General features: G+C 36.2%; 2 long non-coding RNA genes and 1 pseudogene across 2 annotated transcripts; 1 reads left to right on the forward strand and 2 right to left on the reverse strand.

The window, feature by feature from the left end:
* Window positions 1–11,895: 11,895 nt before the first annotated feature.
* On the reverse strand, window positions 11,896–14,195 carry LOC134757045 (uncharacterized). Its single transcript, XR_010130661.1, has 3 exons — window positions 14,045–14,195; window positions 13,016–13,177; window positions 11,896–12,041 (listed from the first exon to the last, which is right to left on the reverse strand). It is a non-coding gene; the product is annotated as an uncharacterized lncRNA (long non-coding RNA).
* Window positions 14,196–14,366: 171 nt separating this feature from the next.
* Window positions 14,367–55,585, forward strand: LOC129526450 (uncharacterized). Its single transcript, XR_008671129.2, has 3 exons — window positions 14,367–14,587; window positions 40,268–40,384; window positions 55,297–55,585. It is a non-coding gene; the product is annotated as an uncharacterized lncRNA (long non-coding RNA).
* A 5,113-nt stretch (window positions 55,586–60,698) lies between these two features.
* Window positions 60,699–61,644, reverse strand: LOC134757082 (olfactory receptor 4K2-like; annotated as a pseudogene).
* Window positions 61,645–72,089: the final 10,445 nt, after the last annotated feature.

Genomic DNA, 72,089 nt, shown 5'->3' on the forward strand with positions numbered 1-72,089 from the left:
AAAAGAGAAAGAGGAAGAAATGAAGAGAGAAATAACAAAAGAAAAAAGAGAGTAGCAAAACGACCAGAAAATAAGGGGCAGTAGTATGTTTTTACCTGTTAGTAATAACCTTGAATATAAATGAATTAAATTCTCCAATTAAGACAGAGTGGCTGAATGGATTTAAAGACAAGATCCAACTATATACTGCCTACAAGAAACTCAGTTCGCCTATAAAGACATACATAGACTGAAAATGAAGGGATGGTAAAAGATATCCCATACAAATGGAAACAAAAAAGCAAGAGTAGCTATACATATGTTAGATAAAATAGATAATTCTATAATGAGAAAGAAATCAATACAGCAATATCACAATTATAAGTGCAAATGCAACCAACACTCAAGCACCTAAACACAGAAGCAAATATTAACAGACCTTAAAGGACAGATGGACTGCAATACAATAATAGAGTACCTCAACACTCAATTATAATCAACACCCCACTATCATCAAATAACAGATCATCCAGACGACAAAAAATCATCAGTTAAACTGTAATCTCCTGAATGGACCTAACATTTACACAGCTTTCCACTCTGCAACTGCACAATGCACATTCTACTGAGTAGCACATGGATTATTCTCCAGGACAGACTATGTGTTAGGCCAAATAAGTCACAGCCTATTTTTAAAAACTGAATTCATATCAAGCATCTTTTCTGATCACAGTGGAATAGTACGAGAAATCAATAACAGGAGGAACTTTAAAAGCTGTACACACATATGGAAATTAAAATACACGTTCATGAACAACGAATAAAGAAATAAAAAAATTAAAAATTTATTGAAATAAAAATAGAAACACAACATAACAAAACCTGTGGGATGCAGCAAAAGTAGTGATAAGAGGAAAAGTGCGTTAGCTATAAATGCCTACATCAGAAAAGTAAAAAGATCTCAAATAGCAAGTAATGAGAAAAACAAAAAAAATCAAATGTTAAAATTAGTAGAAAGAATGTCAGATTAGAACAGAAATTTTACAAATAGAAACAAAAAAATACGAAATACAAAAAAATACAGTCAATGGAACAAAGAGCTGGGGGTTTTTGGAAAAAAAATAAAAATTGACAAGCTTTAACTAGACTAAGGAAAAGAGAAAGAAAGCCAAAATAAAATCATAGATGAGGCTAGGCATGGTGGCTCACACCTGGGATCCTAGCACTTTGGGAGGCCGAGGCTGTTTGGATCACTTGAGGTCAGGAGTTCGAAACGAGCCTGGCCAACATGGTGAACTCTCTCTACTAAAAAACACAAAAAAATTACCTGGGTGTGGTGGGAGGTACCTGTAATCCAGCGACTGAGGAGGCTGAGGGAAGAGAATGGCTTGAACCCGGGAAGTGGAGGTTGCAGTGAGCTGAGATCACACCACTGCATGCTTGCCTGGTGATAAGAGCAAGACCCATCTCAAAAAAAAAAAGAAAAGACAGAGAGAGAGACTGGAAAAAATTGAGGTCTTTAAATATTGTCTTATGCCATGCATTAAAAGCATTTCTCTAATTTTTTTTTCTTTTACATAGTTCAGTAAATTTTAATAGATTATATTCCAATGTATTTATTGCTAATTTATTCCTAGGCAATTTGCATGTAGACATAAATTTCCTCTGTAAATTGAATTTCTTATATAATTTTCATTTTTCTTTTGATAATGTATAAGAAAGATGTTATTTGTTTTATGCTGACCTTACAATTAACCATGTTTTATACATTCTTATTAGTTCTTTTTTTTTTTTTTTGAGACAGAGTCTGGCTCTGTCACCCCGGCTGGAGTGCAGTGGTGCCATCTCGGCTAACTGCAGCCTCTGCCTCCTGGGTCCAAGCAGTTCTCTGCCTCAGCATCCAGAGTAGCTGGGATTACAAGCACCCACCATCATGCCTGGCTAATTTTTGTATTTTTAGTAGAGACAAGGTTTCACTATCTTGGCCAGGCTGGTCTTGAACTCATGACCTCATGATCCACCTGCCTCAGCCTCCCAAAGTGCTGGGATTACAGGCTTGAGCCACTGCGCCCGGCCTAGTTCTTTTTATCTTAAGCATATCATTATGACTTCTGCAATACATAAGAATCTGGATTCTTTCTGCTTGATAGTCACTCTTTTATATATTTTCTAATTTTATTGCTCTTATTTTATTGAAAATTCATCTCAAATTTTGCATTTATAATTAATTACAACAGGCATGGTAGTTTCCAAAATAAAAGATATCTTTCTAATGTTTTGCTTTAAACATAATATACAATATATTTCTCATAGATGCGCTCTATCCAAACAAGAACTTTCAATCTTATGGTTTCTAGGAACTATTATTAAAATCTGGAGTAAATATTTATTTTTTAGTGTATTTTTCTAAAACTGTGGAGGTAACTGTATAATCCTCCTTCCTTAATCTTTTAATATGACATGTTTACTTATGTTTTTTAAAGCTGTATTATCCTTGAGTTCCTGATATAACTGTTTTTGTAATAGAGTAAAAGCCTTAATTTAAAATTTTCATTTTGGCATAATTTCTGACTTACAGAAAAGTTGACTTAATAATACCAATAATTACCGTGTATCAAAAGTCCCCAACTGTAGCATTGTACTATAATTGCTTATCATTGTCTTTTTCCTTAAAAGACGCAGACGTTGTGTTCCTTCAAGGCATTCTCTTAAAGTTGTACTTGAATCAAAGAAAAAATTCACAGGGAAGTTGGAAAACCTTTCATACTGAAAAATAATGATACTATTATATATCACAACTTGTGGGATGCAAACATAGCAGTATTAAAAAATATTTATAGTCTTGTGTACTGATCCTAAAAAAGATAATGCAAAATCAATTATCTAAACATCCACGATAAGCTACAAAAGCAGATTACATTAAAACTAAAGGAAAAAGAAGAATGGCAAGATCAAATATAAAAGTAGAAATTAAGGACAGTGAAAAATACAAAGAAAAATTTTTCTGTGAAAGATTAATATATTTGTTTGACATATGGTAAGTCTAATAACAAAACACACACACACACACACACACCCACAATATAAGGAATTTTTAAAACAACATTAGTTACAGAATGTACAGAGGTGTATGGTTTATTTCCTAGATAGCTTGTGTTTTTCTAGGTATCTGATTTTTATTTATTTCTAACTTAATATGCTTGTGATCAGAGAATGTACTTTCTATGATATAAAAAGTTCAAGTATATTGAGACGACGTAAAACTCATCATATATTCTATCTTGTTAAATGTTTGGTAACATTTACCAATTGAAAAATACGTATATTTTGTTAACTGGTTATAAATGTCAAAGATTTATTTGTTTTATTTTTTAACTCTTTTTTTTCATACTGATATCTTATTCATTTGATTAAGTGGTGATGGAAAGGTATTAAATTGTCTTTATTTTATTTTAATAGTTTTTAGGGAAAGAGGTGGTTTTTAGTTACATGATAAGTTATTTAGTAATGGTTTCTGCGATATTGATGCACCCATCACCCATGCAGTGTACATTGTACACAATGTGTGGTCTCCTTCATCCTCCCACCACCCTTCCCTTCAAGTCTGCAAAGTCCATTACATCATTCTTAGGATTTCGTGTCCTCATAGCTTAGCTCCCATTTATAAGTAAGAACATGCAATGTTTGATTTTCCACTCCCGAGTTACTTCACTTAGAATAATTCAGGTTGCTGCAAATGCCATTATTTCATATTTTTTCTTTTCTTTTCTTTTTGGAGACAGAGTTTCACTGTTGTTGCCCAAGCTGGAGCACAATGGCATGATCTCGGCTCACTGCAACCTCTGCCTCCCAGTTTCAAGTGATTCTCCTGCCTCAGCCTCCCAAGTAGCTGGTCTTACAGGGGTCTGCCACCATGCCCAGCTAATTTTTGTATATTTAGTAGAGACGGGGTTTCACCATGTTGACCGGGCTGGTCTTGAACTCCTGACCTCAGATGATCCTCCCGCTTTGGTCTCCCAAAGTGCTGGGATTACAGGCATGAGCCACCGTGCCCAGCCTATTATTTTCTTTCTTTTTATGGCTGGATAGTATTCCATGCCACATTTTCTTTATCTATTCATTGGTTGATGGGTATTTAGACTGGTTCCGTATTTTTACAATTGCAAACTGTGCTGCTGTAAACATGCATGTGCATGTCTTCTTCATATAATGACATATTTTCCTCTAGGTAGATACCCAGTAGTGGGATTGCTAGATCAAATGGAGGTTCTACTTTTAGTTCTCTAAGGAACCTCCATACTGTTTTCCACAGTGGTTATACTAGTTCACATTCCCACCATTAACGCAAAAGTGTTCCCTTTTCACCACATTCATGTCAATATCTATTATATTTTGATTTTTAAAGTATGGCCATTCTTGCAAGAATAAGGTGATATCTCATTGTGTTTTTAACTTGCCTTTCCCTGATAATTAGTGATGCTGAGTGTTTTTTCATATATTTGTTGACCATTTGTATATCTCCTTTTAAGAATTTTCTATTCATGTCTTTAGCCCACTTTTTGATGGAATTTTTTTTTGTCTTGCTGATTTGAGTTCCTTGTGGATTCTGGATATGAGTTTTTGACAGATGTATAGATTGCAAAGATATTCTCCTACTCTATGTGTTGTCTGTTTGCTGATTATTTCTTTTGCTGTGCAGAAGCTTTTTAGTCTAACTATGTTCAATCTATTTATCTTTGTTTTTGTTGTGTTTGGTTTTGGTTTCTTGGTCATGAAGAACCAAGACAATGTTTTCAATATTTTTTCCAATGTTATCTTGTAGAAATTTTATGGTTTATGATATTAGATTTAAGTCTTTGATCCATCTTGAGTCGATTTTTGTATAAGATGAGAGATGAGAATTCAGTTTCATTCTTCATGTGGCTTTCCAAATATTCCATTACCATTTGTTGAATAGGGTGTCTTTTCCAAACTTTATGTTTTTGTTTGCTTTGTTGAAGATCAGTTGGCTGCTAAGTGTTTGGTTTCATTTCTGGGTTCTCTATTCTGTTTCATTGGTCTATGTACCTATTTTCATACCAGTACCATGTTGTTTTGGTAAGGATAGCCTTGTAAAATAGTTTGAAGTTGGGTAATGTGATACATCCAGATTTATTATTTTTGTTTGGTCTTGCTTTGGCTAGGCAGGCTCTTGTTTTGGTTCTATATGAATTTTGGGATTTTTTTTCTAGTTTTGTGAAGAATGATGATGGTATTTTGATGAGAATTACACTGAATCTGTATATTGCTTTGGACAGTACGGTCATTTTCACAATATTGACTCTACCCATCCATTAGCATGAAATGTGTTATCTATTTGTTTCTGTTGTCAGTGATACCTTTCAGCAGTGTTTTGTAGTTTTCCTTGAAGAGATCTTTCACCTCCTTGGCTTTGTATGCTCCTAAGAGATACAGTTGCAGTTTGCAGTTGTTGTAAAAGGGATTAAGTTCTTGATTTGATTCTCAGCTTGATTGTTGTTGGTGTATAGCAGTGCTAATGATTTGTGTATATTGATGTTTTGTGTCCTGAAACTTAAGTCAATTTATCAGATCTAGGAGCTCTTTAGATGAGCCTTTAGAGTTGTCTAGATACACAATTATATCATTGGAAATCAGTGACAGTTTGACCTCCTCTTTACTGACTTGGATGCCCTTTCTTTCTTTCTTTTGTCTGATTGCTCTGGCTAGGACTTCCAGAACTATGGTTAATAGATGTGGTGAGTGGGCATCATATTCTCATGGGGAATGCTTTTAAAATTGCTCTGTTCAGTCTGATGTTGGCTGTGGGTTTGTTATAGATGGCTTGTATCACCTAGACGTATGCCCCTTCTATGCCAATTTTGCTGAGAATTTTAACCATAAAGGGATTCTGAATTTTGCCAAATGCTTTTTCTGTGTCTGAGATGATCATATAATTTTTGTTTTTAATTATGTTTATGTGATGTATCACCTTTATGACATGTGTATGTTAAACTATCCCTGCATCCCTGGTATAAACTCCACTTGAAATCTTTAGATTATGAATTTGGCTGTTCTTTTTTAGCTACATAAAATTTTACTTTATATAATTTGAAGTTATATTATTAAGAGCATATGCATTTCAAATTGTTTTGTCTTTTAAATGAATCAATTATTTTATCATTATAAAATGTTTCTCTTTCTCTTTTGTACTGTTTTTCCTGTGAAGTCTACTTTGGCTGATATTCACATTAGAATTCACATGTTTTTATAACACTGGAACTTATTGCAGACACATGGCATAATAAGGACTAGGTTTGTACTCTTGCCTTAAATAAACTAAGAAATTTTTGATAAAATATACATATCAATGGTCTTCAGACAGTGAACATCAGATAGCATAGTACAGTGACCCCGAGACAGGGAAAATGAAGGTATGAACTAAATCATCCATCCATCTTATTGCCTTTATTGAACACAGAATAATTTTTCTGAGATTGGATCAATAGAAGTATAATCACAAATACAAGCAGATGGATATAGCACACTGAAGAGGTATTACATTTTTTATGCACAAGAAACAGTATCAAAATGAGTTAAATTTACATTTAAATCTTTAATTCATCTTGAGTCAATTTTTTGTATATGATGTAAAGAAGGAGTCAGTTTCAATTTTCTATGTGGCTAGCCTCTTATCCCAGCATCGATTATTTAATAGGGAGACCTTTCCCCATTACTTTATTTCATCTGGTTTGCCAAAGATCAGATATTTGTAGATGTATGGTCTTATTTCCGAGTTCTCTATTCTGTTCCACTGGTTTATGTGTCTGTTCTTGTACAAATACCATGCTGTCTGGCTTACTGTAGTTCTGTAGTATAGTTTAAAGTTGAGTAGTGTGGGCCGGGTGCGGTGGCTCACGCCTGTAATCCCAGCACTTTGGGAGGCCGAGGCGGGTGGATCACGAGGTCAGGAGATCGAGACCATCCTGGCTAACACGGTGAAACCCCGTCTCTACTAAAAATACTAAAAATTAGCCAGGCGTGGTGGCGGGCGCCTGTAGTCCCAGCTACTCGGGAGGCTGAGGCAGGAGAATGGCGTGAACCCAGGAGGCAGAGCTTGCAGTGAGCCGAGATCACGCCACTGCACTCCAGCCTGGGCGACAGAGCGAGACTCCGTCTCAAAAAAAAAAAAAAAAAAAAAAAAATTGAGTAGTGTGATGCCTCCAGCTTTTTTCTTTTTGCTTAGGATTGCCTTGGCTATTTGGGCTTTTTTATGGTTCCATATGAATTTTAAAACAGATTTTTCTAGTTCTGCAAAGAATGTCAGTAGTAGTATAATGGGAATAGCATTGAGTCTATAAATTGTTTTGGGCAGTATGGCCATTTTATGGAATGGCCAAATATGGAATGCTTTTCATATTTATTTGTGTCATCTCTGAGTTCCTTGGGCAGTGGTTTGTGGACTGTAAAAACTTTTGAAGACCACCTAGGCTATACTACTCAGAACACAGGCATGAGCAAAGATTTCATGATAAAAACACCAAAAGCAATTGCGACATAAGCAAAAGTTGACAAATGGGATCTAATTAAACTAAAGAGCTTCTGCACAGCAAAAAGAAAAATAAACTATCACCAGAACGAACAGATACCTACAGATGGATAAAATTTTGGCAAAATATGCATCTGACAAAAGTCTAACATCCAGCATCTACAAGGAACTTAACCAAATTTACAAGAAAAAAACACGGCCATTAAAAAGTGGGCAAAGGACATGAACAGACACTTCTCAAAAGATGACATACATGTGGTCAACAAGCATATTAAAAAAGTTCAACATCGCTGATCATTAGAGAAATGCATATCAAAACCACAATAAGATACCAACTCATGCCAGTAAGAATGGCTATTACTAAAAAGTTAAAAAGCAGATGCTGGTGAGATTGTGGGGAAAAGGGAACACTTTACATGGTTGGTGGGAGTGTAAATTAGTTCAACCATTGTGGAAGACCATGTGGTAATTCCTCAAAGACCTAAAGACAGAATTACCATTCGACACAGCAATCCCATTAATGCATATATGCCTAAAGGATTATAAATTGTTCTATTGCAAAGACACATGCATGCCTATGTTGGTCGCAGCACTATTCACAATAGCAAATACATGGAATTAATCCATATGCCCATCAATGATAGACTGGACAAAGAAAACGTGGTGGTACATATACACCATGGAATACCGTGCAGCCACAAAAAAAATGAGATAATGTCCTTTGCAGGGACATGGATGGAGTTGGAGGTTATTATTCTAAGCAAACTAAAGCAGGAACAGAAAACCAAATACTGCATGTTATCACTTTTAAATGGAAGCTAAATGATGAGAACACGGACACATAGAGAGGAACAACACACACTAGGGCCTATCAGAGAGTGGAGGGTTAGGGGACGGAGAGAAGCAGGAAACATAACTAACGGATACTAGGCTTAATACCTGGGTGATGAAATTATCTGTACAATCAACCCCAATAATGCACGTTTACTTATGTAACAAACCTGCATATCTTACATATGCACCCCAATGTAAAAATGGAAGTTTAAAAAAGAACAAAATGAGTTAAATTACTGGAAAATTATTTCAAATCAAATTACATACAGCAATGTGTTAAGATCTACTCACTGTAAACAGCTCTTTTACCCACCTGACAAGCACTTAGTGTAAGTGTTCTATTCGCTAGGCCATAGGAACTAGAGGCTGGAAAAAGAATGGTGAAGAAAACGCCCATGCCACTAAGAAATTTGTGTGTGTGTGTATATATATACAAATTAAGACATTATTGAACAAAGGTGCAAATAGCAATTAACAATAACAAAAGGCTAAAATACAAAATTATTAAAATAATAATAACCCAACAATTTTTAAATTGGGAGGCAATATAAAAATATATTGAAGAGATCCAAATGTCAAAATGTGTGTGTGTGTTGAGGGGGATAGAGTTACGGGGTAATAAATGTTTATAGCTTTTTGTTTCTCTCTTTTTTGTTCTTTGCAATCAAACTTAAGTTTTCTTCAGTTTGAAATCACTTGTTACAATGATATTCTTTAGCCTCATGGTAACCAGAAAACAAAATTCAGTAACAGACACCCTAAAAGTAATAAACACCTAAAAAGCAAGGAATTAAATCACACTCCCAGAGAAAATTACCTCACTATAAATACAGACAGGAAAAAGGGAAGGAGGGAGGAAAGGAGGGGAAGAAAGAATGAAGGAGAGAGAGAAGAGAAAGAGGAAGAAATGAGAGAAATAACAAAAGAAAAAAAAGAGTAGCAAAACGACCAGAAAATAAGGGGCAGTAGTATGTTTTTACCTGTTAGTAATAACCTTGAATATAAATGAATTAAATTCTCCAATTAAGACAGAGTGGCTGAATGGATTTAAAGACAAGATCCAACTATATACTGCCTACAAGAAACTCAGTTCACCTATAAAGACATACATAGACTGAAAATGAAGGGATGGTAAAAGATATCCCATACAAATGGAAACAAAAAGGCAAGAGTAGCTATACTTATATTAGATAAAATAGAAAGATAATTCTATAATGAGAAAGAAATCAATACAGCAATATCACAATTATAAGTGCAAATGCAACCAACACTCAAGCACCTAAACACAGAAGCAAATATTAAAAGACCTTAAAGGACAGATGGACTGCAGTACAACAATAGAGTACCTCAACACTAATCTATAATGAACACCCCACTATCATCAATGAACAGATCATCCAGACGAGAAAAAATCATCAGTTAAACTGTAATCTCTATGGAATGGACCTAACATTTACACAGCCTTCCACTCTGCAACTGCACAATGCACATTCTACTGAGTAGCACATGGATTATTCTCCAGGACAGACTATGTGTTAGGCCAAATAACAAGTGACAGCCCATTTTTAAATACTGAATTCATATCAAGCATCTTTTCTGATCACAGTGGAATAGTATGAGAAATCAATAACAGGAGGAACTTTAAAAACTGTACAAACATATGGAAACTAAAATACATGTTCATGAACAATGAATAAAGAAATTAAAAAATTAAAAATTTATTGAGATAAATAAAAATAGAAACACAACATAACAAAACCTGTGGGATGCAGCAAAAGCAGCTGTAAGAGGAAAAGTGCATAGCTATAAATGCCTACATCAGAAAAGTAAAAAGATCTCAAATAGCCAACCTGACAGTACACCTCAAGCAATGAGAAAAACAAAAAAACAAATGTTAAAATTAGTAGAAAGACTATCAGAAAGATTAGAACACAAATTTTACAAATAGAAACAAAAAAATACAAAATACAAAAAAATACAAACAGTCAATGGAACAAAGAGCTGGGGGTTTTTGAAAAAAAAAATCAAAATTGACAAGCTTTAACTAAACTAAGGAAAAGAGAAAGAAAAGTGAAATAAAATCATAGATGAGGCTAGGCATGGTGGCTCACACCTGGGATCCTAGCACTTTGGGAGGCCGAGGCCTTTTGGATCACTTGAGGTCAGGAGTTCGAAACGAGCCTGGCCAACATGGTGAACTCTCTCTACTAAAAAACACAAAAAAGTTACCTGGGTGTGGTGGGAGGTACCTGTAATCCAGCTATTGAGGAGGCTGAGGGAAGAGAATGGCTTGAACCCAGGAGGTGGAGGTTGCAGTGAGTCAAGATCACGCCACTGCACTCCAACCTGGATGACAGAGGGAGACTCTCTATGACATGCTTGAACTTTCTGACTTGTCCTATCTTTCCCTATTTCCTAAATAATTAGTCATTCTACTTTAGGACAAGAATTTGCCATACAAGATCCTCTCTCATGTAACATTTTTTCATAACATTTCTAACCATAAACACATCTTCATATCCACAATTTTCTTTGTATCTCTCCTCCCCACTAATTTCTTATGCCCACCCAAATCAAACAAGATCAGGTAATGCAAGACAAAACAGTAGAGCCTTAGATTTTGAGAGGGACCTGTCTGCTCACAGTTCTTGGGATTCCATGAGGAAAAGAGAGGTTTCTCCTAAAAGGGGGTCTGTGGCACCTTCTCTTTTTCCCATGGAGTCTCAGGCTGTCAGAAATTATCTCAGGTCCTCTCATGTGGGCATCGAGAGTGGCAACAAGACAGACTAGGAAAGTAATTCAGACAACTAAGAAGAAAAAGAAAAACTTAGTACTACTTTCATTGTAAAGACAGATAAACTGAGGCACTATGCAGTTTAAAATTTTATGTTTACATAGTGTTAGACTCCACAGCTCTCTTTTAACCATCCTGTAATTTTGCTGACTCTATGCCCAGTCACTGATTCACTTGTATGGTAGCTTGTGGCCCCCTTAGAGCTTGGAACCTGGGTTTCATTTCCTGCTCTACAGCTATATAATTTAACAATTTTCCTCTGGATTTGTTGGATTCTAATGCTATATATCCCAAATTTTATTAATATCACTGAATATTAATGGAGGCTGTGCTATATTTAGTCTGTAGAAATATTAAACAACCAACAAAGGACTATATCAGGTTAAATAGTATTAATATTTCTATATGCTTTAAAACAGTGAGGCAATATATTGAGAAACACACCTAAGAAACTGCAACCAATCCATTCTGGACAAAAATTTAGATACTATCTCTTCAACATAAGCTATCTAGTGGCATTTTTACATATCCTTACACATATCAACAGTATTTTACATGTTCATAACCATAAAAATAAAAATTGTCAAAATTATAGACCTTATGCATTTCTGTGAGCTTGAAAAATTATACAATATAGATTGTTTCTTTAAAGTAGTCAATAAAATGCATAAACTTCAAGTAATCACTAAAAAAAAGATTTCATACCAAAGATAGTAATACCAGAAATAAAAAAGGGCTCAACACTGCAGGTTCTTGAAGGCAAAAGTTAATAAAGACTTTGTTCTTGCTGTGAATCTTGGCCTTAAAACATTATACACATGATCCTCCCTTCCTTTTCCTGTTGCAAAGATGTGATGAACCAGATTTGCTCATGCAGATGACAATACTCTTGAAAATGGTGGCAGAGAAATAAGATGAAAGGAATACAGTTCACTTAATGATCTCATAAATTGGAACTAATTACCCCCCTGAGTCTTGCATAGCTCCAGACTATGTGAGACAGATGAAATGGCTGTTTGCTAGCAATATTTTATTTGATGCTTCATTTTTAATTCCTTGAATAACTACTTACAACACATTAACAGGATCATGAAAGCATAGTTATTCAAGTAACCAAATAATTACGCAATCAATGATTTTCCTCATCTCTAAAGCATAGTAATGGACTGATTATTTTAAGAATACAACTCGGTGACAAGTAGTTTATGTTTAACTCAGTTTTGGTTTGTTGTTTGTTAGGGCCATTGCTTAGGATAATGAAAACATGAGGAGGAGAAACAAGAATATAAACAAGAAATAGAAGCAGCAGCATAAGAAAATGAAGAGGAACAAGAAGATGATGATTAGAAGAAGAAAAAACAGACTGAAAGAAAGGAAGAAGAACAGGTGCGGGAATTACAAAGCCTATTATGATACCTTATTTCCCCTCCTGATTTATGAAATTTGAAAAAATTTCAAGACTTTTCACAACAAAGCCAAGCTAAAAGATACACCAATAGTCACCCCCTAAATTTTGCTAAGAATAAGACAATGTTGCCACTCACACCTGGCCCAGACACCAGCAGGAGGAGGGCACCTCCAGATTCTGCAGGAGAAGGAGGAGGACTCCTCCTTGCCGTGGCTGGGCCTCCACTGCTGTCACCTAGGCCCACGGTACAGCACCCGCAGCTGCCTCCCCACTTCAGGCCAGGCTGGGCCCGGTGGGCTCCACAGCATTCCCACTCCCACTTCTCGGATCCCAGGCTTGCTGCTGCTGCCACCACTAACGCCAACACCAACATGACCACCGCTGCTGTTGCCCTCAATGCACGGGCCCACCCTACAAGCCTCCTACCACCTGGCCCCCGCAGACACTCTCCTACCACTCCACCACTCCGGTCAAGCTGCAGTCTCTGTCTCTGCCACCAACTGCAGCGAGGGGAGCCACAGAACCATGCCATCTGCAGGCTCCAGCCTCCAGGGTGCAACAGATGACTCCTCCAGCTCCTGGCTCGAAGCATCTGGGTGGTAAAAGCCAGATGTGCCTAGAACAGGATGCAAGGAGTGGTAGTGTTAGAGGCTCACCTTGTCATGCTGGCCACTGGGTGGCAGGGGCTGGTTTTGGCAAAGGCACAACTGGGACCTGGGGTGGGTGTGACTGCCTTTGCTGAAACCGGCCCCTGGCTAGGTCCAGCTGGCCAGGAACTGCTGGGCCCACCCTGGCTGCACTCCTTGGTGAGCAGGAGAAGCAGAAATTCAGACCCAGCCAGCTCTCTCCAACCAAGTGCCAGTTCCTGTTTCTGATGCTTCCACCCACAGGGCCCTGTTCCCCCGTGATGCCCGCTACTCCGTGCCCAGGGGTCCCAGATTGTCTCTGCAACACAGTGAGAGGGTGCAGGCCCGGGAACCATGGCGGGTGTGGGGGCCTTACCATGCTCAGGATTCCCAAGGAAACATTGTGTGCCTGCCACGCTCCAGCACGAGCAAACAGAAGTTGCCCTCCAGAATCTAGAGTCTGGGAAGAGGAGGACGGCCCCTTCCTTGGAGGCCACAGCTATCGCTGCCACCTCCATAGCCCATTGCCAGAAGCAGCAGTGCAGTGCAAACCCCAATAGTGCCCCCCCCCACTGGCATGCCACAGGGCATGTAAACCTGATTGTGCCCCCCAAACTGCCCCACTGCCTCCAGCAGTGCAGCCAGGGATAGTGCCCCCAACCAGCCCTTGCTGGGGGTAGTGACAGCCCAGATAGGGCCCCCAACCTGCCCCCCTGCCATGACCGTGCAAGAGCTGATAGCACCCCTAACCCTCCCCCCAGCTGGCGGTCAGCCCCCTGTAGCACACACAACCACCCTCACCACCAGGCAGTACAGCCCCCACCAACTCCGCCAACCCATGCCCCTGATACCCTTACCAGCAATGTGACCTTGATAGTGCTCCTATCCAGGGTAGTGCATCGCTGGATAGCTCACCTACCCTGCCACCTTTCTACCATGCTGGCCAAGCTGCAACCTCCGTCACCTCCACCAACCGCAGCGAGTCGAGCCTAGACGCCACAGGCTCAAGCCTCCAGCTCCGGGTACGTAGCTCCCACTTCCTGTTCTCTAAGCTGAGCTCCCAGCTTCGATTCTGATTGGATGAGAGCAAGTCTTAGGACAACCAATCACAGCATGAAAATAAAGTCCAATCAGAATAGGCCTAGAGGTTTTCTCTCATCCAATCAGAACATGTAGTCCAGGAACCTCATTTGCATAACCTCATCTATAAAGCATGCAGCAGGGGGCGTCAGACCATTCCAGACTCTTCTGTGGCTGCTTGCGCAGCTGCTCCGTGCCCGGCTTAAAGGACCAGGAGAAGGGGTAGTCACTTGCCACAGCTGGAGGCTGGAGCGTGTGGCATCACGGCTCGCCTCGCTGTGGTGGGTGCTGGCGACAGAGACGGCAGCTCGGCTGGAGTGGTAGGAGGGGGTAAATAGTTTTTGGGTAGATGGAGGGATAAAGAGGGTGGCTAGCAGCAAAGGGAAAAGAGGATGGCAAACAGGGGAAGGCATTGCAAAAAGACGGTGGGGAAAAGATGGTTGAAAAAAAGTTTTTGGGTATCTAGGGGGTAAAAAAGGGTGGCATGTAGAAGGAGGAAAGAGAGGGCGGTGGGGGGGAAACGGGGACAAGTAGGAAGGAGAGAAGGTTTACAAAAAGACGGTGGGGAGAAACACGGTGAGGAGAACAGAAAGACTGGGGAAAGAAAAGATGTGTAAAAAAGATTTTGGGTAGATGGAGGTGGAAAAGGGTGGCACGTGGGAGGAAGAAAGGGTGCAGAGAGGGAGGGGGAAGAGAGAAGGTGGTGAGCAGGAGGGAGAGAAGATTTTGTGAAAAGTCGGTGGGGACAAGATGGTGGGGAAATTTTTTTTTCAGTAGTTGGAGAAAAAAAGGGTGGTGATCAGGAGAAGAAAAAAGGGTGGCGAGTAGGAGGAAGGAGAAGGTTTTGCAAAAAGACGGTGGGAAGAAAAGACTGGGGAGAAAAAACTGGGAGAAGTTTTTGGGTAGATGGAGGAGAGAAAGGGTGGCAAGCGGGAGAGTGGAAGGACGATTGGGAAAAAGACGATGGAAAAATAGTTTTGGGGTAAATGGAGGGCGACAGGAAGGTGGCATGTAAGAGGAGGGGCAGGAATGGGGAAAAGAGGGTGGTGAGCAGGAGGCTTTGCGAAGAGATGGTGAGTGGGGGAAGACAGGAAGAAAGTTCTTGGGTAGATGGAGGGGGAAAAGAGGGTGGTGAGCAGGAGAGGGGAAAAGAGGGTGGCAAGCGGGAGAAGGGAAAAGAGGATGGCGAGTGGGAGGGAGACGAGGTTTTGTGAAAAGATGGTGGGTAGAAAAGACAGATGGTGGGGAAAGAAAAGACAGACGGTGGGTAAAATGTGGGTAGACGCAGCGGGAAAAGAGGGTGGCAAATGGAAGGAGAAAAGAGGGTGGCGAGAGGGAGGAGGGAAAGAGTTGGGAAAAAGACGATGGGGAAAATAGTTTTGGGGTGGATGGAGGGCAAAAGGAGGATGGTAAGGATAGAGGAAAGAAGAGGGCGAGTGGGAAGGGGGATGGCTTAGTGAAAAGACGGTAGGGAAATTTGGGGGGGTAGATGGAGGAAGAAAGAGGGTGGTGAGCAGGAGTGGGGAGAAGGCTTTGTGAAAAGACGGTGGGGAGATGTTTTTGCGTAGACGGAGAAGGAAAAGAGGGTGGCAAGGAGGAGGGGGGGAAAGACGATGGGGAAAACAGTTTTTGGGTAGATGGAGATTGGAAAAGCGGGTGGCGAGCAGCAGGAATGGCGAGAAGGCTTTGGGAAAATATGAGGGAAAAGTTGGGTAGATGGAGGAACAAAAGGGGAATGAGAGCAGAAGGGAGAAAAAGAGGGTGTCCAGTGAGGGGGGAAAAGTTTTTGGGTAGATGGAAGGCGAAAAGGGTGGTGAGCAGGAGAGTAGAGAAGGCTTTGCGAAATGACGGGGAAAAATAGTGGGAAAATGTTTTGGGGTAGATGAAGAAAAAGGGTGGCGAGAGGGAGGGGGCCAAAGGTGGTTGAGAAAAGAAGGTGGGGGACAAAGTTTTTGGGTAGATCTTTTTCTGAGTTTTAAATCAAATTATTTGTGTTTTTGCTTTGAGTAGTTCGAGTTTTTTATATATTTTGTGTTGTATTAACCCCTTGCCTGATGCATAGTTTGCAAATACTTTCTTCCGTTCTCTGGATTGTTTCTTCATTCTATTGATTGCTTTCGCTACTTTGCAGAAGCGTTTAAGTTTAATGCAACTGCATTTTGTCTATTTTTGCTTTTTGTTGCTTGTGTTTTTGATGTGTATTTGAAAATCCCTTGTCCTAACCAATTTCACGAGGCATTTTGCTGTGTTTTCTTCTCTAGTAGTTTCATAGTTTCGTGTCCTACATTTAAATCTTTATTTTCAGTAGATGGTAAGATAACAGCCTAGATGTATTGTGGGTGTTGGGTTTTCCTAGCACAGTTTATTGAAGAGATTGTCCTTCCCGAATGTGTGTTTTTGGTGCCTTTGTTAAAAGAGTTGACTGTAAAAGCTTGAATTTATTTTTGAGTTTTCTATTCTGTTTCATTTGTCTATGTCTGTCAAGTCATTGGTCTGTGTATCTCTGTCTCTCTCTCTCTGTCTGTCCCCTACGTGTTTTTTTTTCTTTTGCCACTACCATGCTGTTTTGGTTACTAGGTTTGTGGTATATGTTGAAATCAGGTAGTGTTATGCCGCCAGCTTTTTTCTTTTTATTCAAGATTCTTTTGTCTATCTGAGGTATTTTGCATTTCCGTGTGAATTTTAGGATTTTTTTTTTTTTTTTTTTTTTTTGAGACGGAGTCTCGTTCTGTCGCTCAGGCTGGAGTGCATTGGTGCGATCTCGGCTCACTGAAGGCACTGCTTCCTGAGTTCAGGCGATTCTCCTGCCTCAGCCTCCTGAGTAGCTGGGATTACAGGCGTACGCCACCACGCCCGGCTAATTTTTGTGTGTGTAGTAGAGACGGGGTTGCACCATGTTGTTCAGGCTGGCTCCAATTCCTGACCACGTGATCCAGGCGCTTTGGCCTCCCAAAGTGCTGGGATTACAAGCATGAGCCACCATGCCTGGCCGGTTTTTTTTTTTTTCCCTGTATGAAGAATCTCTTTCCTAATTTAACATGGATTCCATTGATTCTGTAGATCACATAGGGTGATACAGATATTTTAACGATATTCTTCTAGTGCTTGGACATGGGATATCTTTACATTTACTTGTGTCTGCTTTAATATCTTTCGTCTGTGTTTTATAATTTTAATTGTGGGGTCGTTCGCCTTTTTGTTAAGCTTATCTCTAGGTATCTTTTTTGGGGGGCATTGGGTAACTACTGCAATAAAATAGCTTTCTTGATTTCTTTCTTAGGTGTTTCACTATTGGTACATGGGTGTGCTACTCATTTTTATATATTGATATTGTATCTTGCAACTTTATGAAATGTGTTTATTATTTCTAGTAGGTTTTTTTGTGGAATCTTTAGGGTTCTGCATATGTGTATGATTATGTCACCTGCAAACAGAGACAATTTGACTTCCTTTTATTTCCATTTTGGATGCTTTTTATTGCATTCTCCTATCTAATTCCTCTAGCTAGGACTTCTAGTACTGTGATGAATAAAAGTGGTAAAAGTAGCCACACTTGTTCCAGTTCTTGGAAGAAGAGCTTTTAACTTTTCCCCATTGATTATGATGTTAGCTGTGGATTTCTCATATATGAACTTTATTGTGCTGAGATTAGTTCTACTGTTGAGGCCCTCTTATGCATTTTTCAGTTCATCAGTTGCATTTTTCAGCTTTGAGGTTTCTGTCTTCTTAAATTACTTCTATCTGTTTGTTAAATTTCTTTGATAAGTTTCTGAATTACTTCTCTATATTTGAATTTCATTGAGTATCCTCAAAACAGCCATTTTTACTTCCCTGTCTGGAGAGTCTCACATCTTTTTTTTTCTTTTTTTTTTTTTTTGTGAGATGGAGTCTTATTCCATCACCCAGCCTGGAGTACAGAGGCACAATCTTGGCTCACTGCAACCTCTGCCTCCCACGTTCAAGAAATTATCCTGTCTCAGCCTCCCAAATAACTGGGACTACAGGCACCTGCCACCACACCCAGCTAATTTTTGTATTTTTAGTAAAGACAGGGTTTCACCTTGTTGGTCAGGCTGGTTTCGAACTCCTGACCTCAGGTAATCCACCCACCTCAGCCTCCCAAAGTTCTGGGATTACAGGTGTGAGCCACCACACCCAGCCGAGTCTCACATCTTTAGCTCTGGTCACTGGTGACTTATTTATTGTTGGGTGAGGTCATATTTCCTTGAATGTTCTTAACGCTTTTGAGCATATGTTCATGCCTGGGAGTTGAATAAGTGTGTATTTATTCCAGTTTTTGCAGTCTGTTCTTGTGTGTGCTTGTCCTTCAGTCTTCCAGAAATTCCAAGAAATTCAAGACTGTTGAGTTCCCCAAGCCTGTGGTCACTGCAGCTGTTACAGCACCAGAGGGCACCTTAAGCTCAGGTTCACCATGACTTTTGCAGACTGAGGTCCCTGGTGGCCGTGACACACTTGGAGAAGATAAGGGACGGGTTCCCTGGGTTCCCAGACAAAGTTCTTCATTCACGTCCATCTTCTTCCCCTTACAAGGAATCTGGGCACCAAGCTTTGTGAATCTGGGCACTCTCATGTGATTTGGGCACTCTCATGGCCACTGCAGCTGGCGCAACACACAGGAAGCCCACAGCCTCCCAGACCAGAGCAGCACTGGGGTTTATCTGAGTCCTGTGGCCACTATATTGCCTGACTGCTGCTGACTTATTTAGGTTTCTAAGCCAGGTTAGTCTGCTGGTGATGAAGCTGGCCTGGGTTTGGGTCCATCCCACCAGGGTGGCAGAATCCCTTCTCCCTGCAGGGGGGTCTGTAGGTGTCTGGGAGCTGCTGCCTAGGATCAGGGCCACAGTATTCTGCCTGACACTGTGTCCACTGTAGTAGGGCTGATACTGGGTTCTCCTCTTTTTTGCATAGGGAAGGAATTCTCTCTGCACTGCACTGCCTGGAGTTGGGATTGGGGTAACACAGGCAGCCCTTTGGTCACTGCAGCTGATGTCACATAGGAAGCCCACAGCCTCCCAGACCAGCACATCGTTGGTTGTTGGAGCTCACCCAAGGACCAAAGTGACTCTGGCCTGCCTGCCACTGAAATTTATTTGGGGCCTGAGGCCACTTGAATCAGCTGGTGGTGAAGCAAGTGAGGACTCAGGTTTGTCCCACCAGGGTAGTGGATTCCCTTTTAGACCAGGTCGTGTCTAAATGCTGTATCTATGGGCACTAGCCTGGAACGAAAGGCCATGGGGTTCTGCCCAGTGCTGTCCTTTACTATAGCAGAGCTGGCACTGGGCTCCAAGGCAAAGTCCCACGGACCCTTCCTTGTCCCTCCTGCAAGAGGTGGACACATTCTCTGCACTGCACTGCCTGGGGTTGAGGGAAGGGCAGTGCAGTCACTGCAAGACTGTCTTTTCACCCTCTTTAATGTGTGTTCTCTTGTTTTTAAGCTAAAACCAGGTTCTGTGATCTGTCACCTGCTTTCTTTAGCTCTTGTGAAGGTATTATCTTGTGTGGATTGTTGGACGGTGGTTCAATGTAATATTCTTACGGAGACGCAGTCACTGAGATTCTATCCTCCATCTCGCTCCACCTCTTCTCATTTATTTAGTTCTTCTTCAGTTTATTTCAACAATGTTTTGGAGGTTTCAGAGTATTAGTTTTGAACTGCTCTTGTTAATTTCTAAATTTATTACTTGTTTTGTTGCTATTATAAATGGGATTGTTTCTTTTATATCATTTTAAGGCAGTTCATTGACAGTATATAGAAATAAAATTAATTTTTAGTATTACATTTATGTCTGGAAACCATGCCAAATTTATTATTTTGAATACTGTTTTACTGAATTTCTTAGCATTACATATATATGAGATCATGCCACCTGTAAATATAAATAATTTTATTTTTTTCAATCAGGATGTTTTCAATTTTCTATTCTTTACTAAATACACCTCGCTAGAATCCACAGTATAATGTTGAGTAGAATTTGCAAGAGTGGACATTCTTGTAACTAACCCTGCCAGGAAAGGATTCACCCTTTCATTGCAGAGTGTAATGATAGCTGTGGGTTTCATAGGTAACTACCACTAGTTTCAGGAAGTTATCTTACTGTCAATAACTGGAGTGTTTTCGTGATGAAAATGTGTAATATTTTCTCAAATGCTTTCTGTCTATTGAGATGCTCATATATTTTGGTCTTTTATTCTGTTAATATGGTGCTTGCGTTGATTTTTCAAATATTAAATCAATGGTGCATTCCTGGGGTCAATCACATCTGCACACAGTGCATAATCTATTTTATATGTTGGTGGATTCAGCTTGGCAGTATTTTGTTGAAGATTTTTGATTTTATAAAACAATTAAAGACACTGGTCTATATTGTTTTGTTATTCAGTTTTGGTGTCAGAGTAACCCTGTTTGTAAAATGAATTGGGAAGTGTTCTCTGCCCTTTTATTTTCTGCAAGGGTTGGTGAACAATTGATATTAATTTCTCAGAGTGTTTGATTCACCTGGGAAGCTAGCTGAGATGAGATTTTTATTGTAAGGTTTTAAAATTGCAATCCAATGTTTTAACCTTCCATAGATCTACTTATATTTTTAATTTCTCCTTTAGACTATTTTAGTTTCTGTCATTCTAGGACTTCATTCTATCTAGGCTATCTTACTTTATCGGCATAAGATTTTTCATTGCATTCTCTTTTAATCATATTTGTTTTGTAATACTGCCAGTGATGTGTTCTCTTTTATTGCCAATTTTAGTAATTTGAGTTTCTTCTCTTGTTTTCTTGCTTAGCCTAAGTAAACATTTGCCAATTTTTTATCTTTCCAAACATTTAATTTTGGTTTATTGATTTTTTCTGTTTCGTATTCCCTATCTTTCTGTTATCTTAACTCTCTTTTCCCCCCATCTTTATTTTTTTTATTTTTTTTTTTTTTGAGACGGAGTCTGGCTCTGTCACCAGGCTGGAGTGCAGTGGCGTGATCTTGGCTCACTGCGACTTCCCACTCCCTGGTTCAAGTAGTTCTCCTGCCTCAGTCTCCCTAGTAGCTGGTATTACAGGCACACACCACCAGGTCCAGATAATTTTTGTATTTTTAGTAGAGACAGGGTTTCTCCGTGTTGGCGAGGATGGTCTCAAACTCCCGACCTCAAGCAGTCCGCCCGCCTCGACCTCCCAAAGTGGTGGGATTACAGGCATGAGCCACCTTGCCTGGCCGGCTTAACTCTAAGGAAATGTTTATCTTTAGAAACATTGTATTTGGTTAATTAAAATTTTAGATTCTGGAGCATCAACTTCTCTTACATGAAAATAAAAGCATGAATTGGGAAATAATGGGTTCCCCAATATTTTTGTTGGGGGAACAAAACAAGTATCCATGTACATACAGTTTTTGGTTCCCCAGATCACTGAGCCAACTTGGCCAAAATAAGTAACCCCTCATTCCTTATCTCAAGAAGGTGATCTTGCCTTGCTTGGAGACGTTAAAATGAATTCACTGGATGTAGTCACTTTTAAGACTATTAGTTTACTTCATGTCCCATTTTCAACCAGTTACTGTACCTGGAATAATAGAATCAAATTCTGTCATGCACAGGTAAATAAGTAAATTCTGTCATTTAATATCTAAATTATGTATATATATTTACATACCTATATTTTACTTGTAATTCGATGAAGATAAGCCTTTGTATGTATGCTCTGTGTAAAATATGCTGTCTATATTCTCATGATTACAAAGAATAGTTTGAGTAATGGAATGTATTTGAATTTTACATATATCTTTCATTTACTAGCAGAAATAAAATCTTAGCACTTGATTTAGTAAATTCCTCCATTTAAAATAAGATGTTACTTTAACAGAAACAAAATTTATCTTAATGGGATAATAATTCACTTGTTTACCTCTGATGAGCATCAGCTAGTATTTAATCCATTGTGAAATTACACAGCATCAAAATAAAATATAATACAGTTAAAATACAAAAATTATCTTATTGATTAATTTAGACATGAGAAGTTAGATTATAAAATCAAGGTATTTTTGGTGTTTGTTTTGTTTTTAGGATATTAGCATATACTACCAAACGTGAACCATAGTAAAAGCTGTTCAGTAACACTTAGCATTCCAGTTTCAAATAACCCGAGTTTATGTGTCAGATTGAAAAGCTTTTAGATGAGTGGTTTATGTTTCTGTATGTATCCAAATATTTGTATATCATGTAGACAGCCCAAGAACATATGCACGTATGTTAGCTATTGCATAGAATGGTAAGGAATACATTCTTAAAAGAAAGAAGAGAGTAAGATACATTCACTTAATGTTCCAAGTAGGTCTCTAGTATCTCAAATGTACTATTCACCCATTACTTTCAAACATTATATCAGGGCCAGGCACCATGGCTCATGCCTGTAATCTCAGCCCTTTGGGAAATTGACGTGGGTGGATCACTTGAGGCCAGGAGTTCCAGGCCAGCCTGGCCAACATGGCAAACACCTGTCTTGACTAAAAAAAAAAAAAAAAGCTAGGCATGGTGGCACGCCCCTGTAATACCAGTTACTTGGGATATTGAGGCACCAGAATCATTTGAACCTGGGAGGCAGGAGTTGCAGTGAGCTGAGATCATATTACTGACTCCAGCCTGGGCAACAGAGCAAGACTCTGTCTCAAAAAAACAAAACCAAAAACATTATGTCGTGGTATGTGATTAATCTGAATTCAAAACATCTTAACATAAACTAAATGAAAATTATACAAAATTTTGCTTGTTTCATTGCATTCTCCTAATTCCTCTAGCATCTATTTAATTCTATGTTTTGAATTTACCAACAATTCAAATCTTGCTGAGAATATTTGCACTGTAAATATTTTTGTGATTATTGATTATATTCAAATGCGCTCTCATTTTCAAAGCAACGTGTGTAAAATTATTATTAAAATTATACATAGCTTGAAATAATGTAATTATCATGGGATACATTTATATATAATAATTAAAAGCACATTACAATGCTTGTACCTGATCTTAATATTACTTAACCTTAGAAATATAGAATAAATGATAGGAATAATATGGGAGACAAAAGACTGTGTGAAAAGCCACATATTGTATATCTCTGTTGTTTTTATTAAACTTTTTTTCCCACTGCACTTACAAGTAAATTTGTCATGGACCATGGTAATTTTTATTGTAATCTTACTGTAGGTACATTCTGTTAGCAGGTTAAATAAAATACATGATCAAAGTCAAAAATATATGCAAGGAAAATATAGAAAATCTAAGTTATAAAAAGCTACTGTTGGTCGCCGGTGGCTGGCAGGCGGGCAGCCCTAACACAGGCAGGGCTGCGAGTGCAGTCACCCAGGTCTGCAGGAGCAGCAGGCCGAGGCCAGCGGAGATGACCCCGATGAGCCCACTTCAAGTCGGGGCTGAGTGTGGGCGCATGGTTCCCGGCAGCGTGTGACCCAGTCCTGGCCAGCCGCCGCCCTCTGCGGGCCCCAGGGCTGCGAAGAGGCCTTCTGCCTGGGGCAGTATCAAGGCTGCAGAGTTTTCCTCCAAAGCCACACCTCGACTGGAAGGGGCGAGTTCGAGGACTCTGTGGGTGGTAGCCATGGGCAACTGCAGAGCTGCTGCTGTTGCTTTGCAGTGCCTGTAGGACCTATTTATTTCACTTCATCTATCAGTCATAATATCTGAGATAAAAATATTGAGGCAAGATTCATTTGACAGAATTTAAAATAGGAGGGAACTGAGGTTTGCCGAGCACAGCCCTGTATACATGCATTAATCCATCTTCAAATTTTCAAGAATTTTTTAAAAATAGGTCTTTACATAAAACATCTACTTATTTAAAACAATACGGAGGATAATTGACCGTCTCTGGTCTCTGTTCTGTTCTGACTCAATCTCTGTCCTTGGCCGTAAAATATCAGCACCTACCCAGGAAAACAAAATTCACCAGGAGCCATTGGATGAGGGACAAAGACAGAGAACCCATGTCTTTCCAGACTTCAGTCTTCACCCTTTACACTCTGAAGTATCAGTATACTCAGCACACTGATATAAGAAAAGCCATCACGATTATTACAAGCTAATTAGGAATTTGATGTCACTGGACTGTAGTGACCAAGAGACCCAGAGGAGAGTTGTGATAGCAGAAATCACCTTAATCAGGGATAATTATGTGAGACAATTTGTTTGCCCACAATAACTATAGTGCATCACCTTGAGGATTTCACAAGTGGAAGAAGCAGCAGGCCTAATGGAAATGCTTTGTTCTGTAAGAGATGTAACACTTTTTTTAAAAAGCAATGAGTAATTTTGTTAGCTGATTCTTTATGCTTCCAAAGAGCTTTAGAAAAGCACTATTGGGAGTGTCAAACATTGATGGGGAGTCATCATGTGACTGTGCATATTACATGGCAAACACCTTGGCATTTTGACAGCTTCACAAGAGCCATATGCTTGGTTTCTAGGGCAAGGATTCTAGAGTAAAAAAGTGAAAGCTGCTTTATTAATACAATAGAAATGCTGTATCCTATGGAGTAGATTCTAGTAAAGAGACTCCAAATAATTTTGCAAACATTTATACTTCTGAGTTCAAATAAAGAATTTGAGCATTAATGGGACTCTAGGTTCATAATACAAAACTCAAGACTCTAGTACCATACAGTCTAGATGTGTCATGATCAAAACTCCCCTGTGCACCCCTTTGCAGATAACCACTTCCCCTCCTAAAAGACCTGGAAATCATTCTTCTGTTTTCCATGCCTACAGATGTGCGTTTCCCAGAACATGAGACAAATGAAATTGTACAATGTGTAGCCTTTTCAACTGTCTTCTTTCATTTAGCAATATACATTCAAGATTCATTCTTGTTGTTGCATGGATTAATAGCTCTTTCTTTGTTATATGGAATAGTATCCCATTGTATTTCTACCACAGTTTGTGTATCCATTTGTATATTGAAGGACTTCTTGGTTGCTTTTTCTCTGTTTTTGGTGATTATGAATAAAACTGCTATAAACATTTTTTGTAGGTTTTTATGTTTATGTTACTTTTCAAGTCAGGTGGAGGATTTGATTTGATAAGAAATATTTGATTCTATCTATTTTAAACTCTGAAATTAGGTGCAAACAGATTAGGATTGGTATGTCTTCATGATTGATTAAGCCCCTTATATGACATGCTTCTCTTTACTTTTGATTATATTTTTTCTTCTGAAATCTACAGAGTCAGATATTGATGTGACTGCTTTAGCTCCTTTATAATTATTATTTGCATTGTATTGTATATCTTTGTTCATCTTTTTATGTTTAAGTAGTCTGTGTCTTTATATTTAAAGTGGATTCAAGGTAGGCAGCAAATAGTTGGCTTTTGCTTGTATTGTTCATTGTAGCAATGCCTGCCTTTTAGTAGACTTCTTATACCATTTACATATAATGTAAATGATATGTTGGGTTTATATCTACTACCTTGCTACTTTTTTTTAAATTTGGGACTTCCTTTACTTTCCATTTTTGTGGTAGAATTATATCGACCATGATATGTCTTGCTTTTGTTTGACTTACAAAGTCTTCATTTCACTTTCATTTTGAAGGATATTTTTCATACTTAAATGATTGTGTTGACTGTTGTTTTCATTCTGTTTTTTTAACAATTCTAATCCTGTTTTATAATAAGTATTCAGTTATTCAAATCCTGGTTTTTCAGTATATGGTTGTTCTTTTATCCATGGCTACCGTAAGATATTTTCTGTATGACAAGTTTCCCATATGAATTGTGATATGTCTTCTTGTGATTTTCTTTTGATTTATCTTGCTTGAGGTTGGTAGAACTTCTTGACTTTTTTTATTATAACTTTCAATCAAATTGAGAACATTTTGGTCCTCATTTTATCCTTTCCTCTGGAACTCCAGTTACATATGTGTTAGGCCAGTTGGCATTCTCTTGCATATTGCTGTGACTCTGTTCAATTTTTCCTTTCACATTTTTGTCTCTGTACTTTGGTTTAGAGATTTTCTATTGCTGTGTCTTCTAGTTTACTGATAATTTCCTTTGTGGTGTCTAACATTTTTCACCTCATGAAATCTTGATGTTGTTAGTATATTCCATTCCTCTTTTCATTCTGTTTATATTTTTTATTTATATACTTGAGCATATTTATGACAGCTCTCTTAAAGTTATTTTATTCTAATTTCCACATCTTGGTAATTTCTGAGCTTATTTGAATCAGTTTCCAATTCTACTCATGATGTATATTTTTATGCTTTATTACATTTATCAATGGTGGACACTAAAAATATTTCTGAGTGCTGGATTCTTTCTTTTTTTATTCAAAAGTAGTAGTCTTTGTTCAGTCGCAAAGTTACTTGTGGGCTAGGCTAATTATGTCATTTTATTTTTAAATATTTTAGGATGGATTTAGAGTAGGCTTCTCTAAGCTACTTTAGCCTTAGTATTAAGGAATTATCTGGTATTTAAGGAACTGCCCAGGGTCGACTAACGTCTTGGGTATTTTTATTTTATTTTATTTTATATTTTATTTTATTTTATTTTATTTTATATGTTATGTTATGTTATGTTATGTTATGTTATGTTATGTTATGTTATGTTATGTTATTTTTTATTGAGATGGAGTTTTCACTCTTGTTGCCCAGGCTGGAGTGCAATGGCATGATCTCAGCTCACCGCAACCTCCACATGCCAGGTTCAACCCATTCTCCTGCCTCAGCCTCCCAAGTAGCTGGGATTACAGGCATCTGCCTCCAAGCCTGGCTAATTTTGTATTTTTAGTAGAGACGGGGTTTCTTTATGTTGGTCATGCTGGTCTCGAACTCCCGATCTCAGGTAATCCACCCGCCTCGGCCTCCCAAAGTGCTAGGATTATAGGCATTAGCCACCGCACCCGGCCAGTCTTGGGTATTTTTAAAAGACTGTCTTCTGTGGCTGATCAGACATCATACGTCTCCTGAGTAAACTCACACAGTTCAGCTTATAGCTCTACAAAAATTTTTCCTTGATTTTAGAAGACTTAGCCTTTGTGTATTCATCTTACTATTCAATAACAACTCACGTGGGCCCCATAGAAACTTCTGGAGAGTTTTTCTGTTTTGTTGTTGTTGTTGTCCTGGATGTGGATTTTGGCCATCGCCAACTCTCTGAACTCCATTTTCTGTTTCTAACTCATCAGGTCAACTGTACTCTGCTTTGAATTGCCTTTGCTGCCCTGAAATGTAGAAAGTACCTCCAAGGAGGAAACTAGGTTGATCATAATATTAATCTTATATTTTATTCTTTCAAGGATCTTAGTCTTGTGTTGCATGTAGACTAATGCTTAAACACAATGTAGTGATATATTTTATCCAGTTTTCTTGTTGATTATGAAGGGAAATTAAATCCAGTAGTACCTCATGGCTGGAAGTGGAAGTTCATACTGTTTTCTTTTAAAGAAAAAAATCATGAATATTGTTTACTTCTCTTTTAAAATGATTTATAATTCATTTACCATGAAATTTATCCTTTTAAAGTGTACAATTCAGTAAATTTTATCATGTTAACAAGGTTATGCAGCTATCACTACTGTCTAACTCTAAACCATTTTCCACAACCCCAAAAGAAACCCTGCAACCATTAGCATTTACTTCCCATTCTCCCTAAATGCAGCCTTTGGATACCATTAAACTATTTTCTGACTCTTTGGAATTGCCTATTCTGAACATTTCTAATAAGTGATATGACATAATAATAATGTGTCTGGCTTCCTTAACTTGGCATATTGTTTTTAAGTTTCATCCATGTTATGGCATGTATGAATACTGTATTCCCTCTTACAGCTATGTAATATTCCATTGTAAGGATATAGAAATTTTGTTTATTCATTCATCAGTTGATGGGAATTTAGGTTGTTTTCAGTTTTGATTGTCGATAGTACTGCTGCTATGAATACTTGTGTACAAGTTTTTGGATAAACATCTTGTTTCTCTGAAATGGAATAAAAACCTATGAACTCTGACTAGAATTGGAATTTCTGGGGCATATGTTTCACTTTTTGGGGAACTACCAAACAGATTTCCAGAGTGGCTATACTAATTTACATTCTTACAAGCAATAGATGAGGAATTTAATTTCTTGACAATTTTGACAGCATTTGTTATCTTCCATTTTTTAAATTACTTACAGCTATCCTAATGGTTGTGAATTGGTATATCATTGTAGTTTAAATTTCCATTTTATTAATGACTAATGGTGTTGAGCAATATTACGTGGTTAAGGTTATGTGCATGTCTTGTTTGGAGAAAAGTCTATTCAAATCCATTGCCCATTTTTAAGTAGGTTATTTGTCTTTAGTTATTATTTTTGAGAGTTCTTTATATATTCTGGATACAAGACCCATGTCAGACATAACTTCACAATTTTTTTTCATTTGGTGAGTTTTCTTTGAACTTTCTAGTTTGTGTCATTTAAACCTCAACAGTTTTTAATTTTGATAAAATTAAATATCTATTTTTCTTTGGTTACTTGTGTTTCAGGTGTCAAATCAGAGAAATTATTACCTAATCCAAAGTCACAAAGATTTACATATGTTTTGGTATGCTGTGTTTTCATTTTCATTTTAAAGCATTTTATAATTTGCCTTGTAATTCTTTCTTTGGTCCAATGGATATTAGGAATATGTTGTTGAACTTCACTATTTTGTTAATTTTTCAAGTTTTATCGTGTTACTGATCTCTAATTTGATTCCATTGTAATCAGAAAACATAGTTTGCATGATTCTAATCCTTTTAAATTTAGTGAGACTTGGTTTAGGGCCTAATACATGGTCTATCCTGGAGAATGTTCTATGTGCACTTGAGGAAACTGTATTCTACTGTTGTTTGGTGGAGTGTTTTATAAATACATTAAGTCTAGGTGACTTACAGAGTTTTTCAAGTCTTTTATTTCCTTGCTGATCTTCTATCTTAGTGTTCTACTTAAAAGTATTAAAATTTTTGTCTATTATTGTGAAACTGTCTATTTCTCCCTTGAATTACATAAGTTTTTTCTTTATGTATTTTAGGACTCTGTTGCCATTTAATGAAATAAATAAACACATACACACATGTGTACAAAATTGTTTAATCTTCTTGATGGGTTTATGCTTGTATGATTACACAATGTCCTTCTCTCTCTATTAAACTATCACAAGGACGAAAAACCAAACACCGCATGTTCTCACTCATAGGTGGGAATTGAACAGTGAGAACACATGGACACAGGAAGGGGAACATCACACACCGGGGCCTGTTGTGGGGTGGGGGAAGGGGGGAGGGATAGCATTAGGAGATATACCTAATGTTAAATGATGAGTTAATGGGTGCAGCACACCAACATGGCACATGTAGACATATTTAACCTGCACGTTGTGCACAGGTACCCTAAAACTGAAAGTATTATTATATATATATATGTGTGTGTGTGTGTGTATATATATGTGTGTGTGTATATATATATATATGTATATATATATAAAGATGTTTTGTTATAAAGTCCATTTTATCTGATGTTGATATATCCACTCCAAGTCTCTTTTGCTTATGGCTGTTGGCATACTGTATATTTTTTTCATGAATCTTCTGTCAACCTATTTGTATGTTTGAATCAAAAGTGAGTTTTTTATAGGCGTCATATAGATAAGTCATGTTTTCAATCCATTCTGCTTATATCTGCCTTTTAATTGAAGTATTTAATCTATTTACATTTAGTCAATAATAAGGTAGGGCATCTTCTACTCTGTTATTTGTTTCTATATGTCTTGTATCTTTTCTGTTTCTCTTTCTTATTATAGTCTTCTTTCATGTTAAACGTATGTTTGCTAGTATATCGTTTTAATTATCTCGTATTAGTGGTTTCCCTGGGGCTTAGAATTATCACCTTAACTTATAACAATCAAGTTTGGATTAATATCTATTTAATTTCAATAATATTTTTAAAACTTTGCTTCCATATAGCTCTGTTTTTACCCTTTCTCCGGGCTGTTATTGTCATACAAATTACATCTTTATACATGTTGTGCTGAACAACAAGTGGATTTGTAGGTGTTTCTTTGTGAAGTTATCTTCTAAATCAGGTAGGAGAAAAAAGTATTACAAATAAAATATATGTTTATGTATTTTACATTTACATATGCATTTACCTTTATTAGTCCTCTTTGTTTCTTCATATGTATTCAAGTTACTGTCTAGGACTTTTACTTCAACCTAACGGGCTCTTTTTAGTATTTACTGTTAAGAACCAAACTACTTTTCTTTAATAAATGTTCCCTGGGTTGCTGTAAGCCTTTCCTTAATCTCTGGGATATGGAAACAGTGGCTCTGTAAATTTTTGTCAATTTTTCATTTCTTTATGGAAGAGGGATTTTAGATTAGCTCCTTACTTTATCATTTTTGGTGGCATAACACTCTATTTTGTAGGGTGTTTTTTCTTTTACCATTTTTACTGGATATATATTCAGTAGAAAATAAATCATTCTACCAAAAACACACATGGACTTGTATGCTCATCACTGCACTATTCACAATAGCAAAGACATGGAATCAACCCAGATGTCCATCAGTGGTATAATAGTTTGGATTTATAAAAATGGTAAATATACACCATGGAATACTATGCAGCTATAAAAAAGAATAAAATCATGTTGTTTGCAGCAACATGGGTAGATCTGAAGGCCATAATCCTAAGCAAATTAACTCAGGAACAGAAAACCAAGTACTGCTTGTTCTTACCTATAACTAGGAGTTAAACATTGAGCTCATACAAATATAAATATGGTAACAGTAGACACTGTGGACTACTAGAGGGTGAAAAGGGAGCTTGGTTTAAAAACCACCTATCAGGTACTATGCTCACTACCTGTGAGATCCATACTGAGTATGTGAGGTTTGGAGTATGGATCCCATCACATGTGTCAGCATCACACAAGATTCCCCTGTAACAAATCTACACATTTATCCCCTGTATCTAAAATAAAAGTTGAAAAGGAAAAAAAAATTCCAGGGATTTTGATGATCAGATGAATCTGATAACCACTCAACTAGTTGGCCTCTAAAGTCCTTTTGAATTAGATGTGCTGTAAACCTCACCTCCTCACCTCATGTGCTGTGAACCTCACCTCCTTCTACTTTATGTTTACATTTTTGGCTTTTTTGTTAAAATTATTTTTGCCTTCAGCGTTGATATTTCAAATAAGTGGAGTAGATAACAGTGTCATTCCTAGATAGCATTGTGTGCTTATGGCTGATATTAAACTTTTCAGCCATATATACTTTTTATATCCTTTATGAAAGTTTTCTTTACAACAATAATTATTATTTTTAAACAGTTTTTGCACCTATTGAAGTAACTATATATATATTATATATAGTTTTTATTTTATTCTGTTAATACAGTGAATTGTATTAAATTATTATCAAATGTTCATTCAGTTCATCATCAACATTGCATTGTTGTGTGATCTCAAATGGATACTATTTTATTATTCTATTTTCCTGAATTTGTATTGCTCTGCGTTTAAAGGAATTTTGTATTTTTGTTTTTGAGCGAGATTGGCCTATAATTTTTCCTTCTTATATGACCCTTTTCAAATTTTGAAGTCAGAATTATTCTAGGTCATTATGTGAGTGGAGCAACGTTTTCTCAGAATGAGGAAACAATGTCAGTCTGTTTCAGATGACAGTTTATTAATTTTTTAATTTTAATTTTCAGTTTTTGTGGGTAGATAGTAGGTGTTCAGATGACACTCTTGCACTGAGAAAATCAACAGTTTATTTTCTCCTTATGACTTGCTTTACCCATTTCTTCATGAGGCTATATTTTCTACAGTTCATCATTTCCAATGTACATATATATATATATGCATTTAATTTTATGTTACAGAATTAGGGAAGAAATTATTCAAGATAGACTCCTAGAAATACAATTATCAGCTCATGAATATGAACATAATTTGATAAATACAGCAAATTGCTTTCTAAAAGTTGTTCAGTAATTTTTGACCAAATAGCATGTTTTCAAATTTTCTGTCTTATTTAGTAATATCCTTTTGTTTCACTCTTTATTAATCTAATAGGGGTCCATTGTTATTATCTGTTAGATCAATTTTTTTGCTACGTTTGTTTTCTATTTGTATATCTTTAGAAAATATTCTCATAATATTTGACTCACAAAACTTTATAGGTAATAAAATAAGTCTGACAGAGAGGGTTAAGTTCTAAAAACATGTATAATGGGTAAGAGAACATATGCGAATGTATGATGAGATTTATTTTGTTACCTTGCAGTGATATGTAACCAATAATTACCTTATTATCCTTACAATACTATAAAGTAGATGATATTATAATCCTAACTTTGTGTTAGAAGCAGCTACAATTTAGTGCTAAAGTTAGTGTCACAAGGCACACTGGTAGTCTGAAGGTTTGAATGCACAAAGAACATACGTATAACTGCTATATATTGCTTAAATAAGGATCTGATTACGGAAAACCTCTATCTAAGGATGTCTACCTGGTCTTTAAATTTTTATTAGTATTATTATTATTTTAAGAGACAGGGTCTTGCTCTATCACTCAGGCTGTAGTGCAACTATGTGATCATGGCTCACGGCAGCCTTGACCTCCTGGCCTCAAGTCATCCTCCTACCTCTAAAATAACAAAGTTGTGCCCAATTATATTGCCTGCTCTTTCTGAAGTATACATCAGCATGCTCACTTTTATCTTGCTACTTCAATCCCATGCTTGTGTTAGCAGTAACAATAATCAGTAGTAATTCACTATTTTGTTTTATATTAGGCTCTCACACCCAAACCCCAAGTCCTCATGCTCAAAAACCCAGGTTGCCTTGATTTGGTAATAACTTTAGCCCAGAATCCCTTTATCTCTCTGAATGGCAACATGTATAGTAGCTTTTAAGCTTGATGCGATTAAATTCCACATACCAATTTTGAGATAAATCTCAGGAAAGTAACAAAAGGGTGAAGAGGAGAAGCTTCCAAAACTTTTTAAAAAATAATTTAAAAAAGGGAATCACAGGAGTCTATAAAGGAACTATTTAAATATCATGATACTCCCCAAAGTCTCAGATAGCCAATCTCATGAATTGCAAAAGCCAATTAAAAAACAAACTTCGTTAAGTGAATTCATCTTGCTATGGTAGTTATTAACAGTATTTTGGTTGCTTCTCCCCCATATCAAGATGGTAAGAACTTTTAAATTGTTTACCCATAATTGCAAATGAGAACATATGTCGTGAGACAGAAGTGTAGTGACCTCAAAGTTTGCAACAACTACATTTACCCTCATTTAATGTTCTGCCTCTATGCTTGCTTTGTCCTTATCTAAAGTGACTGTGCCAGTAAGCACTAGCACACATGCACGGGGCCTGAAGAAAACTAGATCCAAAGAAATGTAAATCCAGCAATGGGTCTAAGAAAATTAGAATTTTGTTTTCTCTAATCTTATACTTCTTCCTTTTCTTGAAAATCTTTATGTCAAAGGTTTTCAAATTCCATACAACACAATATTTTGCCAAAATTATCCAATATTTTAATTATCACTACACAGTACTTGACCATACAACAGACATAAGTGGGTAAAACTGCCCAGATATAAAAATAGCTTGCTTTGGGATGTTATGGAAACATAGCCCATTAGAGCTGTAGAAAGACTTAGGAAATCTACAGAGAAGAGCAGGCGACAAAGACAAAAGTAAATATTGTGACACAGAGTGAGTGCCCAGGAAATTTGATGAGCTTAATTGAGGAAAGGAGCCCAATCTTTAGCCCAGACTGATAGACCACGTTTCTTCTTCACATCTTCTGTTTAATTTTCACAGGCATTTCAGTTCTTCTGTTTCCAAGTCTAGTCCTCCTTTAGTCTCCCTTAACCCAGGTAACGGCATTTGTATTCCCGCAGCGGCTTCAGCCAGAAACTTCGCTCCTTCCATTTTCTCACTCCCACTTCCATCAAAGCTTTCTATTACAATTTCCCTTGTCTAAACCTTCCCTTTCTTTCTCCTTAAATGTTTCAAAGGGCTTCTAATAATCTCCAACTCTCTGCACTGATTTTTTTTCCAGTCAATTTCTCCTGAATGCTCAGAGCAGTCTTTAAAAATAAGATAAATCTTTAAAAATAAGATAAATAAGTCAAACAACTTTAAAATGATAAACATGCAGTCATTCCTCTGTATACATGGGTTCTGTGTCTATGGATTCAATCAATCACAGATCAAAAGTATTTAGAAAAAAACAATTCCACAAATCTTCAAAATCAAAACTGAAATTTGCAACACACCAAGTACTACATTGAATTCACTTAAACGAAGTGATATGTAGACATTGTATTAGATATTATAAGTAATTTAGAGATGATTTAAAAGTATATGGGAGAATGTGCGTAGGTTATATGCAAATGCTACACCACTGTATACCAGGGAGTGAAGCATCCATAGGTTTTGGTATCTGCGGGGATCTTGGAACCAATTCCCCATAGACACCAAGGGACCATCATAGTCCCCATTGCTCTAGAAATATAATCCAGTCTCCATAATGAGCCCTTGATATCCTGTATTTTACATATTAACCTTCAGCTTCATCTCTTCTCACTCATTGGTCATTCACTAAATTCCTCCTTTCATTTTCTGAAACACATAATCCATTTCCACTTCAGGGAGTTTCCATTTCTCTCTTGTCTGCCTGAATATTGTTTCCTTCGGCTCTTCTATTGTATATCCTTCTCACTGGAACTAAATAAAAGACTATTCATTACACAGAGCAGAGAGAGGCTTTTTCTGAGCACCATTCCACCCTCTTCACTCCTTCGTTTTTTCTCATCTCACATTATTTACTACCTTTGTAACACTCATTAAACTTTTAATTTGCTCGTTTGATTGTCTTACATGTTTTTGTTTCTCTCTGCTTCCTGCATCTCCACTCCAAGACTGTGGGACTCGTGGGGAAAAACTGAGTGTCTTAGGATCACTATCATCACCCCAACACCTGGCCCAGAACCTCGCAAATAGTAGATGCCCACAGAATATTATTGATTCACTGAATAAATGAGTGTACAAGCTGCGAGGTGGTTACTTTTTACCTTTCAAAAATACCATAAAACTTTTTTTAAAAAATGAGAATGTTATACATATGTTTTTGTTGACACTGGCTTCTTTTATTCAACATAATGCCTTTGAGATTCATCCCAGTTACTCTGTGAATCAATCGTTGGTTCCTTTAAATTGATGGGTGGTATTCTGCACTGACTCTGGACTTGGCCATGTGTCTTGTTCTGCTGAAAGGAATAATAGCACAAGAGAGTTTTGCATTGGGACTGCCCTCTTGTTACTATTGGAATACTGAGGCCACCATGGAATTGAGCCTAAGCCAGTCTTTTGGAAGACAAGAAGCAATGATGTCCTGGTAAATGTTTAGGAGCTGGTTCTTGGGGTAAAGGGGGCAGAGAAGGTTCTGATTTGTAGTATTTTCCAATGTCTGTGGTACAAATACTCCCACTATGGCAGATTTCAAGCCACCAAGTGTATAATAACTACCTCACAAAACCCCTGATAGTGTAAAACAAGCTCTCATTCAGGTATAAGTCAGCTCCAGCTGATGACAGATGAGAGACCATGTGGAGAGAATTTGGGGCCTGGCTGACAGTAAACCAGCTCATGTTGCTAACGTGGAGGCTACCAGACATATGAGGGTGGTCAGTATAGATTGTCCAGCTCACCCAGACTTACCAGATATCCTAGTAGAGATCAAACATCTTGGTCCAGACCAGAAAAGGTACTCATCTGTTTTATGAACAAATATAAAATATAGAATGGTTCCTAGTTTAATTCAATAAATTTTGAGGTGGCTTAATATGGAGCAAAATCTAATGAATACAATTGGCTGTCATTTCATTCCATATCACCTATGGGTATCTTGAATATTATAAACAAACAAATGATAAGCAGTTTCTGAAAAAAATGAGTCTGCAAGGCACCACAAAAAGTAGTAAAATTTTTGTTTTACTGAGAGAAGTGGCTACGTTGTTGTCATATTGCTAGTGTGCCGCTAGGTTCATGTGGAACTTGAATTATTTTTTTTTAAACAGTGAAAATATAGGTTGTAATACCAGGAGTAAAAATAAACTGTCGATGCCAGCATCCCATCCTAGTTGATGTTGCATTTTTTTCTTTTCATTATATGTTGTTGTGACTATTGTTATAGAAAATTTCACACAACTTTCCTCTATAATAAACTGTATGTTAATACTAGCGGTCAGTGTTGAGAACCAGACCCAAAACTGAAACCAAATATTTGAAATACAAAGATTTAGAGATGTTCTGCTCCTTTTCTTTTAAGAAAAAACAGAATTTAAATCATCCTGGTGGCACGATAGGAGCTGAGCTAATTTTTTAAATTGAATTTTAATGCCGGATAATTTGCATAGAAATGAACCGAAATAGACCACTCAGAATTAGGTCCCTTCTTGTACAGTTGGACAGTAAGGAGATTTAACCGTTATGGACCTATGTAATGATAAGGGGAAGGAAGCACAGAAAACAGTCTTGATGATCATTCTCACACCCTAGAACAAGATATTTGGATTTTCTTCTTTACATGGGCTCTTAGGATATGTATATATGTACTGTATAAATTCATTTCTTACTTTGTAAAACCAAACCCATTCCCATTAGTATGAATTCCTTCAACTTTCTCTCTTAAGTATCTAACTTTGTTAACACATCGTCTCCCAACTATAAATTCGTCTCTTCCCATTTATACACTAAATTCTTGAAATCAGCTATTACATCATGTCAGTTGCCCCCAGGTCATCATTTCCCATTGATTTCTCTTGAAGTTTTCTTTAGTTGTTTGTTTCATTCTCCACCCTTTTCTATTCTAGGCCCCTGTTGGCTCATTATCATGGCTACATTATCTGGGCTTTTCTGCCTCTAGCCTTTATTGAGATTGGAGAATAAAAGGAGCTGGCAGGAGATTAGAGGGAAAAAGGAGAGAAAGGTCTGGATTTTACTCAGTTTCTCCTCCCTGCCACTTCACTAGAATTCTTCTAGTAATCTATCCTTGAGTATTTATACCTTGTAGGTCCCTTTATGGCTCTAGCTCTCAACAATTTCTAACCCTCTACTTGTCTCTCCAGGCCAAGAGTAATAAAGCTTCCTGCTGGCTCTGGTGGTAGGATGCCTCATTTAATCCTGCCAAGATTTTTATAGATAGTTGATTCTCATATTATATTGAAAACCTTTGCCAAATAGGTTTTATGTTTTCTTCTGTGGCCTTGACTAATACACTTCTTGACCCATTGTAATGGGTCTGCTTGTTGCTCAACACTTACAAAAATGTGACCCACCAAGCTATTTCACTAAATAAATGGCTTCTGGTTTTAGGGGGAATTTTGTCATTCTCCTGTGAGAAGGTGTTAAAGGTACTTTTTTTTTAATAGCATGCTTTTTTTTTCTGTATATTTTTCTATATATTCAATTACCCACTGAGCATCTCCACTTGTTTTCATATGCACACTTCAAATTCATTATGGACAATATTCAACTTATCTTTCCCTTATGTAACAATTCATAAAGACATTTTTTAAATGAATGAACTCCTGGAGTTGTGTGTTGTCTTGCTAGCTCCTCAAGCAAGAAAATTTTGCACCAATTTTGTTTCTCCCTTACTGTCAAATGTACTCAAGTAATAGGCATTATCTATATAAACTTTACTTCTGAGTCTGTTCAATTCTATTTTACTATGATCCTCAACTAGCCCAACTTCATTACACACTGGATTGATGCAATAGGTGTCATCAACTTATCTCATTATCTTTATGATTTTTTATTTGTAATACATTTTCTGTAATCAATCAAATTGCTTAGTCTAAATATATAACATTAAACCTCCTAAAATACCTCAATCTTTCCATTGTCCTTTTAGCAAAGTTGAGATTTCTTAGTAAGACTTAACATCATTCTAAAATTGATTATTCTACCCAGGCTTATATCTCACTCTCTTTGTTATTAGTGTGAGTAATTCTAGCTAATGTAACAAAATATCATAAAATTTTAGGTACTTAGCCACATGAAATGATACATCTGCTCATGTACCTATGCTCAGTAGTGTTATGGTTGGTGACTGGTCACCCGTCAGAGATTGAGCAACCCAGGTTTCTTCCATCTTTATTTTTGAAAAGTTTTATTTTGCTTTTAATTGTCACATAATAATTGCACATATTTATGGGGCACAGTGTGATGTTTCAATACATGCATATATTCAGTAATGATAGAATCAGGGTATTCAGCATATTCATTATCTAAAACATTGATCATTAGTTTGTGGTAAGGACTTTTAAAATCCTTTCCTCTAATTATTTTGAAATATGCAATATTAACTATAGTCACCCTGCAGCCAATAGAACAAATAAGTACTTGGGTGATGAAATTATTTTGTGCAACAAACTCCCATGACCCAAGTTTACCTATGTAACAAACCCGCACATGTACCTCTGAACTTAAAATAAAAGTTATTAAAAAAAAGAAATGCTACTGATATTTTTGGTTGATGCTGTATCCTGCAACTTTACTGAATTTATTTATCACTTCTTAGAGCTTTTTGGTTGAACCTTTATATAAAATCTATGTATAAAATCATGAAATAGAAACAATTTGACTTCCTTCTTTCCAAATAGATCCTTTTTATTTATTTTTCTTGCCTAATTTCTCTGGCTAGGACTTTAGTACCATGTTGAATAAAAGTGGTGAAAATTGGCATCTGTGTCTTGTTTCAGATCTTAGAGGAAAAGCTTTCAACTTTTCTCCAGTTAGCTGTAGTTTATCATTTTTGGCCTTTATTGTGTTGAGGTACATTTTGTTGAGAGTTTTAATCAAACAGCATTGTTGAATATTGTCAAATACTTTTTCTGTTTATCAAAGTGATAGATTAGCTTGTGTCCTTGATCCTGCTAATGTGCTATATCACATTTATTGTATTATGTAGGTTGTATTATCTAGAATGAATCCCATTTGATCATGGTGAATGATCTTTTTAATGTGCTGTTGAATTTGGTTTGCTAGTATTTTCTTCAGGATTTTTGCATCTATTTTTATCAGAGATATTGTCCTGTCGTTTCACATTTTGTTGTGTCCTTGACTGGTTTTTGTATCAGTTATGCCAGCATTGTAGAATGAGTTTGGACGAATTCTGTCATCTTCAATTATTTTGAAATAGTTTGAAAAGTACTGATAACATCTTTTAAATGTTTGGTAGATTTCAGTAGTGAAGCCATCATATCTGGAGCTTTTCTTTGATGGGAGACTTTTTATTATAGATTCTATGTTGTTGCTCACTATTGGTCTCTTCAGATTTTCTACTTTTTCATAAATCAGTTTTGGTAGGTTGTGTATGTATATGTTGGCATGTAGTTGTTCATGATAGTCTCTTATAATCCTTTGTGTTGCTGTGACATCAGTTGTATACTGTTTTATTTCTGATTTTATTTGAACCTTCCATCTACTTTTCTAAGTTAATCTAATTAAAGGTTTGTTTCTGTTCAAGGATTTCTGTATTGTTTTAGTCACTGTTCCACTTATATCCACTCTCATTTATTTCTTTTTTCTACTAATTTTGTGTTTGTTCTTGTTGTTCTAGTTCCTTGAGGGATGAGGTTAGACTGTTTGAGATTTTTTTGTCTTTTATGGCGTAGGTGTTTATTGCTGTAAACTTCCCTCTTGGAACTGCTTTTGCTGTATTCCATAAGTTTTCATATACTGTGTTTCCAATTTCATTTGTCTCATGAAGTGTTTGAATTTTCTTTTTAACTTATTCATTAATCCATTTGTTATAGAGGAGTGTGTTGTTAAATTCACATGTATGTAAATGGTTTCTAAAGTTTTTACTGTTAGTGATTTCTAGTTTTATTCCATCATGGTCAAAAGAGATACTTTATTTTGATTTTTACAGATTTGCTGAGATTTGTTTTGTGGCCTAACATCTGATCTACCCTGAAGACACTTCCATGTGCTGATGAGGAGAATGCATACTCTTCAGCTGTTGAGTGGGATGTTCTGTGAATATCTGGTAGGTCCACATGAGTGCGCTTTATATTTGTTGTTTTTTTTTTTTTTGCTGAATTTTTGTCTAGATGATCTGTCCTTTGCAAAAAGTGAGATATCGAAGTCCTCTATTATTATTGCATTAGAGTCTGTCTCTCCCTTTACATCTAATATTTGCTTTATATGCCTGGGTGTTCTGGTTTGAGATTCATATATATTTGTAGTTGTTATATCCCCTTACTGAATTGATCCGTTCATCATATCATGACCATCTTTGTCTCTTTTTACAGGTTTTGACTAAAGTCTATTTTATCTGATCTAAGTATAGCTACTTTTGCTCTCTTTTGATTTCCATTTGCATGGCATATAGTTTTCTCTTCTTTATTTTTAGTCAATATGTGTCCTTACAGGTGAAGTAAGTCTCCTGTAAGCAGTATATAGTTGTATGTTTTTAAAATGCATTCAGCCATCTTTTAATTACAGAATTTAATACACTTATATTGAAGGTTATTATTGATAGTTATGGATTTACTGTTGCCATTTTGTTCATTGTTTTCTGGTTATTTTGTAGGTCTTTGTTTCTTTCTTCCTCTCTTCTGTTTGCTTTTGTGGTTTCATGGTTTTATTCCATTCTCTTTTTCATTTGCATATATGCTGTAACTTTTTTCTTTTTTGTTACTCTGGGGCTTACATAACAAATCTTATAGTTCTAAAGGTTTATTTTAAGCTAATAACAATTTAACTTTGATTGCCTGCAAATATTCTAGACTTTTACCCTTCAACCCAATTTATAATTTTCTTGTCTTAATTCACATCTTTTATGTGGTTTATTTCTAAAATCTTATTGTAGCTATGGTTGTTGTTGACCATTTTGACTTTTAACCTTCATACTGTATACCACCACTACAATAATGTAGCACTCAATTTAATTATGAGTTTACTTCTACCAGTGAGTTTAAATACTTTCATGGTAGTAATTAACATCCTTTCACCTCATGGTGGCAATTAACATCCTTTAAAACCGTCTTTTAAGCATTTCTTGTACAGCTCTTCTAGTGGTGATGAATTACATCAGCTTTTGCTTGTCTGGGAAAGACTTTACTTCTCCTTCATATTTGAAGAATAACTTTGATGACTATACTGTTCTTGACTAGAAGTTTTATTTTTTTCTCTCAGCACTTTGAATATATTATCCCATTCTTTCCTGGTGTGCAAGGTTGAGAAATATTCTGAGAAATATGCTGATAGTCCGAGCAGCAAGATACAGCCATGAAGTCCCATATAGGGGGATTTCCTCATAAGAAAATGTCTTCGGCTGCAGGAGTTTGTAAGGCTGCTGTGCTAGCTTGGGTACAGCCTCATCACTGGGCATGAGTGCCTGTTCCTTGGGGAACAGGGTGCTGCCACATGGGCTCAGGTGCTAAGGTTACAGCTGTTGTGCTGGTCCTAGGCTCTGAGTAGACGGAGCCAAGATACCGCAGTCAATGGGATGGAAAGATGGAGTGCCTTCTTGGCAGTTTGTTTCCATGGGGTTAGAAGTTGTAGGTGCTCAGCTGCAGAGTGGTGCGCTACCATTAGTAGGTGTGGTGTAGTGGCAGTGAAGCCTAGGATATGGGAAGATAGAGTGGCTACTGGCCCCCAAATGAGAAGGCACCCTAGCAGTGGCTTCAGTCTCAAGATGTCATTACACTGCAGCAGCTTCGATAATGGGGCAGGATGAGACACAATGTGAGCTCCTTGTTTGGAGTAACATAGACATGTGAACTCCAGGCAACTCCTCAGGCTGGGCCTAGGACCTGTAAGGACTACAGTGATCTCCAGGAGCAAAGATTGTGGGTGTCCACATTTTAATTTGTGTTGCTGAGGGCCTCCTGCATACCTTTTCTCTGTAAGGAGAGTCTGCCCTGGCTCTGACCTCATCCCACTAGGAGAGAAAAGATGGTAAAGGCAGAGAGTGTTCCATTCCCTTTTTTATATGGCCATCCTGAGTCTCCGTGATCCACATGGTCTCTGCCATTTCCTTGTTGTACTCCAGGGCTCTCTTTCATATATTTTAGTTGAAATGTGGTTATTTATTTGTTTCTTTGGTCCTTTTGTGTGATGGCCGGGGAGGAGGTTGAGTGTTAGGAACTTCTAGTCAGCTATCTTATTGGTGTCACTTCCTCTTGCATCTTCTTGATTTAAGATTTATTTAGGATCCCAGAGTCTTCTGCATCCTCTTGGCAGACAAAGGACTAAAGAGTTAAGGCAGACTTCATTATTACTATGTTAGTCAAATTATTTCTTTTTGTTGATAAGAATATGATATTTTGTTGGTAAGAATAGGACATATGGCCTTGCTTAGAAGAAAGGTGACTAAGAATTGTAGTTCCGGAAGGGGAGCTATTTTCCAGTAACAGCTCTACACTCTAGAAGAAGATATAAGAAAATTGATGAATACTTAGTTCCCTGTAATTTACTCTGTCTCCTATAATCTGAGCTTTTAATTTCTCCAGTGCAGTGGTTATCTGATTATCCTTTGTAGATAATTTCCTTTGTAAGTAAATTTCTGTACTAGGGAGAACTTCACTTTTCTTCTTTGTCTACTAACATACTTCAGGCCTCAGATTTTTCTTACCTGCTCTTAAGTCTTTAACAAAGCAATTTAGACTCTATAGCTGTTTGTTTAACCTGCCTTTTCCACTAGGACTGGGATATTTTTCATTTTTCTCATCATTAAATTCCCAGTAGTTAGCAGAAATTCTGGATAGAATAAAAACTTTATTAATATTTATTGAAGAAATTCATACATCACTTAAGCCTGTTCTTTACGCATTTAATTTCTAGTAAACTCTTTACTGAGGTGTAACAGAAACATAAAAAATCACAAATCATAAGTGTATGTATAGTTTGATGAATGATGAATCACCATTGTATTAGTTTCCTATAGTAACAAATTACTACACATTGGGTGGCTCATAAGAACAGAAACATATTTTCTCTTAGTTATGGAGGACAGAAATTCAAAATCAGTATCACTGGATCAAAATCAAGATGTTAACAGGGCCACACTTCTTTCAGAAACTCTGGAGAAAAATCTGTTTCTTGCCGTTTCCAGCTTCTGGTGTCCGTGAGGATTCCTCGGCTATTGGCCACATCACTCTCACATCTTCAAATCTCTTTGCTCCAACTTTATATCAATCTACCACTTTATGTATAAGGTCTCTCTTAGCCTTCCTCTTACACGGATACATGTGATTGAATTTTAGGCCCAGTTAGATAATCCAGGATAATCTCCAGATTTCAAGATTCATAAATTAAGCACATCAACAAATACCCCTTTTTTCAAATATAAGGTAAAATTTATAAATTTCAGGAATGAAGACATGAATACCTTTTGGGAGACTACCATACCTTCACATGAACTCAGCCACATGACTATTTAATAGATTGATCTAAAGAACATTACCAGCCCCTAAGTTATTCTTCCTTTTAAACTTTCTATCAGTTTTTGACTTTGTTAACTGAAGAGTAATTAGTCCCCTGACTTCTAACAAAATGGATTACATTTGCCATTTTAGAATTTATATAAAGTAATACAGTTTGTTTTAACTATTGTCTGACTTTTTCCTCAGCATACATCTATGTTTTGGTGTACAGTTATAGTTCTTTTATTCTCGTTGTTATACGCGGTAATCTATTTTATTAATATACCAATATTTCGTCTATTGTTGATGGGCATATGGCTTGTATTACAGTTCTGCTACTAATAGAACTGCTATGAATATTTCATACATGCCTTTTAGTATATATTGTATGTTGGACATACAACTAGGAGAAAATTAGTAGAATTAGTGTGTGGTAGAGTAGTATATGTGTGTTCACTTTTGGTATATTCTTCCAGCTTTCCAAAACGATTGTATAAATGCATGTTTCAGTAATAGTCTGTGAGAGTTTCTGTTGCTCCACATCCTAATTAACATCTAGGAGAGTATTACTTTTTCAGTTTAGCCATTCTGATGTATATAAAGAAATATTGCATTAAAATTTCAATATGTATATGAATAATTATTAATACAGTTAAGCAAACTTTCATATGCTTATTGAGCATTTGAATATCTCCTTTTGTAAAGGGCTTATCAAGTTTTTGCCCATTTATCCATTAGTCTGCTTTTTTCTTACTGATTTATGAGCGGACTTTTAGTATTTTCAGTAGAAAGTTTAAAAGGAGGAATATCTTGGGGGCTGCTTATATGCTTAGTAAATTTCTTTTTCCAAATTATTAGCTGCATTTTCACTCTCATAATGTCTTTAATGATGATTGATAATGTATTTTAATGAAGTCTAGTTTGTCATTTTTTCTTTCAGGTTTAAAATAATTTGTCATATTTAAGAAATCCTTGCATATACAAAAGTCATGAAAACATTCTCCTATATCTCCTATATCATCTTCTAAAAGCTTTATTTGTATTTATATAGAGATATATATTATTCTGAATTATTTTTGTGAATTTTGTGAATTTAGAGCCAAGCTTTTTTGTAGTTGTTTGCTCAAGGTAGGAGTATAATTGCCAAGCATCATATTTTTGTTTCTTCTCTTCATTATCCTATTTCTCATAGATCAGGTGACTATATACTTTCTTTTTGTTCCCAGAATCTCTAATGTGTTTCACTAGCATGTTTCTTTTTTCTTTACCAATACAAGATTTCAATATATAGTCTTTTGTTTAACTTTTATTTTTATTTCAGGGGTATATGTGCAGGTTTGTTTTATAGGTAAATTATATGTCACAGATGTTTGTTATACAGATTACTCTGTTACCCAGGTAATAAGTATAGTACTCAATAGGTGGTTTTTGGATTTTCCCCCTTCTGCCACCCTTCTCTCTGTATAGGCCCCAGTGTCTATTGTTTTCTTTTTCATGTCCATTCCTACTCAATGTTTAGCTCCCACTTATGAGTGACTACATGTGGTATTTGGTTTTTTGTTTCTGTTTCTGTGTGTCTTTGCTTAGGATAATGGCCTTCTGCTTCATCTATGTTGCTGCAAAGGACATGATATCATTCTTTTTTATGGCTGCATTGTATTCCATGGTGTATATGTATCTTGTTTTCTTCATCCAGTCTACTATTTATGGGCATCTAGGTTAATTCCATGTCTTTGGAAATGCAAAGAGGCAAGAATAGTCAAGAAAGTTTCAAAGGATGACATAGTCTACCATATATGAAGAGTTCTTGTGTCTTCTTTCAAAATTTGAAGAAAGTCTTGATATATGTAGCGTATGCCTTCCTTCAGAATTTCTTTGGATATTCTTTCCTCTTTGTATTTGCATATAAATTTTAGAATCAGCTTGTCAATTTGCTAAAATATATTATTAGAAATGTGATTGAGATTGCATTAAATCTATGGATCAATTTGGGAAAAATTAACCATTATCAAACAACATTGCTAAATGCACTAGTTAACTTTAATAGCTTAAAATATTTTCTACATATATACAGATACACAGAAATGTGTATATATATATATATATATATATACAGAAAAAAATGTTTTTCTAAAATTATATTCAACTCTTTCGGTTATTTTTAAATACACAATGAATTATAGTTAACTATAGTCACCCTACTGTGTTACCGAATACTAGACTTTATTCCTTCTGTCTAACTGTATTTTTGTACCCATTAACCATATCCTCTTTATATCTCCCTCCCCACTACCCTTCCTAATCTCCAGTAGCCATCATTCTACTTTCTCTATGAGCTCAATTTTTTTTAGCTGAGATATGAGTGAGAAATATGAGTGAGAACATGTGATAGTTGTCTTTTCATGCCTGATTTCCTTCACTTAACATGATGTCCTCCAGTTCCATCCATGCTTTGCAAATAACAGGATTTTATCATTTGTATAGCTGAAAAATATTTCACTGTGTATGTGCACCACAGTTTAATTGTCCGTTCGTCCATTGATAGACACTTTGGTTGATTCCATATTTGGCTATTGTGAATAGTGCTGAAATAAACATGAGAGAGCAGATATCTCTTCAATATACTGAATTCCTTTATTTTGGATATAGACCCAGGAATGAGATTACTGGATTATATAGTAGTACTATTTTTAGTTTTTTAAGGAACTTCCATAATGTTCTCCATAATGGCTGTACCAGTTTACATTCCCACCAAGAGCATACGAAGGTTCCCTTTTATCCACATCCTCACCAACATTAGTTAGGAAAAAAAAAGAAAAAAATACAATGTATGTTTCTTTAGTCAAGCTGTTCAGAAGCTGTCTATTAAGCTGACTTACACAAATATCACATGTTCTCACTCATATTTGGGAGCTAAAAAAATTGAACTCGGAGAGAATAGAATGGTGGCTGGGAAGGGTAGTGCGGAGGGAGAGAGAAAGACGATATGGCTGATGGGTACAAAAATACAGTTAGAAGGAATAAGGTCTAGTATTCGGTAGCACAATAGGGTGACTATAATTAACAATAATTTACTGTATATTTAAAAATAACTAAAAGAGTTGAACTGGAATGCTCCTAACACAAAGAAATGATAAATGCTTGAGGTTATAGATGCCTCAGTTACCCAGATTTGATCATTACACATTGTATGCCTGTATCAAAACATCACATGTACCCCATAATATGTACAAAAAATTTCAACTTTTACGTTATATTGAGAGGGTACATGTACAGGTTTGTTTCATGGGTATATTGCATGATGCTGAAGTTTGAGGTATAAATGATCTCATCACCCAGGTAGTGAGCATAACTGACTGCTAAAATATCACTTACATTTTCTTATTTTACCTGACAATACTTAAGGTGTTCCTATTGCCCTGTGTAGCTGAGATTATGTCATGAATGTTGTAGATCTATGGTAAAATACTTAAACATACACCTAGTTATGTGCTGCATGTCTTCCTGACTAAATTGGAAGATTCTCCAGACCACTAGATTTTGCCTTCCTTTGCATCCTCCACTACTGTTGGCACAAAGTTGGTACATTATTTTTGCTGAAATTGTCATGTTCATAATTAAAAATGTAACTGTTTAAATAAAAAAGATATTGATAAGAAATTCTATAAAGAAAGGTGTATATCAACTTTGATAAGAAGATAAAACTGATGCATGACATAATACTAAAATAAAAATAAGGTAATATAAAAAAAATCAGAATAGTATCAAAATATATAAAATTGAAAGTGTGCTTTCCATCCCTGCTCTTACCTCTCCAGTTTCCCTTGCATGTATGCATACACATGCACAAACATAAACGCATCTGAATCTACTTTATTAATTTTATTTAATTTTTATTACCATATCTGTGGTTTCTTTAACCAAATACAAGCAGATTCAAATATAGATTAATACTTTTTGCCTCTTATCATTTAAAATGAGTATTCATTTTACATATCTGAACTTTTTTTTGTTTACTTAATAGTATGGAAGAGAGCTTTTAATATCAGTACAGAGAGTTCTAATTATTTTTACCATTTCATATTATTTCACTCTATGGATAATTTATTTAATTTGTATCTTATTGATAGGTAATGAAGTTTTCTATTTATTTTATTATAGTGCCATGATAAGTAATAGTGAACATATACCATTTCTTGCGTATCCAGACATATTCATAGAATAAATCCTCAGTAATAAGATTTTATTTCAAAAGGTATGCATATTTGTAAATAGAAAATTGCCTTTATAAGTAGTTTAATGTTTATCTAAATGCCTAAATCTTTAGCTTCATATCTTACCAGTCTCCTAACCAGCATCTTTTTCTTCTAAACTGATGGATGAGATCTGCTTCTCAGAACACATCATGTTGTTTTACCCTCCACATTTTGCATATGCTCTTCCTTTTGCCTAGAATGCTCTCCCCTCAACCCTGCTGTCCTAAGATCCTATTTTAAGATTCTACTAGACTATCACCACATTCTGTTACATCAATTAACCTTCCTTTATACCTGTCATAATTGGCCAATCCCTCCTCTATATTCCAAAACTAACCTGCAGATACTTCTATCATTGCAGCTCATTTAATATTTCAACAAGTGCACGAGTATCTGTGTATGCCAGGCCTTCTGTTACTTGTTGGCAATAGAGAGTAAATATGATGTATTTCGCTCTACCCTCAAGGAATTCCAGTCTAGAGGGGGGATATAAAGGTATTCAATAAAGAATAGCAAAATCATTTCTAATTATAATTATGCTGTGCACTATTAGGAACATGTATAGAATAGCGAAAGAACATATAATGCCAGAACCTTCCCCGGTTGCTGTGGTCATTGGAAGACTTCTTGGAGAAATTCCATCAAGGTTTAGTCCTGAGGGTACATATACAGGACATGGGCAGATTGAGCAAATGGATATCATTATGTAGCTATATAGCATTTGGAAAAGGCCCCAACAGCAATGGAGCCTGGCACACTGGAAGACAAGGGAAGTTAGTGTTCAAGGAGGAGAAAAATGCAAAATAGGGCTGTGGAGGTAGGCAGAATCCTACATTGTAGTAATTTGTTGCTTTCTATTTCCCAGCCTCACTGCTATTTTTTCTGTAATCCATAAAATAATGCCATCACATTATAAACTTTCAGTAATAAATATTTGAGAATAAATAAATATATGATATTCATCAATAGTGGATGAAAATTGTCAAAATTAGTATCAAGTCAGAATGCTTCACACCTGGAAAAACAAGTGCCGAGCAGTGCCTCCCTCATGAGGGATATCTAGATCTCTTCGGCAATCCTTCCTGCTCCCCTCCAGGTGTTCTATCATCTTAAGGTCTAGGCTTCCACCAACTGCCACATCAGTGAAAATGCAAGAATTGCAATGCAGAGGAACAGATTTCCATAAACCAATAAGGTCATTTCAGAATATGGGAGGTAGAGAGACTCTGAGAAATTGCTTCAAGACATAAGGCATTGAGGAAAGAAGGTAATAAGAGGGAAAAGAGAGATTTCGGTCTGGAAATTACTTAGGCTAATAGTCCACATAACTCCACATAAGCCAAGTCTCAGTATGTTGGTCAAAACAAGCAAATTCAAAGTTATACAGGAGGGGTGGAAAGAGACAAAAAGAACAAGGATAACTTTTTTTCTGTAGCTCCAATACAGTCTTCAAGTGCAGACTGTGTGTTCAGCATCCTTTTATCCACTACAGGGAAAAATAAGATAAAACATCCTAAGCAAATCACCCGAGAAGTCTGTAAAAAGTTCTCACAGCAGAAACTGGATAAAAGTTAAGCAGCTGCTGATAGTCTGCCCCCACTTAATCAATGCTTCCCTATTACCTCTACAGTATGCCTAATGTCTTTATTATAGTAGCATCCAAGGCTCTGACCACCTCCTATCAGCACAGATTCTCTTTCCGCTACTACTAACTTAATATCGTGTGCTCCAGAAATAGTAAACCAAATGTAGGTCCTGAATTCATTGGGCATTTTATGCTCCTCTGCCTTTGTCCATGCTGTTCCCTTCCTGGCTTATTTTACTCCAACCTCTCATCCAGATCTCAAATTCAGCACTACATCTGATCTCCAAGCTTACTCTGACTTTGCCAGGGACATTTAGACTTGCCTTTTCCTAGGTTCCCATATCACTACATGCAAATTTACACCATGGCAATTATCTTTCCTCTTGTTAGAATATAATCTCTTCAAGGATAGGAAAGTTATGTTATCATTTGTTTCCTCAGTGCATCTCACAGATTCTGATATGTAAAAAGGGCCAAAAAACATTTCTTGGATTATCTTTACTGAGAGTAGCCGAAAAGGCAGAAAATTCAACTTATGACAGTCATCTCCTCCCTACTAATTCTGAGATACTTCACCTAGAGAAAAATCCTATCCTCTTATAATTAGACATATCCTTGGAAGAGCTAGCATAGCTCTTCAGTGTATAATGAAATGCCAATGACTGAAAACAGATTTCTGCTAGAGTACAAACAGAAAACGAATCAGGACTCAAGGAAGAGAGGTATAAAACAAGAAGAGGATAAAAGTATAACAGATTCTATGATCCTGCTTGACCTAAAGTCTCATACAGGAATAATTTGTAAAAACATTATATTCCTGGTGATTCAACAAATGCTAATGTTTGTTGAGAGTAAGGCATGAAAGGCTAGGAACAAGGGTGGATTACAGTAAAGTGAGAGTTAGAAATGCAAAAAAAGTTGTAGGCATGGTGGTAGAAAGGGCATGTTCTGTTTTGCACGAGGCTGCTCTATTCATGTAGGCAGAACTGCTGGTGTAATATACATGAATGGAGTGGCCTGGTGCAAAACAAAACAGAGAGATGAGGTCTCTGGTTATAATTCGATCTAAAAGCTGAGCTCCAACTTGGAATTCTGGCCAAATATTGCCGGGCTTATATTTGTTTGTTTCATTTTTCGTGAAAATAAATAAATCTGTATTTATTTGTGAAATTTTCCACTATCTAATTTTGGTAATTAACTTGATTCTTTATAAATCTTTTAGGGAACATGAAACACGTTGGGAATAGAGGACAGTTATGGCTTGCAGCCTGGTAACTTACAAACTCTGCTTACAAGATGATGAGAAAATTAGAATAGAGAAGCTAATTAACATTCCCCAAGCCACAAACCTGGAAAATGGTGAAAAGCTAGATTCAAATCAGGCAATCCAGTTTCAGTTATGGTGCTCTTGATCCCCACTCCAGGGATTCTTAGCTCTGTGTGTGTGTGTGTGTGTGTGTGTGTGCATATACAAATACATCATATATCCCTTTGGAAGTTTGGTGAAGTCTGGACCCTTCTCAGAATAATATCTTGTACACATAAGGTAAAATATACAGGGAATTACAAATGGCCAATAAATACGTGGAAAAAATGCTCAACATCACTTATCATCAGGAAAGTGCAAATCAAAACCACAGTGATAGGCTGTCTCACCCCAGTTAGGATGGCTATTATCAAAAAGACAAAATAATAAATTCTGGTGAGGATGTGGAGAAAAGAGAACTCTTTTTTTTTTTTTTTTTTTGAGATGGCATCTTGCTCTGTTGCCTAGGCTGGAGTACAGTGGCGCCATCTCGGCTCACTGCAAGCTCTGCCTCCAGGGTTCACGCCACTCTCCTGCCTCAGCCTCCCGAGCAGCTGGGACTGCAAGCACCCGCCACCACGCCCGGCTAAGTTTGTGTATTTTTAGTAGAGACAGGGTTTCACCATGTTAGCCAGGATGGTCTCAATCTCCTGACCTCATGATCCGCCTGTCTCGGCCTCCCAAAGTGCTGGGATTACAGGCGTGAGCCAGAAAAAGATCTCTTATACGCTATTGGTGGGAAAATAAACTAGCACAGCCACTATGAAGAACAATACAGAGTTTCCTTTAAAAACCAAACCAAAAGAAAACAAAAAAACTACAAATAGAACTACATATGATCCATCTATCCCACTACTGGGCATTTATCCAAAGGAAAGAAAATCAGTATATCAAAGAGACATTTGTAGCCTCATATTTATTGCAGCACTATTCACAATAGCCAAGACACGGAATCAACCCGTGTCTGACAGCAGATGAAGAGATTTTTTTAATGCAGTACAAATATACAATGGAATATTACTCAGCTATAAAAATAACAATCATGTTATTTGCAACAACATGTATGAGACTGGGGTACATTATGTTAAGTGAAATAAAGCAGGAACAAAAAGCTGTTCATCACATGTTCTCATTCTTCTGTGGAAATTTTAAAAAGTTAATCTTGGCCAGGCGCGGTGGCTCACGCATGTAATCCCAGCACTTTGGGAGGCCGAAGCAGGTGGATCGCCTGTCAGGAGTTTGAGACCAGCCTGGCCGACATGGCGAAACTCTGTCTCTACTAAAAATACAAAAATTAGCCGGGCATGGTTGCGGGTGCCTGCGTTCCCAGCTATTCCGGGAGGCTGAGGCAGGAGAATCGCTTGAACCCCGGAGGCAGAGGTTGCAGTGAGCAGAGATCGTGCTATTGCACTCCAGCCTATGCAACAGGGCGAGATTCCGTTTCAAAAACAAAAACAAAAACAAAAACAAAAAAAAAAAACAAAAAAAACAACAAAAAAACTTGATCTTACAGAAGGAAAAAGCAGAATAGAGATTACTAGAGGCTGAAAAATGTAGAGAAAAAAGGAGAAAAGAGACATTTGTTAAAGGACACAAAATCACAGCTAGATTAGAGACATAAGTTCTTATGTTTTATAGCACTGTAGGATGACTATAGCCAAAAATAATATTCTTTATATTTTCAAATAGCTAGAAGAAAAGATATCAACTATTCCCAACAAAAAATGATAAATATTTGAATTGATGGGTATGCTAGCTACCCTGATCTGATCTCTACATATTATATGTATCACATCACTATGTACCACATAAATATGTAGAATTATTGTCAATTAAAAATAAATTAAACTTAAGAATATAAGAACACAAAGAAAATCAATTATACTAAACTGTAGTATTCAAGTATTTTTTCAATGGTGATATAGTAATACAAGTGCTTTCTGAACACACTGAATAAGATCTAGTGAGAATCTAATAGCTAAATCAATTTTAAAATAGTAATGTTCCATAAACAAAACTAAAAACAAAAACCACATGATTATCTCAGTAGATGCAGAAAAGGCTTTCAATAAAAGTCAGCATTCCTTCATGATAAAAAGACTCCACAGACTAGACTTTGAAGGAACATACCTCAAAGTATTCAGCCATATATGACAAACCCACAGCCAACATTATACTGAGTTGGCAAAAGCTGGAAGCATTCCACTTGAAAACTGGCACAAGACAAGGATGCCCTCTCTCACCACTCCTATTCAACATAATATTGGAAGTTCTGGCCAGGGCAATTGGGCAAGAGAAAGAAATACAGGGCATTCAGATAGGAAGAGAGGAAGTCAAACTATCCCTGTTTGCAGATGACATGATCCTGTATCTGGAAAACCTCATAATCTGAGCCCAAAAGATTCTTAAGCTGATAAACGACTTTAGCAAAGTCTTGGGATACAAAATCAATGTTCAGAAATCACTAGTATTCCTATACATGAACAACAGTCAGGCTGAGAGCCAAATCAGGAATGAAATTCCATTTGCAATTGTCACAAAAAGAATAAAACACCTAGGAATAAAGCTAACTAGGGAGGTGAAATATTTTTACAAGGAGAACTACAAAACACTGCTCAAAGAAACCAGAGATGACACAAACAAATGGAAAAATACTCCATGCTCATGGATAGGAAGAATCAATATCGTTAAAAGGGCCATACTGCCCAACGCAATTTATAGATACAGTGCTATTTCCATCAAACTACCATTGACATTCTTCACAGAACTAGAGAAAACTATTTTAAAATTCATATAGAACCATAAAAGAGACTGAATAATCAAGGCAATCCTAAGCAAAACTAACAAAGATGAAGGCATCATGCTCCCTGAATTCAAACTATGTTACAGGGCTACAGTAACCAAAACAGTTTGGTACTGGCACAAAAATAGACACATAGACTAAGAAACAGAATAGAGAACCCAGAAATAAGACCACACACCTACAACTATCTGATATTTGACAAACCTGACAAAAACAAGCAATGGAAAATGAATTCTCCATTCAATAAATGGTGTTGGGATAGCTGGCTAGCCATTGTCTTAGTAGCCTAGACAACTGCCTTGTCTAGGGAGATGGCAGCAGAGATGAAGAGACATAAATTAAGTCAATATATATTTTTAAAATAGGAGGACTATTTAGTGGATTGTATGGAGTAGTGGATGAGAAAAAAGGAGAATCAAAATTGTGAATTTATTAATAGCTAACTATTTATTTGACTGCGTCCATTTTTCCTCTCATTCTACGTCCAATTTCTTCTCTTTGTACCTCTGATTCATCTTCCTTCTTTGATGACAAGGCCTCTAAAGTGAGTCACCTAAACTGCAGTCTGAGGAGGAGTCAAGGGTACTGCAAATGTGAGAGCCATATTCAGATACTGGCATGTGGAACAAGTTGAAGAATGGCTAATCTGATGTGCTTTATTTATCCAGAAATTTTAACTAGGCTCCATGAGTAAGGCTTTGAGGGCACAGTTCAGGGCTTAGCTGATTCCCCCCAGATGAGCTCTTCTACCAGAAATTCCCTGGTAGAGGTTATTTATTCTCCAGCTTTAGGGCTTTTATTAGATGAAATGTCTTACTTCATGCTTTAATTTTATGGTTCTATTTTTAACAATTTTCTGAACAGTACATTCTACTATGTCTCAAAATAAACAATTTGTTATATTTTTATAAATCTGGACAAAGTCTGCCTTGTTTATTAACGTGTTTTTAAAAAATTCAATAGATAACTATTAAGTCATTTACTTCTCAGTTAATTTATAGAAGACAGCATTTCCATTACTATCTTTTGAATAGGTAAGAGATGAAGGACAAAATACTTCAGACTTTTAAACTATGTTTATTTTATTTAAAATCATTGCTGTGAAAAAAAAAACAAAAAACAAGACATTGACCTATTGAACATAGTGTTATTTATTATTTTTCCTTTTATGCAATCTTGGCATATTCTTCAATTCAAAATAAGAAACCCCAAAAGTATGTAATACTTCTTTGGAAAAATATGCAAAGGCCAACACATACAAAGGACAATGCTAGCTACAGAAATGCATCAAAGACTAATAATAATTGACAAAAATCCAGTATTTTAACAATAATTAATACTAGGTAAATTGATACATCCTATTACAGTATGAAATTCTGCCATTTAATTTCAAGTAAGAACCCTTATTTCCATTCTAGTACCTGCTGTCTTATGCATGTTTAACACAACAGCAACAATAATATAAGTAGTTAGTATATATTAAAGCATTAATGAACACCAAGCATTGTTAAATACATTACATGTATTTTTGCTTAATTTTCACAACATTACTAATGGTTAAATATTATTACATTTTGTAGGTAAAAAAACTGAGGCTTAGAAACATTGAAAAAAACTTGCTCAACGTTGCAAAACAAGAAATTTGTGACACTGGAATTGACATCTACAAGGGACTGATGTAACTAATTGCTGGATACATGTCCCTCAAAGACACAGAAACAGATCTTGTATTCTAGTGGATCTCCAGCACCCAGTGAGGGCCTGAAACAGAGTACATGTCCAACAAATAATTATTGAAGTAAAGATTGACATTTCAGGAGCAGAGATTAATATTCAAAAACAAAGATGAGAATTTTGGCAGAAAAGTCAAAATGAGGTAAAAGTACATTTCCACCTTAACTTTTTTTTATTTGCTTAGCTGACATAAGGAAGAGTTTATAATTTGTTTTTTTTTTAATTTTATTATTATTATACTTTAAGTTTTACGGTACATGTGCACAATGTGCAGGTTTGTTACATATGTATACATGTGCCATGCTGGTGTGCTGCACCCACTAACTCGTCATCTAGCATTAGGTATATCTCCCAATGCTATCCCTCCCCCTTCCCCCCACCGCACAACAGTCCCCAGAGTGTGATGTTCCCCTTCCTGTGTCCATGTGTTCTCATTGTTCAGTTCCCACCTATGACTGAGAATATGCAGTGTTTGGTTTTTTGTCCTTGCGATAGTTTACTGAGAATGATGATTTCCAATTTCATCCATGTCCCTACAAAGGACATGAACTCATCATTTTTTATGGCTGCATAGTATTCCATGGTGTATATGTGCCACATTTTCTTAATCCAGTCTATCATTGTTGGACATTTGGGTTGGTTCCAAGTCTTTGCTATTGTGAATAGTGCCACAATAAACATACGTGTGCATGTGTCTTTATGGAAGCATGATTTATAATCCTTTGGGTATATACCCAGTAATGGGATGGCTGGGTCAAATGCTATTTCTAGTTCTAGATCCCTGAGGAATCGCCACACTGACTTCCACAATGGTTGAACTAGTTTACAGTCCCACCAACAGTGTAAAAGTGTTCCTATTTCTCCACATCCTCTCCAGCATCTGTTGTTTCCTGACTTTTTAATGATTGCCATTCTAACTGGTGTGACCTGGTATCTCATTGTGGTTTTGATTTGCATTTCTCTGATGGCCAGTGATGATGAGCATTTTTTCATGTGTTTTTTGGCTGCATAAATGTCTTCTTTTGAGAAGTGTCTGTTCATGTCCTTTGCCCACTTTTTGATGGGGTTGTTTGTTTTTTTCTTGTAAATTTGTTTGAGTTCATTGTAGATTCTGGATATTAGTCCTTTGTCAGATGAGTAGGTTGCAAAAATTTTCTCCATTTTATAGGTTGCCTGTTCACTCTGATGGTAGTTTCTTTTGCTGTGCAGAAGCTCTTTAGTTTAATTAGATCCCAGAAACCAACGAGAACAGAGACACAACATACCAGAATCTCTGGGACACATTCAAAGCAGTGTGTAGAGGGAAATTTATAGTGCTAAATGCCCACAAGAGAAAGCAGGAAAGATCCAAAATTGACACCCTAACATCACAATTAAAAGAATTAGAAAAGCAAGAGCAAATACATTCAAAAGCTAGCAGAAGGCAAGAAATAACTAAAATCAGAGCAGAGCTGAAGGAAATAGAGACACAAAAAGCCCTTCAAAAAATTAATCCAGGAGCTGGTTTTTTGAAGGATCAACAAAATTGATAGACCACTAGCAAGACTAATAAGAAAAGAGAGAAGAATCAAATAGACGCAATACAAAATGATGAAGGGGATATCACTACCGATCCCACAGAAATACAAACTACCATCAGAGACTACTACAAACACCTCTACGCAAATAAACTAGAAAATCTAGAATAAATGGATAAATTCCTCGACATATACACCCCCCCAAGACTAAACCAGGAAGACGTTGAATCTCTGAATAGACCAATAACAGGCTCTGAAATTGTGGCAATAATCAATAGCTTACCAACCAAAAAGAGTCCAGGACCAGATGGATTCACAGCCGAATTCTACCAGAGGTACAAGGAGGAACTGGTACCATTCCTTCTGAAACTATTCCAATCAATAGAAAAAGAGGGAATCCTCCCTAACTCATTTTATGAGGCCAGCATCATCCTGATACCAAAGCCTGGCAGAGACACATCCAAATAAGGGAATTTTAGATCAATATCCTTGATGAACATTGATGCAAAAATCCTCAATAAAATACTGGCAAACCAAATCCAGCAGCACATCAAACAGCTTATCCACCATGATCAAGTGGGCTTCATCCCTGGGATGCAAGGCTGGTTCAATATACACAAATCAATAAATGTAATCCAGCATATAAACAGAACCAAAGACGAAAACCACATGATTATCTCAATAGATGCAGAAAAGGCCTTTGACAAAATTCAACAATGCTTCATGCTAAAAACTCTCAATAAATTAGGTATTGATGGGCTGTATCTCAAAATAATAAGAGCTATCTATGACAAACCCACAGCCAATATCATACTGAATGGGCAAAAACAGGAAGCATTCCCTTTGAAAACTGGCACAAGACAGGGATGCCCTCTCTTACCACTCCTATTCAACATAGTGTTGGAAATTCTGGCCAGGTCAATTAGGCGGGAGAAGGAAATAAAGGGTATTCAATTAGGAAAAGAGGAAGTCAAGTTGTCCCTGTTTGCAGATGACATGATTGTATATCTAGAAAACCCCATTGTCTCAGAACAAAATCTCCTTAAGCTGATAAGCAACTTCAGTAAAGTCTCAGGATACAAAATCAATGTACAAAATTCACAAGCATTCTTATACACCAATAACAAACAGAGAGCCAAATCATGAGTGAACTCCCATTCACAATTGCTTCAAAGAGAATAAAATATCTGGGAATCCAACTTACAAGGGACGTGAAAGACCTCTTCAAGGAGAACTACAAACCACTGCTCAAGGAAATAAAAGAGGATACAAACAAATGGAAGAACATTCCATGCTCATGGGTAGGAAGAATCAATATCGTGAAAATGGCCATACTGCCCAAGGTTATTTACAGATTCAATGGCATCCCCATCAAGCTACCAATGACTTTCTTCACAGAATTGGAAAAAACTACTTTAAAGTTCATATGGAACCAAAAAAGAGCCCGCATCGCCCAGTCAATCCTAAGCCAAAAGAACAAAGCTGGAGGCATCATGCTACCTGACTTCAAACTATACTACAAGGCTACAGTCACCAAAGCAGCATGGTAGTGGTACGAAAACAGAGATATAGATCAATGGAACAGAACACAGCCCTCAGAAATAATGCCACATATCTACAACTATCTGATCTTTGACAAACCTGAGAAAAATAAGCAATGAGGAAAGGCTTCCCTATTTAATAAATGGTGCTGGGAAAAGTGGCTAGCCATATGTAGAAAGCTGAAACTGGATCCCTTCCTTACATCTTATACAAAAATCAATTCAAGATGGATTAAAGACTTAAACGTTATACTTAAAACCATAAAAACCCTAGAAGAAAACCTAGGCATCACCATTCAGGACATAGGCATGGGCAAGGACTTTATGTCTATAATTTGTTAAAATGAACTAGTGTTTCAAATTTAAAATGTGGTTTTCTATCTAGCTCCAACACTACATTTCTTCATAAGCTTCTGCACATTATTTAATGTTAAATATTTGGATTGGAGGTTGTGTTGAAGCATGTTTTACAATTATCTTGGACTTTTAAGTGGCAAAACTATTAATGCCATTTCTTTCTTTGCAAGGCAAAATCGTGTTTTTCTTATGCTACTCGCTGTTCAAATCTATGATGACTGATTGCTTCCCGAACTCTTTTTATATACGTCAGTCATTTTAAGTAGACACATTTTTATCAGTATATCAAAATACCATGCAATCTAACCTAGTTTTGTCACCCCTACCATATTAGTAATGAAAAACTGGAAAACGTTCTATTTGTTTTTCTGTCATATGTCTTAACAAGCTGCAGTCTTAGAGACATGCTAAAACTAGAATATCGAATTTAAGCTGCTAGTGACTTTTTTTGAAAGAAGTTATTCTTCAAAGGCATACTACTTTAATATAAGATGTATTTTGGGAAGAAGTTTTAGGGAAATAGAAAAGACATTTTTAGAACCCATTCTGTATTACTTTCCATAAAGCAGTCATGACAAATATTTAATTTACCTTTTACAATATTTTTAGAGATGAAAAAGGGAGAGAGGTAAAGTGAATCCCCAGGGATAATACAACTAGGAAATGACAGAATCAAGATTTAATTCCAGGGTCCATGTTTGTCTACAGAAATGTCTTTGCCCCTTACAGTGATTCAGCCTTAAATCTGTCCTGTGAATTCTCTGGACCTTCAATACTTCAGCTGTTAGAAAATTGGACTGGCTGGCTGATTTCCGAAGACTCTCTTGTAATAAAAAATCTATTTAACATGATCAATAATATACCAAATTAGGGAGAATCATGCTATGTATTTCTTAAATTCTTTTTTCCCTTTCTTTCCATAGGTTATATTATGTTGAAAATTAGACACAAAGCTTCTTCTAAGACTAATAATATGCTGCAATATTTATTTTGGAAATGAAAAACTTATGATTAATTTAATAGCTAACATTTTTCCCAAACATTGAGTCTTGGTAGTAAATAAATTCATCATACTTATAATTTTCAGCCCGATTTTGAAAGCCAGTCAGATTTGAGTAGTTTACTATGATTTAAACTTTACAAATTATTATTTGATTATTTACTATATTAATTATGAAGTGTGATACTGGTATAAACACCTATTAAGAAACTGTATTGTTAAATTTCTGAATCTTTGAACTGTTCTCTTATTTTCAGAGTTGACACAGAACTCAAACAATTGAACCCCTTAAATCAAGATTGTTGAACATTACCTAAAAGAATCTCTTCACAGTATAAATTTTCCCATAAAACTATTTCCAGTGTTATACTTGTTTTGTCCTACACTGCTAATTATACTTCTAAATTAATCTAAACACCATCAGAGTACCACAAGGCTGTACAGAATGGGAGTATTCTGGATTAGAAAACAGGAGATTCATATTTTATCTCAGGTTTCTTTAATTAGTCTTAATCCGAGGTATGTTTGTAGGATCCAGAGGTCTATGAAGTCCTGAATTTATGTTCACAATTTTGATGATATGTTCATTTTTCTATGAAAATCACCTTTACATTTCACCAGATTATCAAATAGACCCATAACTCAAAAGGTTTGTAAACACTGCGCTAACTTTTCGTCAAGATGTCGCACATTTCTTATCCCTGACTTCTTTTCATAAATTTAAACTAAATTATTTGAAAGGTAAATTCTAAGTTTAATTTTTTGATTGCTCTAAGAACATAACTGTTGATATTATATCTCACAAAGGAAATCGCTATTCATTGCATGAAGTATCACGGAGCAGTTTTCCCAAGACTGAAATACTGAATATTCAGTTTCTTCTTCATTGCTGTCTTCAATTCCTGGTTTCTCAAAGTATAGATAAGTGGATCCAGAAAGGGAGTGAAGATGGTATAGAAAACAGAGAGAATTTTGTCTACCAGGAAGTTTGTGGAAGGCCACACATAAATGAAAATACAGGGTCCAAAGAACATTAACACAACAATAAAATGTGCTGTACAGGTAGAAAGAGCCTTGGAGGATCCTGTGGAGGAGTAGTCCCTGACAATATTAAGAACAATGATGCAGGAGGTGAGCAAAAGCAGAAAACTTATAAGAGCAATCACACCACTGGTTGAAATCATGGAGGTCCCAAGAACATAAATATCTATACAAGCTAACTGGATGACCAAAGGAAGATCACAGAAAAAACTGTCTACAACATTGGGAACACAGAAGGGCAAATAGAGGGAAAAACTAATTGGCTCATTGTATGGAGAAAGCCCACTGTCCAACAAGAAAGTGCCACAAGCTCAACACACACTCTTTGGCTCATAATTGTTGAATAGTGGAGAGGTTTACATATGGCAATATACCTGTCAAAAGACATGGAGATCAGCAGCACAATCTCAGTCCCATTGAAGAGGTGTAAAAAAAAGATCTGAGAAATGCAGCCTTCAAAAGAGATGGTCTTACGCAGAGCAAAAAAGTCCATAATCATCTTTGGTGTGGCAAAGGAGGACAGGCACATGTCAATGAGACAGGTTGCTGAGCAGGAAGTACATGCGAGAGTGAAGGTGTGAGGTGGATAGGACAGTGAGCAAAATCAGGCAGTTGCCCAACATGGTCATTAAATAGAAGACAGAAAACACCACAAAAAAAGAATATCTGGAGTTCAGGAGAATCAGTAAGTCCAAGTAACATGAATTCAGATACTCTGGAATAGTTGAACCCCTCCATTCATCTGCAGACTCGGCTTTATAATTGTAAAAGGAACAAAATTACAGAGTTTGAAAATGTGATATTTCTACAACCACATATTAACTTATCATTCGCTTAAAGATTGATTACTAGAATCCAACTAAAAATTCTCAGGGTAAACATTTTTGCGGGGAATCACTTAACGGTTGCTACCAGATATAATCTGAAAAGTTTAACCTCTTGGTTTTGACCAGCATCAGTACACGTTGAGCTGTAGTCATCACATGCCCATACAATTATACACCTATCTGAATATTACTTAAAGAGTTATGTAATACACATTTATTGAGGCAGATTACATTACATTTGTGTGCTCTACTGAATAAGGCATGTAAATAAAACTAAAAATAAAATAAGTGTTGAACTCTCAAAGGTTTCTCTTACACACAAAAATGTGAATATTTTGAATCAACTATTGTTAAACACTAGACTTAACTAAAACTTTAATGATTTCAGAAGATCCTTTTAATATCTTATGAGGGTGATAAATTATTTAATTTTTAATTTCTTAATTCCATAAGACAACTGATAACCAAAAGGCATTCTTGTAACCTACAAGAGTTATTCTCCACTTTTGGTAATTTATTATTTCATAGAAACATGTTTTAAAAATAGAATCTCCCTCCTTTAATTCTCTTCATTCTACCCAAAACTATATTTTAAACTAGAAAAAACAAAAAAGATACATTAAGAACTCAGAATTATTTTTCAAAATTAATTTTTTCATTTACAGTGCTTCCCAAGTTCTAGAAATTTTATTTCCTATGGAATATCAATGTCTTTACCAAACAGTCAAAAGTGTGGTACAAAGCAAATGAAACTTAGCCCTAGTAAATGAAAGCTAATTTTGTGACCAGGTAGGGTTTACTTTGCCAGCCACCTAATGAAATTTAAGCCTTTGACTACAGAAATTTTAGCTGAGTAACTGGAAATTTGTCCGGGTTGCTGGAAAATTTGATGAAACCAAAATTAATTAAGTAAAAAAATATAGTGTTAGATCAGGCATTTATAAGTCTATATGCATCTAAATCTTTTTTTTAGTTAAATTGCTTTTTCCACATGTAAAACTACATGAATTCCCTTGTTATATTACACATTTGAATATTTCACTTTATATATTTGAATATTTATCTAGTTTTGATAATAATTTAATTATAATAGATAATGCAATTTTATCTAATCCTGTATTCTAACTTATCCGTCTTTGAAAATGCAATATTTCATTCCTTCTTCAATGAAAGTTTTCAAGGTACACTAAAAAAGATTTCATTATGTCAGTGAAATGTGGTGGACGAATGTCAAAAATTTTAAAATATCAATATACTAATAATTAAGTTATAGTCAATATGCTTAGAAAAGAATAAAATCATTGTTATAAACTCAAAGAATGAACAAATGGAAAAAGAGTCAAAAATGGGCCGGGCACAGTGGCTGATGCCTGTAATGCTAGCATTGTGGGAGGCTGAGGCAGGCGGATGGCTTGAGCGCAGGAGTTTAAGACCAGCCTGGCCACCATGGCGAAACCCTGTCTCTACTAAAAATACAGAAATTTACCAAGCATAGTGGCACACACCTGTAATCCCACACCCGCTTCTCGGGTGGCTAAGGCAGGGGAATCCTTTGAACCTGGGAGGAGGAGGCAGAGGCTACAGTGAGCCGAGAACATGCCACTGCACTCCGGCTTGAGCACCAAGTGAGTACCTGTCTCAAAAAAAAAAAAAGAAAAGAAAAGAATTATTTGACTTTTATTTTCTTCATTCTCTTCCATTAATTTATTCCCAATGATCCTTCCAAAAATTCTTGAAAATAAATAATAAAAAAGAAAATCTTGCATTATGAATGCCTGAGACTACTGACTATTGAAATTTTAGATTGTAGATCAATACACATATAGATTTAACTGTCTGACAGTGCCAATGTATCAATTCAGTGAAAAAATAAGTTTTATGATTATGTGCCCCCTTTTTTCTGAATTAACTGATTGGCTGATTAAATTTGCAGATTAGCTGATTGCTTTTAGTTAAAAGTAGTGGCATGGTTTCTAGTCTAAAGAAAAAGTCTTATCTGATTTGCAGTAAAAACTAAAACAAGTGTTCCAAAACAATTTTGGCTTCTTTTTTGGATAACTATCACAAATTTTACATGGACTACACATTTTGATTTTGGAATAGAAGGATTATACCAATTGTTCTGTTGCAGCAACTTTCAGAGTCCAGTTAGAAGTGGAAAAATAAAAATGGGAAAAAATCTGATTCATTTTTAAAATTTTTAATTTGTTTTTAATTGTTGCCGTGCAGAAGCAAATGTACTGGAAATGAATTGTACTCAGTTAATTATAATTTACCTTATTATTCCATCCTTAACTCATTCTGTGATTGAACACTAAATATCAAAATTTTAAATATTACTTTCACGGCCGGGTGGAATGGCTCATGCCTGTAATCCCAGCACTTTGGGAGGCCGAGATGGGTGGATCACTTGAGGCCAGGAGTTCAAGACCAGCCTGGTCAACAATGGTGAAACCCCGTCTCTACTAAAAATACAAAAATTAGCCATGTGTGGTGGTGGGCATCTGTAATCCCGGCACCTGTAATCCCAGCTACTTGGGAGGCTGAGGCAGGAGAACTGCTTGAACCCAGAAGATGGAGATTGCAGTGAGCAGAGATCACACCACTCACTCCAACCTGGGAGACAGAGCAAGACTCCATCTCAAAAATAAAAGTACAAATAAATGTTACCCTCAGCAATATTTTTCCTTTAGATGACCTCATGTTTTCCCATGTGGAGGAAAATCTGGTTACATCTCCATTTATTTGCACATATTTAAATTGTTTTGTCAATATTGAAAAATTATTTTGGCCGGGTGCAGTGGCTCACACCTATAATCCCAGCACTTTGGGAGGCTGAGGTGGGTGGATCATGAGGTCAGGAGTTCAACACCAGCCTGGCCAACATAGTGAAATCCCATCTCTACTGAAAATTAAAAAATTTGCTGGGCGTGGTGGTGCATGCCTGTATTCCCAGCTACTTGGGAGGCTGAGGCAGGAGAGTTGTTTGAACCTGGGAGGCAGAAGTTGCAGTGAGCTGAGATGGCGCCATTGCACTCCAGCCTGGATGACAGAGCTAGACTCCATCTCAAAAAAAAAAAAAGAAAAATTATTTTTAAATTTTGTCATAGAATGATATTCGAGAATTCTTAAAAGGAGTCTATGGCCCAGTAGTTAAGAGTAGTTACGGTATTCTTGACTTCACTTATGTCTCAGTAGCCTAAGATTTGACCTCTACTTGTGAGAATTATATTAGATGGTCTATGTAAAGCTTGAAGCATATTTTCTGGGCAAAATTTAAGGAATTTTCTAGGTTTCAAAATCCAAATTTAACAATGCTGTTCAGAAATAGTGTGTTTTATTAATAACATGCAATAAAAATTCTAATCTATTTAATTTCAGGGATTTAGAAAAAGACCATGTACTACCAAAATAATTTCATCTGTTTGAAATTGCATTTTTCATATGAAAATGGCACCAGTTCCTTTTATATTAAATGCATTGAAAACCCTCAGCTTCACACATTTGAATATTTCTATTTTACTGACAATTTATTTACTATTGGGAACTACTCATATTGATTTAAACATATACATAAGTTTATATTTATATTTTTTTCTCCTTTTCATCACCAGAAAGAATGTTTTAATTCCTATTTAATGGAACCATCCATTTTTATGTCTTTAAGTCATATATAATTTTTTCTTTATTATTCCTCCATTGTTTCTGTTTTATATAATTATTAAATAAATGTCAATTGTTTTGCTATCTGAAGATTGCAAACCACAACTGCTTCTGAAGACCCTATCATATCTAGCTTTTAACCTACCAGTTATGCACCGAGCATCAAAAACACCATTTCCTCCGAGATTCACAAGCCTACTAAAATCACCATAGTTCTTTAGTAAGCATCAGAAGCCTGGAGTATGGATGTATATTTTTCTCCTGTCTTTATATAAAACCCCTTAGAAAGCAGTGACATTTACTAGATGAGGGATTAAACACTATAATCTACTTGCAGTGGGAGTCATTAAAATGTTGACCCAACTTTTCACAGAGTTGCAACCAGAACTGTGAAGTGTGTCTTTGCTATTTAAAGTGGGAATGCACACCAACTGGGACTGGCCTAGGAGAAGAAAACATTGAAGGCAGTCAATTACAGAGCATATGGGGAACAAAAATTACTCCTTTAGTTATGGAAATATTCCCATATTTATGCCCCAGTTTTCAAAATCCAACAATTGGAAAATTATTCTTTTAGGCTAAGGCAATTTGTCTCCAGCAAATACTTGCTTACTGGAAGTTGTGTATTAAAGGAAGTATCATGCATTAAAGTTTCTGACAATACATTAAAAAATTAGCACAAACTAATACTGATAGCTGTTTCGAGGGATAGGTGAATCATAGAAAGGAGGGGGACGTTGGAAAGTCCAACACAGCCAGGAGGAGAGAAGAGAGGTAGTATGGAGTACCTTAGACGAATAGTGTAAAAATTAAATTATAGAAATAAACTTTAAACATTCAGTTCAATGCTTACTACAAGGAAAGTACTTAATAAAATATAGTAGAAATAATAGCAGGGATGTTTATAATAATTATCATTATTTTTGAAGTGTTCATAATGGATTATCCAGGAAGATACAGATGTGGATACACAACCCAAAACCATAAGCCAAGGGTCTTGCCATATTTACCTGCAGGTCAATCATTTATCTGTGGCTTGCTCTCTAAGCACGACTTGTTTCCCAAATACCTCAAAGACTGAACTCTTCACAAGTGTCATATCCATCCTACATTCCCCACAGGTCTGGCAATAGACCCCAAGAAAATCTTCCCTAGCTGACCACATTTCTAGCACTCTTTGAAATAAGGAAGCAAGTTTAGTTTTAAGATGTTTTTCCTTCTACGAAGAAAAAGGAAACGACTTTTTAGAAACTTAACAAAACTGGTTAAAGATTTAATAGTTTTCTAGTTGTCCCTTGGTATCCATAGAAGATTGGTTCCAGGACCCCCGCTGATACCAAAATCCATGGATGTTCAAATCCCTGAGTTAAAATGGCATGATATTTGTATACAATCTAAACACATCCTCCCATATACTTTAAATCATCTTAGATTACTTATGATGCCTAATACAATATAAATGCTATGTAACTAGTTGTTATACTGTATCACTTTCTGAATTTGTATTATTTGTATTGTTTTTTATTAATATTTTGGATCCGCTATTGGTTGAATCCAAGAATATGGAACCCACAGAAAAAGAGGGCTAGCTGTAAATCTAAAATATGTATCCAATTGTAAGACAAAAAATAAGGATATATAGTAATTATTAGAGTAATCCTGGAAAACTGTATAAATCCTGGAAAACAGGTATAATTATTATTAGAGTAATACTGGAAAAGGCAAGAGAATAAACAGAAAAAGAATAGAAATAAAAATAATTCAGAAAGAGAGAGCATGAAGGAGTTTTTTGGTATTAGTAACCTGTTCTATATCTTGGTTGTGGTGCTGATTACATAATCTATATATATGCTAAAATTAATGGATTGTTTACCAGAACAAAGAAAAGGTCCATTTTACTTTAAGATAATTTTATAAAGTAGAATTTTAAAAAGTAAACCCAGATAATTCAGTACAAGGGAAAATTTCAAAATGAGAAAATAAATTCAATAACCTTCTTATAAATTATTCAACAATTAAATATATTGAACTTAAATATATTGAACTTAAATATATTTAAATGTTAAATAAATATATTTAACATTATATTAAATATGTAATATATTAAAATGTAATATGTTAAAATGTAGCCAAAAAGAACCTATTCAGATGAACAATAGGCTATATAAAGTAAATAGGAATAATCTTAAACAGAAGTGTGTTGTTTATAAATGACAAAAGCTATACTATTCTAAAAAAAGAAAATTGACAAATAAATTTAAATACTTATTATGGTATTGGAGAAAAATGCAACATCGTTCAACACATACATTTTCCCTCCTATAAAATGAAATTCAATAAACCATGAGATATTTTTGAGTTCACAAAATAATTTTCAAAATTTGTCTGAAGGCAAATCAGATTAAAGTAGTCAAGAATTAGAAATATTATTTCATTTTCTTTGTTTGCTTTATGTTTTGGTTTTTAGCTAACTTAAGCTTTTTTTATTCGTACAAATTTATGGGATACGTGTGGAATTTTGTTACGTGTATGTAATGCATAGTGATTAAGTCAGGATATTTAGGGTGTTCGTCACTCCAGTACAATACTTTTTAAAGTATAGTTATCCTACTCTGCTATCAAACAGTCAATTTATTCCTCCTATCTTATCCTTTAATGCACTTCTGTTTATTCTTTCCCCTGCCCTTTCCACTCACTCTTCCCAGTCTCTGTGATCTATTTTTCCACTTTCTACTTCCATGTGATGAAATTTTTTTAGCTCCTGCATGTAAGTGAGAAAATGGGATAGTTACCATTTTGTGCCTGGTTTATTTCACACCAGTTTTATCCATGTTGCTGCAAATGACATTATTTCATTCTTTTTTATGGCTGAATAATATTCCATTGTGTATATACACCACATTTTTTGTTGGTTTGTTTTGTTTTCTGTTTTATTTTTTCATGATTTTTATTGGAGGATATCTTCATGAAACATTCTGTATTTTGTATGTTACTGGCTTGATAATAGATTATGCTCGGAAATTATTTCAGAGATTCATCACCTCTTCCAAGCACCACTTGGGACCTGAGTACCCCAAACATTGCTGGGTACACCTGCACATCATGCTACTGCCCCTGCTCACCAGCACATCCCTGGCTGCTGAGCCGTCCACCTTGCCATCTTCACTGGTCAGCAGTTCTGCATGCAGTTTGAAGAGCTTTGCAAAATCCCTCACCAACTTCACAAACCCTGAGTCTTTTTACTATCACCTTCATAAGCCCAAACCCCCACTTAGGTTGGTCTCATATCTTTGCATTGTGAAAAGTACTGCAGTAAACATGCGAGTGCAGGTATCCCCTTGGTATATTGATTTTTTTCCCCTTTGAGTAAATACCCAGTAGTAAAATTGCTGTTTCCAATGGTAATTCTATTTTTACTTTTGTGAGGAATCGCCATAATGTTGTCCACAGTTGCTATACTGGTTTACATTCCCACCAACAGTGTAGAAGAGTTCCTTTTTCAATCTGTTATATTTTGTTTTGCTTTGTTTTTGTTTTTAGTAATAGTCATTATGACTAGGGGAAAATAATATTTCATTGTGGTTTTGATTTGCATTTATATAATGATTAGTGATGTTGAGCATTTTTTCATATATCTTTTGGCCTTTTGTATGTCTTCTTTTGAGAAATGTCTATTTATATCCTTTGGCCACTTTCCAGTGGAATTTTTTTTTCCTGTTGAGTTGTTTGTGTTTTTGGTAAATTCTAGGTATTAGTCCACTATTAGATGAACAGTTTGCAAATATTTTCTTCCATTCAGGAGGTTGTCTCTTCACTCTGCTGATTATTTCTTCTGCTGCTCAGAAGCTTTCTAAGTTAATTAAGTCCCATTTGTCTATTTTTATTTGTGTTGCTTGTGGCTTTTGAGGTGTTAGTCATAAATTCTTTGCCTAGACAAAAGTCCAGGAAGTTTTTCCCTAGGTTTTCTTCAAGTATTTTTATAGTTTCAGGTCTTCTGTTTAAGTTTTTAATCTACTTTGAGTTCATTCTTGTATATAGTGAGATAGTGGTCCAGTTTCATTCTTCTGGATGTGGCTATCCAATTTTCCCAGCACCATTTATTGAAGAGTGTGTCCTTTCCCCAGTGTCAGCTTTGTTGAAGATCAAATCTGCAAACAAATTATAAAACTGTAATATCTAAGTAATATTGGAGGAGCACAGAAAACAACTGACAATATAAGAGACTTGAGAACAATGAATTATATATAGACCAAGTATATATAAGACCTTACAATATTATAATGTGAATATGTTAACCTGAATTGCCAAAAGGGACTTTGTAGATGGATTTAAGGTAGCTAATCAGCTTGCCTTCCAAATGCTACCGGAGGTACAAAGAGGAGCTGGTACCATTCCTTCAGAAACTATTACAAACAATAGAAAAAGAGGGACTCCTCCCTAACTCATTTTATGAGGCCAGCATCATCCTGATACCAAAACCTGGCAGAGACACACATAAAAAAGAAAATTTCAGGCCAATATCCCTGATGAACATCAATGCAAAAATCCTCAATAAAATACTGGCAAACCGATTCCAGCAGCACATCAAAAAGCTTATCCACCATGATCAAGTTGGCTTCATCCTTGGGATGCAAGGCTGGTTCAACATACCCAATCAGTAAACATAATCCATCACATAAACAGAACCAGTGACAAACATCACATGATTATCTCAATAGATGCAGAAAAGGCCTTCGATAAAATTCACCCCTTCATGCTAAAAACTCTAAATAAACTAGGTATTGATGGAACGTATCTGAAAATAATAAGAGCTATTTATGACACACCCACAGCCAATATCATATCGAATGGGCAAAAGCTGGAAGCATTCTGTTTGAAAACCAGCACAAGACAAGGATGCCCTTTCTCACCATTCTTATTCAACACAGCATTGGAAGTTCTGGCCAGGGCAATCAGGGAAGAGAAAGAAATAAAGCGTATTCAAATAGGAAGAGAGGGAGGTAAATTGTCAAAGTTTGCAGATGACATGATTGTATATTTAGAAAACCCCATCATCTTAGCCCAAAATCTCCTTAAGCTGATAAGCAACTTCAGCAAAGTCTCGGGATACAAAATCAATGTGCAAAAATTACAAACATTCCTATACACCATTAATAGATAAACAGCCAAATCATGAGTGAACTCCCATTCACAATTGCTACAAAGAGAATAAAATACCTAGGAATACAACTAACAAGGGATATGAAGGACCTCTTCAAGGAGAATTACAAACCACTGCTCAAGGAAAAAGAGAGGACACAAACAAATGGAAAAATGTTCTGTGCTCATGGATAGGAAGCATCAATATCATGAAAATGGCCATACTGCCCAAAGTAATTTACAGATTCAATGCTATCCCCATCAAGCTACCATTGACTTTCTTCACAGAATTAGAAAAAACAACTTTAAATTTCATATGGAACCAAAAAAGAGCCTGTATAGCCAAGACAATCCTAAGCAAAAAGAACAAATCTGGAGGCATCACACTACCTGACTTCAAACTATACTACAAGGCCGCAGTAACCAAAACAGCATGGTACTGATACCAAAACAGATATATAGACCAATGGAACAGAAAAGAGGCCTTAGAAATAATGCCACACATCTACAACCATCTGATCTTTAACAAGCCTGACAAAAGCAAGCAATGGGAAAAGGATTCCCTATTTAATAAATGATGTTGTGAAAACTGGCTAGACATATGCAGAAAACTGAAACTGAACCCCTTCCTTACATGTTATACAAAATTAACTCAAGATGGATTAAAGGCTTAAACGGAAAACCTAAAACCATAAAAACCCTAGAAGAAAACCTAGGCAATACCACTCAGGACATAGGCATGGGCAAAGACTTCATGACTAAAACACCAAAACCAATGGCAACAAAAGCCAAAATTGACAAATGGGATCTAATTAAACCAAAGAGCTTCTGCACAGAAAAAAAAAAAAAACCAAAAACTCTCATCAGAGTGGACAGTCAACCTACAGAATGAGAGGAAATTTTTGCAATCTATCCATCTGACAAAGGGCTAATATCTAGAATCTACAGGGAACTTAAACAAATTTACAAGAAAAAAACAACCCCATCAAAAAGTGAACAAAGGATATGAACAGACACTTCTCAAAAGAAGACATTTATGCAGCCAACAAACATATGAAAAAAAAGCTCATCATCACTGGTCATTAGAAATGCAAATGAAAACCACAATGAGATACCATCTCATGCCAGTTAGAATGGTGATCATTAAAAGGTCAGGAAACAACAGATGCTGGAGAGGATGTGGAGAAATAGGAACCCTTTTACACTGTTGGTGGGAGGGTAAATTAGTTCAACCATTGTGGAAGACAGTGTAGCGATTCCTCAAGGATGTAGAACCAGAAATACCATTTGACCCAGCAATCCCATTACTGGGTATATACCCAAAGAATTATATATCATTCTACTATAAAGACACATGCACATGTATGTTTACTGCGGCACTGTTCACAGTAGTAAAGACTTGGAACCAACCCAAATGCCCATCAATCATAGACTGGATAAAGAAAGTGGGTCACATATACATTATGGAATACTATGCAGCCATAAAAAAGGATGAGTTCATGTCATTTGCAGGGACATGGATGAAGCTAGAAACCATCATTCTCAGCAAACTAA

The sequence above is a fragment of the Gorilla gorilla genome, chromosome 14 (assembly GCF_029281585.2).
Source record: "Gorilla gorilla gorilla isolate KB3781 chromosome 14, NHGRI_mGorGor1-v2.1_pri, whole genome shotgun sequence".
Taxonomy (NCBI): domain Eukaryota; kingdom Metazoa; phylum Chordata; class Mammalia; order Primates; family Hominidae; genus Gorilla; species Gorilla gorilla.